Here is a 72,089-nt window from a genome sequence, read left to right on the forward strand (position 1 = left end):
TGGAAATTCTAATAAACGACCCGGAAATTGATCACACACACGAGTGACACAGATATCTTATCTTTACGACCAAATCAATAGGGTTTATGGAACTGTCCTATGAACCATTTAAAATTGGTCATTTGACATATTGCCAGAAATGAAACTGACCGACAACACAAACAATTCTAAAAGTTTGAATTGTAAACGTGAACCTAAGAATTGGGGATAGGCAGGGGCGTATATACTGTCCCTGGGCTAGGTAACAATTAATGGCAAGCAAAGTTGTCTTTTATTCATGGAGCAATGTTGATCCAGCACTTAACCAAATGATATAAGATATCTTCATATAATTGAATAAGATATCTTATATACTTTGTGAGATATCTTATATACTTTGTGAGATATCTTATATACTTTTTAAGATATCTTTTATACTTTATAAGATATCTTATATACTTTATAAGATATCTTATAAAGAACGAGATTTGAATTTGAGATAATAAACCCTCCCCCAAAGCGCTCGGAACCTATCGATAACCAAGGGTGTCCGAGAGGATTTGATCGAAAATGGCAGCCGATGACAATGGGATCAGTTATCAAATTGAAACTACATGAAATTATGGCAAGCCAAGTTGTCATTTATTCATGGAGCAATGTTGATCCAGTAATTAACCAAATTATCAACAACGAAAACGGATGTGACCTTACAACGGAAGCAGTATTTTTCAAACATTTCTTCTTGGTCCGTCTCGCGAGAGTCTCGTTCTTTATAAGATATCTCGATTAATTTTCTTTATAGGATATCTTATATATATATATATTATGAGATATCTTATATCTTTTATGAGATATCTTATATAATAGATAAGATATCTTATCAAGAAAATTAATTGAGATATCTTATAAAAAATATAAGATATCTTATCTATTATATAAGATATCTTATAAAGAAAAGTTTATGGGATATATTATATCTTTTATAAGATATCTTATGAAATATATAACTTATCTTATAAAAGATATAAGATATCTCATAATCTTATATATAAAATATATTATATAATTTGGTTAAGTACTGGATCAACATTGCTCCATGAATAAATGACAACTTGGCTTGCATAAACGATGAACCGAGAAATCATGGTTAATAAAAACGGGAATCTAGAAATTAGGATTGGTAAAACATGACTAGAAATAAAGTCAGTACAACGTGAATGTGGAAAAAGCGTGTAGTTAAGCATGACTACAAATTCAATTTAGTACAACGTATATGTAGAAATTAGGGTTAATAAATGCAAACCCTGATATCGGTGATAGGTTATCATGAACTTAAAAAACAAGTATATGCAAATCAGTGTTAGTAAACAATGAATGTATAGATCGGGGATACATTTATGTAGGTTATCATGGTTCGAGATATCAGGGTAAGAAAAACGTTAGCCTAAATCTAGATGTCCGGGAAATTTAGTCATGAATCTCGATATTGCGAATGGATAACAGTAAACCTTAATGTAGGGAGAATAAAGGGTGAACTCGGATATCGGTGATAGTAAACTGTGTACTCCCCGATTGGGGATAATAGAACGTGAAATACATAATATTGAAGTCTATAAGTAAAATGTTTCTTTCTAAAGATATAAATCACTCGGCGTATGTTTATTTATTTACTACTTGATGCTGACAATTGGTACTTTTACGAAGGGCTGCCCTTGCTATCGATATTCTGTTACATGTAGATTTTCCGATTCAAGTTGCCTCCGATTCTTGTAATCGAACCCACGTCTAATAACGCACCGGTGTTTAAGCTATCCATTGATGTAGACCTCACGGCTAAACAACGGAGACTCTTGATCGTTTAATTAGGAGTAATGTTGAATTAAGAAGTATAGAGATTGTTGATATTGACAGATATGTCCGTTACCTATCTCACAGAACATATTAACAAAAGACAGAGGAACCTCTAGATATTCTACGTACCATAAACACCCGTGTAAATATTAGCAGTACTTTAAACTTGTTTACGTACTTTGTTAACAAAAGAAATATATTTAGCACATTTGTCATTATGTAGTCCATTATCATTTAGACATTTAAACACAGCTGATGTCTTTTGACTAACAACAACATTTACCTGTCCTTGAAGGACATGAACTTTTGACATCATTTCAAAGTAAACACTTTTCTCTGGTGAAATATGAATATGACAGGACTTGGTGTTAAGTTACCGAAGAATACCGAACCATATCAAAATGTTTCAAGGTCGACTGATCATACAGAAGCACCCCTATTTCGAAGTATACACACTCTAATTGCTAACTTTATTTGGTCATTACTAATTGCAATAAAAATGGAATAATCACTTGTAGAATATTTTTGTAGGATTGTCCATGTGGTAGAAAGATCACATTATTCGCTTTCTGGAAATATTCTGGGTTTTAGAAATGTTCATCTTGTAGAAAGATGTATGTTGTAGAACTGTTCGCGTTGTGTGTGATGTAGAACTGTTCGCGTTGTGTGTGTGTTGTAGAACTGTTCGCGTTGTGTGTGTGTGTTGTAGAACTGTTCGCGTTGTGTGTGTGTTGTAGAACTGTTCGCGTTGTGTTTGTGTTGTAGAACTGCTCGCGTTGTGTGTGTGTGTTGTAGAACTGTTCGCGTTGTGTGTGTGTGTTGAAGAACTGTTCGCGTTGTGTGTGTTGTGTAGAACTGTTCGCGTTGTGTTTGTGTTGTAGAACTGTTCGCGTTGAGTGTGTGTGTGTTGTAGGACTGTTCGCGTTGTGTGTGTTGTAGAACTGCTCGCGTTGTGAGTGTGTGTGTGTGTTGTATAGCTGTTCGCGTTGTGTGTGTGTGTTAGAACTGTTTGCGTTGTGTGTGTGTTGTAGAACTGTTCGCGTTGAGTGTGTGGGTGTTTTGGAACTGTTCGTGTTGTGTGTGGTGTTGAACTGTTCGCGTTGTGAGTGTTGTAAAACTGTTCGCGTTGTGTGTGTGTTGTAGAACTGTTCGTGTTGTGTGTGTGTGTGTGTGTTGTATAACTGTTCCCGTTGTTTGTGTTGTAGAACTGTTCGCGTTGTTTGTGTTGTAGAACTGTTCGCGTTGTGTGTGTTGTAGAACTGTTCGCGTTGAGTTAGAGTGTGGTGTATAACTGTTCGCGTTGTGAGTGTTGTAAAACTGTTCGCGTTGTGAGTGTGTGTGTTGTAGAGCTGTTCGCGTTGTGAGTGTTGTAAAACTGTTCGCATTGTGTGTGTGTTATAGAACTGTTCGTGTTGTGTGTGTGTGTTGTAGAACTGTTCGAGTTGTGTGTGTGTTGTAGGACTGTTCGTCTTTTTTTGTGTGTGTTGTAAAACTGTCCGCGTTGTGTGTTGTATAATTATTCGTGTTGTGTGTGTTGAAGAACTGTTTTTGCGTTGTGTGTGTTGTAGAACTGTTCGCGTTTTGCGTGTTGTAGAACTGTTCGCCTTTTTTTTTGTGTGTGTTGTAAAACTATTTCTATTGTTCGCGTTGTTTGTGATGTAGAAATGTTCGCATTTTAGAAATGATCCTGTTGTTCGATTTATAGATAGGTTTGCATTGAAGGAATATTAGCGTTGTTTGAGTCGAAGGAATGTTCGCGTAGAATAAAAACAGTGAGATAACATGTAGGCGTTGACATATTGATACATAATAACTTCATTTGCAGCAAAATTGTCTTTTTTTCAACACGAACATTTCCACACTGTAATTCGTATCAGTATTTAACAAATCTACACTTTTCTCACCTTCAGAATGACATTGGTGACTGTATATCACTTTCACTGTGAAAACAACCAGTCATGAATAAACTAAACCGGGGATATACACAATACGCATTTTATTGTTATTCAATTCGACATAATTGGTTAAATTTGCATTTAAAACCGTTAATTTTTCTTTGAACGATAACAGGAAACCTAGGGAATCATAACATTGGAAACTAATTTTTGTATTTCCTTTTGATTTAAAACATATTTTATTCTCCATTTAACACAAAGGCTTTGGCACAAGTTGAGAGAACAATTTTTAAATCAAGCTGTGTCATAGACAGGCAATTACAGATACTTAATAAGGAAGGAAGTAAAATAAACATTTTGCAAACTAGTTAAAATTCAAAATCTTTTGATGGATCTTATAGGGGTTTGCTTATGTCTTGATAAATGACATTTGACATCCAAAGCCGGGTTTCCACACCATGCTGTTTGAAGTTTAACAAGTGAGAGACATATTTTAGGTTTGTTCTGTACTCAATATTGTACACAGCGGGACGGAATGTGTGAAGGTTGTTGGCAGGGTAACTTGTTATCCGGTGTAAGTACGTGGGATAAACTAAATACCTTGTTTACATTGGAACAACGACCGCAATTATTAACCCTATTGTTTGACAAGAGCATTGTTCTCGTGTACTTTGATTCTTTTGTTTAACTCAATTTGTTGATTGCCCTACCAATACTATTAAGAAATATCTTTTCTGTAAGTATAATAATACTGATAGTTTAATTTCTCTATACACAGATCATGCATGATTACAAGTTTTACTACACGTCTCTAATTTTTAATCTTATGAAGGATTACTAATGACGAGTAGAATGTTATGAGTTCACACGAAGCTGACTGTTATGGATAATTGGCGACATACGTAGGTGTACTTTATATTGAACACCTATCCGATATACGCAGACTATGATACACATAAACGCTATTGGTTTTTGTGTGTGTCTAGACCTTACTTCAAGTAAGCTATGGTAGTGGATATGTTACCGGGGATCACCAAGGCGGCTGTTTTTATAGATTATGATAAGCACCCTGTAAATAACGTCAAAGTAGTGTGTATACCAAGTATTGGAGTTGTACACTGACGTATGTGTGACGAACAATTCAGTAATCCCTTTAAACCTAAATCCAATAGAATCCTCGGCACTTTGGAAAAATAATTAGCGAGTCACGTTTAGAAAAATGTGAGTGTGTATAATTATTTCAAAACTGTTTCATCGAAAGCATCAATGACGACTGTTTTACCATTGTATATATGATATTAGGCACGTTGCAAAAAGAGTGAGGCATGTTGGAAGAAAACTTGAGATAAATCTATTAATATATTGATACTATTTCACAAATGCCTTTGAAACATTTGTCTTCACCATCGATACATTTCTTTTAATTAAAAGTAACAAACTATGACCTTCAGAAAGATGCCTTCCGTTGATCAATAGCGTACCTTGTAAGGGTTTTCTCTCTTTGTGTCCAAGTTCATGATTTTGTCTCCCTTTTGCTTTGATGTTTCCTCGTTCCTTGCAGATGTGTTTTTGTCTCGATTTTGATGTCATTGAAAATACGAAGATATGAAGCACATATCTGTTAAATTTGTACAACATGAAGGCCAAACAAAGTAATCGTTTTACTGTCACATGTGGCCATTTGGACCATTTTGGGCTTATTAATGGTACTTAAGATCAAAAGAAAGAAACTCTCTGTCCAAAGTGTTCCGAAATACACGTAGAAATAAAGTAACAGGGAAAAGGTGCCCTTTACAACGTTACAAATGTTTAACTGTTGGCCACAACTGATAATATACTTTTAGACTACGTAGTACTGCATGTGAACAGAACCCAAATGAAAGCAAGCTACAAGGTGACGTTGAATATCGAACTGATGCCTTTCTCTATTTCTATATATGTAATGCTTTCATCCTAGTCCGTTAAGTTATCGCGGATAATTTACTTCTTGATTTCACCCAAAATTTCTTTTGTAACATTAGTAACGTTTTTAACGTCTTAAAGGTAACAGAAATTCAAGTAGACTTTTACAATGTATTGGAAGTATAGCTAAAAAACGTTTTACTAAAAGGAGAGGATCGAATTCGAAATTGAGTTGAATATATCATTAATGACATCAAATTCTTTAAACATTGGTTAATATTAAACTTCATTCTATCTGAAATAGTATCTATACATAAAAGTAATACCTATTTAATGTATATTATGGATGGAGAAAGCTTGATGAAGTAAACATTTACTGGGCCATATGGCCGTTTAGTCCATTTTGGACTCATCAAAAAACTCAAAGGAATGAAAACATCAACGTCAAGAGTGCTCCACAAATATGCTGGAATTTAGCAAAAGTAGACTGTCATATAAACCAGCAGAGCCAACCACCCTGAGGTGTAAAATGATAACTAAACCAAATATTCGATAACATCAGAACTAACAATGCACCACTTGTTCAGCTGAGGAAACGAGCTTTGACATGTTTAATTATATTTCACATGCAAATGTTTTTTAATATTAGTATTATAGTTGTTTAAAGACCAATCATAAATAGCCCAATACAATTCTTATTTGTTCACATTTAGTGGTAGATTATCTACAAACTAAACAGACTCTGTAAAACCAGAGTCTAATTTCAATAAAGATTTGTGTTTTTAAAAAGTTTATGACACTTTCATTAGAATACCCAGTGATAATATTTCTGTTATTTTTAACAACAGTTACAAAATCGTGGATGGTGGTTCCCTTTAACACTCACAGAAACCGATTACTTCATTGCCAAAACTATCGAGTTGTGATGACAATAATACTTCATCTAGCATATTATCAAATTCATAAAAAGGAAAAGGAAAATGATTTTTAGTATAGATTTTGTTTATTTGCATTACAAAATATCATTAATAAGTACAAATTATATAAAATATAAAAAAAAACTTACACGCTCGCTACCATTACATGACAATCACTCATAAAATATAGTATTACTAACAACCGCGTAATACACGACTAGTTCATAAAATTATACATTGCATTGCAGTCACCTAAAGCTGCTTAGTGATGCATTGCTTATTAGCACCGTACTGGATAGATAGTTCTCATCATCTCACATATATACAAGTTATTTTACACAGCACTGTATACTCGCCAATAGGATTATAATCTCACACGCTACACCTGTACCATATTTGGTTAAATGTTGTTAGATAGATAAGTTTATGCATGTACAATATACATGGTTAACAAAATACACAACTTATCTTAAGAAACATTATTGAAATATATCATTTCTCTCAACACTTCAAATAGGTCGTACATGTACATAGCACATATCATTCTCAGATACCGTAAGATTATACATTTAAATATAAGACATTCATTTGTTCAATTACTTTCAGAAAATTTGAAATAACGAAAGTTATTCATGTTCACATTCTATGCTTATCGTTCTTTGAAATATATCTTCCCACTAATACAAGACACATAATGAGTTTCGTTTATCATTCACGCTGTCTTTCACAGCTGTTATGAGGTAGTGAAGGTGCTGATTATTTAGCCTTCACAAATAATCGAGGTCGACGTGTTTTGTCAAACAAAGACCTCCGCGTAGTTCCAAGTCACGACAAATAAATTGTCAATAGCACGAGCATTGAAAGAACAAATCTCCAACACGTTTCCATCGTTCACATGTACTGTCAATGGCACGCACGCGCACAGCAACGGTCGAAAGGCCGTCGGAAGTACAAGTGTATATAATGCTAATAGGTAGCACACACCAATTAGTTTGTAAGAACATCGTGGCTTATGATTACAATGAAATTAAAAAAGCAATGCAACTTATCTGAACAGATTGCGGTTAACACATTGCATAGGAGGAACACATTGATTAAACGAGAGCATTTGTCCGAATCGGGTTTCTAATCTCTATTACTCACTTAGTCATGAGAAGCCGTTTTCCTGACGTCTCCCGAACGTGTTTCAGTATAGATTTTGGAATAGTTTTTATGTATATCCTGGCCGCATGTTTTTCCGTGGCATCTGGTTCGTATGCTACTGGAACAATATAACGTTCATCAACCCACTGTACATGGTGTTTAGACCCTCGTCTACGTGTAGAACTACGTCCTGTCCCTCGCTTTTTCCCTTCCTTTGTGTCTGTCGACCATTTTGGGCATTCTTCACATTCAGAACCATCTGGCGAATCTAGAATGGTAGCTTGACTGTTTCTTTCCAGCTGCTTTCTTGATATACCGTCCAAAAATTTCATGATCTCGGGATCTAAGTTTGTTAAACTTTCATCGTCAGAGAAATTTAGTTCTTTGAGTACCAGCTGAAATGCGTTCGATCCCCTCCTCATGGGAATCCTTTGATTTGGGGAGGGACTCCTCGACAATCCCCCCGTACTATGTTCACTGTCACTATCGAGCATATTGAGGTAACGATTACCACTCAAACTGAAATAGGTTCAAGTCTTTAAGGTCAGAACGGACCAGCTGCCTAATTTTCTTTAGATCCAAAGACGAAACATTTGAGTTTGCATAAAAGTGCTTCCAAATATTGATACGTTAAATTTAAATGTCAGTACATGCTGTGAATTCGGCTTGTTCTGTTTCTGTGTTTAACAAGCAAGTGTAGTTTTTAAACAAAGTTTTTTTACACGTCTGTTCACAGTAGTCGATATAGTTAGAATGAGTCTTGCCAGCGGGATTTGTTTACAACTTATAAACTCTACAGAACTAAAGCCTAACCTGGATAAGTGCCAAATCTATAGCTCATTTCCAACCACACAATAGAGCTCTCTCAATCCGCACAAATCTGCAATATACCTTTAATTTATATACATGCTTCTACGCCTTTATATACACAAGGCTTGTCAGTTATCGTGATTATATTGTGTTACGGCAGTAACCTGACTATATACACATGGGCTATATTTGAACATCATTATGCTATTTTTCATACCCGAGTTGTATTTTATAGTTAAAGGTGAACCGACCGATATTTATGTAGATACGGCGTACTTAGAAACGAACCAAAGAGAACTCTTAACAATCAATACAATGCGTGGTTGTGTGTTTGTCATCCACATAGACTCATGTATGTGGGCCATTTTTCTCTTCCTACAGTTAAGCATTGTGTAGCATTGCTGTAATTGTATATTTTCAATTGATTCACACGTTGCAGCCTAACACGTTGTACTGCCTGAACAAAAGTGATTTTGACAATATCGACGGTTTACCCACTGATTACTCACCTGGAGACTCATTATTTATCTATGTGTTTACATGCTAACATATGGACTGATTGCTATCTTGGTAAAAGAAGTAACAAACCTATCATCCAAAACACTGGGTCTCTTTCTTCAAACATGTACTTATATCTTTCAAAAACTGACGATGAGCAATTATTTGATAAGCGTAGGAGGAGGAATCGAAGTACATTGTCAATATGGTTATATAGAGAATGCACTGTGTCACATCAACTTTTTCTCGCTTATTTTGCTTCATATGTTTAAGGAAATGAAGTCGACCTACATTCCGGAAAACAGTTTAATTAATAGACATCAAAATGTATCATACATCAAATCCAACACAACATCACATAATATATCGGTCAGCGCATGTAGAGAGTGAATCCCTTTCTATTTTCGTGTTGTTATATCCGCAACAAAGCAATTTTCAACCGAATCAAAACTCGTAGAAGAATCAAGAGAAATCAGTCTCATTGAAAGTTTACGCGGAATTTATTCTTTCCCGAATATGAAATGATCTAATGATGAAACCACTATTTTACTATTTTTGAAACATAAATGTGATAATATCATACTTAAACGAATTTGTTTATTTTGCTAGAAAACGGACACTATCAAGAGTAAGTAAAAAAAAGGCCAGTATTCATTTCTGTGTTAAGTGAAAAAATGATCTCCTAGGCTTCAATTAATGTATCGGTGGTTCTATATCAAATGTGTCAAGACACCCAGAGGTTCTGCATAGTGTATTCTACAATAAAAAATCTATCGAGGGTGAATTGGATAATCAATCAAAGATATTACCGGTGGATTGATATAATACCTACCAGTGGTGTCCTGAATTAGTTCGATGGCAAAATCCCAAACAGTGTATAATTGTCAATTATTATAGGTTTTGGTAACAGAATGGTTCGAGTATGCATGTGGTAAGATAAATGATACATTCCCACGTCAGTCAAAATTGTTAATAAAAAACAGGAATTAATTATAGTGTTTAAGTGTTGCGAGATGACACCATAGCAACTTTTAAACTAGACTGATAACAGAATGGATGTATGTCAACATCAATTCATGATGTTTTATCACTCGTCCTGCGCACTTCGGTGTCAAGTAAGAAAAGTGTAGGAGGTTATAAGGCTACCCTTTAACAAATATTCTCTAGTGAAATCGACAGTATTGACTCTTTGTAAACAAAGTCTGTTACACGAAGATAAAAGGTATATACAACAGTATAAGATTCAATTAATGGGACCTTAGAGCTACCTTTGTAAGGTTTCCCATCGTAAACATTGTTGACTTTATATTTTCAAGTAACAATAGTATTTGAAATACAGGTCAAACCAACTAGGTTACCATTATATATTAAAATATTAACAAACAAAGGAGGTACTTAATGATGATATATGATGTTATATGAAACTGTTAGATAAAGGTGATTTGTTGACCAGCGAGATTTGATATCAAAAGAATATAATATCAAACACATGTAGAAGAGTTGTTGAAAATTAACGTTTACGATGTTGAATATATATAGGTGATGAGGGTATTCTCCAGCAGTATAAATTAAACGTAATATTTATGGCGTATATCGCTTTTAAAACTATGGTGAGTTTGATTACGAACCTTGGTAACTAATAACGATTTTAAGTTTGACAGGCGATATCAAGACGTGTGCTATATGCATTGCAAGAAACGCTTCCCTATCCGAAACAGTAGAGTTTATCGTTGTTTTTTCTTCGGTTAGTGTTTTTTTACCTTTGTTTCCTCGGATGCTGACGTTTTTCTCTCTGATTTTGTTCTCTTCGGATGCTTTTTTCTTTCCCTTTTTTAATCTCCGTCGACGCTATTGTCCTTCCTTTTGTTTAACACCTCCTCGGATTCGATTGCTTTTCTTTTTGGTTATGGTATCTGTTGTCACGCTTCCTTTTGTTTTGGTATTTCACGGCTGCTTCTGTCTTTCCCCTTGTTTTGACGTCTTGTTAAATGGTGTTTTTTTCCAGCTTTAATCTCTCATCGGCTGCTGTTGTTTTTTTTATAGTTTTTGATTTTCGTTTAATGTTTTTACTTCAGTATTGACATTATGTTATTTCTAGCATTTTATCTATTGGAATAAACACTTGAAAATAAAATGGCTTTTAACTAATACATATATGAGTATGGATATCTAGCGCAGTATTATATTTCACAATGAAGACTTATAATACTGCAAACAAATGTCAAGATCAACTTCGGTCCTTTTAAGGTGTTTGACGAAGAGAAATAAAAACAGCTTAGATATACCGGGTATTTTGGCGACAAATATAACTGAGGTAAAAATATACGAAGTGCATTATATGAGCAAGTCAAACAACTTTTATTATATCTTAATTAACATATTGATATAAAAATACCCATACTTTTCTTATCAAAATACCCATACCGTAATGATACTCTCAGAGACAATGCCTTTGTAGAAACCTAGACGAATAAAAACTTTAAAACTATAACTTAAATAGTGTAATTCCTACGTCCATATTTTCTTTTTTTCCTTCGTTTACATTTTAGAGTTGGATTAGACAGATCCCACTACATAAGAAACGCAATAAAACACTACCATATGTCTGACACAAGGCTCAGTATAATTCGCGATCCTTTGTGTTTGATGTTGATCTCCTATTTTCAGATAGACATTTAAAAATACGAAACAAATATTCGTAAAAAAACACCCCACACAAATAAAACTCAATAATGAGATGCACAAATCCTCAGGGTTTAACTTTTCATTTGACACTAAGAATTATTTTACTTTGCTCATAATAAGAAAAAATCAAATGAAAAAGGCAAAAAGGCAAAGCTATTTTTAAGGTAACAAGTATGCAATTGTAAGCATTAAAAAAGTTTATTGTAAATACGCTCTTCACATAATAACACATGCCATGTTTCATGGTTGAATATGATAAATATATTCACACATATCCAAATAAGTATGCATGCGATATGTCGATTAATAAGGAAACCGGGGTTGTGTCCCTTTGAAGAAGGAGACACGGGAATTGTCAATTAATTTATTCCAGCAGTTATAATGGTAAGTTCATATAGACTGGACCGGCCCAATACATTATTTCTATATAACATACATATTTCCCTAATATTCACCAGATTGATGTTTCACTTATCATTTAAATACATTCAAATATATGTATTAACATTTTGAGACAGTTTCTGTTTGTAGAATTTTATAAACACAAAGCCATAACTGTTCCAAGCACTTAGGGTATACACCATGTCTGACGTCCTCACAATTCTAAACGAAATAAAGAAAACAAAGTTGTTTGGCTATTGTTATTGTTTTTACACAATAATACACGTACCACTGCCAAAAAATGTAACATGCAAAAATAACTCTTTTACGTCACCACAACAGCCTTGATAGATAATTTCTGTAAAAAAATATACCCTTTGAACTTTAATGATTGTAAAAGTTAAATATAGCTGTCTGTATAAATGTTTTTTAATACGTTTGGCGTGTCAGGGAAAATGTCCAATATTGACTCTGAGATGTGGAACATACATATTGACTCTGAGGATAATAGTTTGAATTACAAAGCTTTGGAAGCGCCTTGGTTCTTGTTTTCTATATCTCATAGTCATTATGGTATACAGTCTGTTATTCAACAATAAATCATGATAACTTACCATCTTCCATATCCTTATAATCAATAGCTATATTACTCTTTCCTCTTGACTTTTCCCTGAATTTCCTGTAACAGATGATACAACTAGATACATATATTTACATTATCTTGAAAACAACATTTTCTTGCAATGAATGTGTAACATTCCGGATGTTTTATCGGAACCTAAAATAGGAAAGGTTAAGGCGATACGTATGTAAACCCTGTCCTTACCAAAAACGGTTTTTGCAGTTATCTTATTTTACCATAGACTCACATTTCGATAAAAATTAAAAATATATATATTTTCTTTTAATGTTTTGATCAGGGCTTCTTGGTCTTATGGTTTATCTTGATTCAAATAAGTCATTTTTTTCTTTTTTCTTCATTTTTTTGTTTTTTTTGTTTTCAATTTTGGTATATAATGCACTAGAAACATTACAAAAAGTAACGGACATATAATTTGTTTATTTCAGTAACTTGGCTGGAACGCATGTCTATTTTTAGGACAATTGTTAACTGTAGTGTTACTTACAGGAGCTGTTTGAAAGTTAGCGGGTTATTCCGGAGAAAACAAATCTTGATCGTTTTTATTCAGTGAAATTAGTATCAAATATAAAATAAAAAAACCGATTTGTTTTGTATTAATTTATCATTGAATGTTTCACCTATGAATTCTGTCATCTGCGTAGTACCTCAGTTGGAATTATCTGTATACGTTTAATGCTTACCTTATAAGAAAATATGTTGCTGCTGCGATTGCTGTACAGAGAAATATTACTACACAAGCCGCTATGATACCTGTATCGAGGTCAGTTAATTCATCTGCTCCTGCCGTCATTGGAGCTAACATAGCTAGAAAGTAGATAGTTTGTGTAGTTACGAAGCTATATATACATGTACATAAAGCATTTTTTATTGAAGCATACTAGTAACGAGTTTTCCCCCCGAATTATTTTAGATGAAGTAATGATACTCTCAAGCTGTACAAAAATGCAATTTACGCAAAGTCAGTTTCTGGAAAAATATCATGACATTGGCTAATGTGAAATAAGTAATGACCAATTTAAGAACCATTTAGATATAAATAATGGGATTATCAAGAATTTTATTGGATAATATAGAGCATAAATAAATAGATTAATAAAATAACAATAATGCGAGCTAAGTTCTTTATCCCGCAGAAATATTTACCTTTTCCTTTGATTTTGTCACAAGTTGGTAGCGATGCATTCCATCGTTTATCTTTTGTGCACATTAGGTTAATAAATCCGGCAGATGTCTCATTATTACAGCCAACGTATATCATCCCTCCCACTGACAACGAGGCACTGCCGTCCATCTTTACCACGTGAAATTTACTTAAAGAAGGGATTGAACATTTCACCTCTGAAAAGTACATTTTGTCACTTAAAACGAAATCATATGCTCAAGATATCAAAATCATAAAACAGAGTGTTTTTTTGTGAGAGTGAAAGTTCTCATCGCTACTATGAGAAGAAATACAATACATCCGAGGATAAATCAAACCCGCGTTAACCACATTGTTATCTTAGAATTCGTGATATTGAAATTAGACATGTATGCTATGATAGAAATGTATATATGTATTGGTAAACTGATTCTAAGTAGTATTCCTTTATCGTACGTACCTGAACACAAGGACTGGTGTCTTCCCCACGTGCCGTCAAGTCCACACTGAAGGGTATTAGTGCCCTGAAGTTCAAACCCGTCCTTACACTGTACCGTCACAGTATCTTTATAGATGTAGCTATTCTTCTTCGGTATCACATCGTATTCAATTTCCAAAGGAGGAGAACAATTGATAACTGTAAAACATTACTATGAAATAATGTTGGCAATAAATATTGATATACATAAACCGTTTTTTTCCGATATCGCATATATACAATGTATATCATTCACCGTATTTTTTACTTTTTGTACAGTGACAAATGTACCCAGAACAACACTTCATAGTTTGATTCACATCATTATTACTAAGACTGTTGTATACTTATTAATTGAGCCGCCGGCTGGGATTTGGGTCCTCAACTTCTAGCAAATGAAAAGGGAGAAAAACGGGAATTCCGACAGACGTCATATTTCTATTCTATTTCTGTTTCGCGCGAAAACGGAAATCCCACTTGCTTTACAAAAATGTACAATATAACTTGTATTATTCTCAAAGCATATATATATAATGTAACTACTGAAACTAGAAAGCTATCTCTTAATTATTCAAACAATATCATACACTTTAGATATCAATAATTAATCAAATTGACTTAAATATCCAAGCGACAGGGATTTCCGTTTTCTGGTGTGCACACTTCCGGTAGATTGTTTACATTCGCTACGGAAGATGACAGACACAGTGGCTGCGTTTAAACTTGTGACATGTAGCAGCCTATCTTCAACCCAATTTAAAGTATATGAATTTATGTGATAGTGTGATAGCTTCAGAGCTAGACGATCTGTTTAGTCACTTCTTTCCCGTTTCTTCGGCTAGTAATCGTGCTAAATGTTGGCCAAGTTCTGGCGTGTGGGACAAGGGGTGCAGGCTAACTTGCACGTCTACATTTATACAAAACACAAATAAGTCAATCGACTAGTCATGTTTTCTGTACTGAAATTATATCAATGTGCATTATCTCGAGAATGTAAGGACGCATTTTTGATGCAGTTCTTCGGATGCATTGCAACACTTAATACATATATTAATACCCGGCCTCTTCAGCCCCGATTAAAAAAATGTCGTCGTCAGAAAGCTACGTTATCGCAGCTAGGGAACACTCAGAAAAAATAAAAACATGCTGTAAAATATGAGGTATGTAAACATTAAGAAAAATATGTGTATTTTTTTAAATTGTATAATGAGATAAATGACCAAATACTTTAAATGAATAGAAAGCGTCTTCAAGTGACAACAAGCGTCGACAGACAAAATCTATAAAATTACCGAATAAAATAAGCGACATCAGGAGAGTTGTTGTCAAAATGACTATAATACACCTTTATATCATGAAATTTGATATTTGAAAAGTTGACCGAGTTATGATGAATTGAATTTTACGATCTGCGGCGTGGCATGTGTGTGTAATAACCTGTACAGTTAAGAAAGCGTCACTAAGCAATATCTTTAAAAACTCTTACTAAAGTAAGCGACATCAGAGGATCTGTTATGAATAAGACTTTTATTGATATATACTCCAAATTTAAGCTAGATATATGAAAAAACGACCGAGTTATGGTGAATTTATTTTTTGCGATTGGCGGCGTGGCACACGTGTGCGAATTGAACTCCGCAGATCGTGAAGCGTCTTCAGACTTAGCCCCTAAGATTAACCACGGAATTAGATTAGATTGTTATCTAAGTCCGTGGATTAACCTATAAAGTAAGCAACATCAGAAAATATATTTTTCTTCCGATCCATGTGCGTCATGTGTGTGAAAGTGACGATTTGTTCCTAAAATATCAGTTTGAAGTGCGCTCCGGGCGCGGGGCGCATATTTCCCGCATATTATAGAGGGCCGGAGTTCTGACGTTAATCGACGACAGACCGATATTAAAAAAGTCGATAAAACGTCAGAATAATTCGGACTACACACATTTGTGCACACATATATAAGGACTTCGCATTGCTGAACACGGCCACCCCGGATAATATTGCTGTGTAAACACTGGTTTAGCATTTTGTTTGTTTTATTATTTGTTGTTTTCCTCGTCAGAATGGATGATTTTATTTTAGTTCCATGGATGATTTTTTTTTCAGTTCCATTCTTTGTAGAAGTTACCAGATCGCTACGGACTCTTTGTCCGTAATATATGTTCGTGTGACTATATATATGTAATGTGTTTGAAAACATATAAATACTGCGTTTTTATTTGAGGACTTATAAATAAAAAATAAGATAAAAAATAACTTTTGATACAGCTTAATGCTTAATACCGTCGGTATTTTCATATTTTTAGCGATTCCTGCGGTATTGTTAACATATCATTCGTAGAAGTAAAAACAAAAGTCGGTTTTCTAGCACACATGTTTTGGGAACTTTTAACTTTTAGAGCTTTATCAAATGTTGACAATTTCCGCAGGAAACTAAGCTTGAAATTTTGCGCGTGCGCGGCCAGTTCATAGTCACCGGTACCAACGACCATCAAAAGAGCTCGGGAACTCATTTTTCTACGTACACCATCCACGAACTTAGACTTAATCTAATTACGTGGTACATCATAGTATTGAGACTGATGAATAGTATAAAGTGCATAAACCCTGAATTCGATCGGGAACTTCATAAGTTTGAAACTTGAGCATGTGATTCATTGATTTGCAATTGTTGTTTTTCAATCTTTTTTTGTAAAACACCCTCGCGCTTGATCGTTGGTAAAATATTTTCTGGTCAATATGTCTCTATACGTGTTTTATACGACTCATCAATCTTTAGCGAGATAGTTATGGATTTCATATCAAATATCAATTCAGCAAACTTTTCTTTTGATATTTTGTCATAGATTATGCATAAACTGAACTTTTTAGGGGCACCTTCTTGTTTAATATAAAGTAATATAGAGGTATCATTGTTAACGTAATTGATAATACCATCACATGCACAACAGCATGTCGGTGAAACAATGTTTATTAGCAATATGATCCGGGCTGGTCGTATTCAGCTACACGGTCGAAGTCCTACGTACATGTAGACATATGTGACACGCCGAGAGCTTCATACGTGTACTCATAAAACTTAAATACCTAACGATAACTCGGTAATTTAGCCCCCTGAAATCCATCGTTTCTGATTGTATAATGTTTTTTAACGTCCAATAAATGTGTTGAGAATGCATTTTTTTATAAAACTGTTTTACTTCATAATATAGCTGTATATTTTATATATTGTGTAGCATAGATCAGCAAACCTTGTGTGTACCAGGTATATATAAATTGGTTTTTAATTCATATACTTTCTGTTGATATGTATATTAAATGTTCATTTTAGGGGAACTAAAGGAGAAACCTGCACTTGGCGGGGAGGAGACTGATGTGAGACCAGTTACGATAGGCAAAGCCATTCCTGAAGGTTTTCTAGAAAGTGGTGATAAAGGCCAGGGACCTTCTCTGCCTACACTAGATGTAATTAAGCTCATATTGGTGATCTATCCAAACAAAGGAATGATGACATACTGTGTTAACAATCTACTTATTAGACTAATAGTGCATTTAAGTGACTATTCAGTCCATTTGTACTGGCCTAAGGACGGTCTTTCTGTGGATGTACAAGTTTTCTAAGGTTTTCATCATGTCAAAGTGTTTACTGGAGGTAGAAGGTGAGGCCAAAATGTGTAGTGATGTGATTTGAGTATTGAAATTTTCCTTGGCCAATAAATTGATGGGAAATGAACTGTTATTCATTACCTACAAAAAAACCAGTATTGAATATAGGAAAAACATAGTCTGTGCCTTAACTAAACTGCCTGTTTTGTTTTCTGAAAGTGATGTTTAACAAATATCTGAGAAAAAAAATCACTAAATTAAAACAGCAAGATTTTGAAGTTTTTCATTCAAATGAAAAATGGTACTGTTGGAACAAGTGACCTCATCAACCTCAAATATGTACATGGGGTAAGTCTGAGGCTAAGTATACCAGCATATTCAACTAGAATAGAATGGTCAAATACTTAATACACATGATTCTACTGTACTGAGTGGTTGGGTGTTGAAGTGGATAGCGCACTTGCCTTTCACCAAGGCGGCCGGGGTTCAATTCCCCAACCAGATGTGAACAGATATTGGGTCACCTGCCAGATCACGTTGGTTTTCTCTGGGTACCCAGTTTCCTCCAATAACCCCCCCCCCCCCAAAAAAAATAAATAAAAATAAATAAGCTGAAATATGTTGTTTCATATTGTTGTAAAATAAATAAAGTTTATCTTTAATTCCTGTACTAGTTTTGACCAAAGTGTCGCAAGAATATATACGCTAAAGAGAAATAAAAATTGTAATTAATCCGTAACACAGAAAGCCATGTTTTTCTTGATTTGTTTTCTTCGTTGCATTTTTAGATATTATCTCTTCAATACATTAAAAACTCGTTAAGATGGGCATGACTGACATTCAAAGTTGCGACGTAAAAGATAGTGACCACGCTTGCAACGTCAAATCTCTATTTTAGTTCATGTATGTCATGGTCATTACAAAGTGGTATAGATTTGTGAATACTGATTCAAGATTTTGTTGTAAACATATTTTTGTCACAGCTATAACCGGAAGAAAACAGTAGAGATGATAGTCTTCAAAGTTCAAAAGTACAGAAGTATTATTTGTACAATGGTCATATGGAACCCTATTTGTTTAACATTTCAGTATTTGTGTATGACTTAATAACATATTTTATTATTTCCGTTTAACTGCTCTGGAATTTCCCTTCACAAACATGCTCTAACCCGAACCGTAACATCTGGAGTGAAGCCAGAAATAAGCAGTTAAAATTAATATACATATGATACCCGCCGGTATCAATCTTAAAAGTAACGATAGAAATTATGACGTTGACAGCGACGTCAGAAGTCATATAGCATACTTCTATGTATGACGTATCTTTTAAGTGGCGTCAAATCATTACATATTGACGGACTGACATATCTTTTATATCATTGTGATCAGAAATGTCTCTAGATTTCGAAATCATAAAAATCACAAAATTGATTTTTTACTGCTTAAGGACCCTGATCCCAGCCGGCGGCTCATTATTATGATGTACTGTTAAGAAGGTACGTGTTATTTTAGTGCGCAGTTATAGGTTTATCATTCGAGTTACTTCCACTTGTCTGGTAGTTGTAATTTATTTATCAGTCCCATGATAGGTGTCATCTTGGAATTGTGGAAAATTGCCGAAGCGAAAAGGAATCCTTATAAAAATGATGTATGGAAGGATATCACATGTGTTCCATACTAAACTGGAATATCAAAATGTGTTTTAACTGGTGTAGATATGTTGCCTACATTGACAGGTTGGAGAAGACGCGTTCCAGGTCCCGTCCGTCTGACACTTGAGATAGGAGGAACCCATTACTCTCATTCCCGGTCTACACCAAACCGATATCACGTCTCCGGGGGTCACGCCATTACCCTGTTCCACAACAACGTACAGGTCGGTAGACAGGCTTGGCAGTGTACACATCATTGCTGTAATACAGATAGTTTACTTCCCGTATACATTTTACAAAGAAACATTTTCGAGGATATTTAAACAGATATAAGAACAACCCAAAGAATTTAGTAAAATAGCATATGTGATACTAGGAGCAAATGGAGTATACGAATTTATTATACGAATTCTCACATTAAGAGGAGAACTGCTTATTTTAAATCTAATAGTTAGTAAGCCATGATGCAAATATCCGGATAATTCCTGATATGATTAATTTTGAGACAAACAGAAAGTGGAAGTGTATAATTGATATAAGGCGTGTGGTTATAAATGTCTGAAGCAAGAGGTTCCAGGGTTTTTGCCTACCTTGACAGTCTGGCAGGTGACCTCCCCAATGGCCGTCTGCTTCACAGATCATCTGATCATTTCCCAGAGTCTTATACCCCGACTTGCATCCGACCGACAGCGTTCCTCCAACTTGTAGGTCGGCGGAGCTTTGGATAATATATTGAAGTGTGTCAGGAGGGGTCGGCACTTGACATGAAACGGCTGCACACAATGTAGAGAAAGTGTATTGAGATACGTTCGGAAAATTAATATAAAACTTTGATTAAATTTTAATGGTAAAGTTAGATTACTTTCAGAGAGTTATTATACATAATACTTACCATCACATCTATGCATTGTCCCGTTCCAAGTCTTGTCCTCCTGACAGGCTAACGCGACAGGATTTAGGGGACTATATCCTTCACTGCATATGACTAAGATAGCGTCCCTGTATCTATAAATGTTCTTCTTTCCTCGAACTATTACGCTGTGGTCAGGTAAATCAGGACTCGAACAACTAACCGCTACAACAATTACCAACAAATATTAATTTGTAAAATCGAAATGTGTGACATTCAACATTTTTAATGCGATACATTTATTTTTTTCTATGGCATAAGTTACTTCAGATATTTTTCTCCAATATATTTGACACATAACCAACTTCCATTAATTTAGCATGGGCTTGGGTAAGGTGATGTAAAAAACGACCTGATAACAGAGTATGATGTAATAAGATATAGAAACATTTTTGAAATTAACAACAGGAATTAAGAAATGTGAAATGTTACACGGATGATAAATTATTTAAAAGATATACCATTATAACATATTACTGCGATATAAAACTGTTATTGTTGACCACATGGATTATGTATACCTTTACATTGACTGTTGTCGTACGACCAGGAACCGTTGACCAAACAGGTGAGTGTAGCCGGACCTTTCAACTCCTTGCCGCTGATACAGCTAACTTGAAGCGTACCTCCAGCGTTCATGTCGTCACGGCGGTTAAGGATAACGTATTTATCTGGTGGCATATCTGGTGGGTTACAGACGACCGCTACAAGAAAACATTTGCACGCGACCTTATTAATAAAAAATAATAGCATTATAACACACAGTACATAGATTTTATTCTGACTGTAGGCCTTTAAAAAATCCTCTGCTGTCAGTTCAATTCTGACAAGAACATGGCCATCTGAATAACATTTAATCATTAATAGTTATATTCAGTTCATGTGTTTACTTACGGGTGGATAATAAAATTGGTTCTATATAATTATAGAGTATCGGTTGGTTTCTTTAGGCAAGACACGAAAGATTTAATAGTTCTTGATGATATAATTTTAGTAAACTATTAATTTAATTTATTGAATTACAGAACGCTTCCATATAATCACTGTTATTTGAAAATAAATTGAATTATTGTTTTGCTAATCAAAGCGAAATGAAACAAACAATAGATGTGGAAATCTGTTAAAGTTTTGTTCAATCAGACTCTCACAAATTTGTTCAGAATTGTCATAAAAGTAAATGGTCTAAAACGAATATTAACAAAAAACATTGTACATGTATTTGGCTCAGATGAACTCACATTACTTTGTTCCATGACATGTTTTGGTTAAACAAAACCGATACGGGATGGATATCGAATTCAGAATTGTTTACACCCCAGTTGATTTCCTCTGTGTTCGTAAACAACCAATAGAACCGCCAAAACTAAAGTAACAGTTTTACCTTTTTATGTTTCAGCCGTGATAAATCCAACTATATTTGCTGTTATTGGCGTTATTTCCCGTATATACACTGAACTTTTCTAAGAAAAGGGATCAAGCAATTTGCATGTGTTTCTTTGAATCATCCTCGAAAAAAATAGTATCCTAGCAAATGCTTCAATATAAATATTTACGTAAAAACAAATTGTCAAAATAGGATAACTGTTTTTCCTCCGTTTGGGACTTATTAGGTCTGATAAACAATTCTAAAGGCAATGTAAATTCTTATTAAATCTGATGCATATATTTTGCATCTATGCTGTATATAATTTATAATTACATTTCTAAAATTCTTTGGGAAAAACCGCATAAAAAGATATTGATTTATTAAATGAAATATAATTAAATGGCAATAACTTGGGAGAATGTAGTCAGAGTGACTAATAATTTTAATTATAATAATTTTATCATAATATATTACTCACGTACACATTCGGGAACCTGTCCGGACCATGATCCGTCCAATTGACATGTGAGCTGATCAGACGATTTTGGAGTGAAATCTTTTTTACACAAAACCTTGATCACCTCCCCGTAGGAGAACGACACGTTCCCGTGGTCTATATAACTGTTGTTTGTTAGAGTTGGCAAAGAGCATTTTATGCCTGAAATAAAATAAAACCACAGATGTTTGTTTTATCGTTTAAATTATTCCTACAGATAGACTTATATTTATTGGGAGCCGCGGTAGCCGAGTGGTAAAGCCGTCTGACCGTCTATGATAATTAGCCCTCCATCAGTAGGTCACGGGTTCGAGGCCTACGTGGGGCAGCCGGTTATCTCCGGGTACTCTGGCTTTATTCCACGACCAAAACCTTGCATGTCCTTAAATGACTGAAACTGTTAAAAGGAGGTAAAACCCAAATAAACCTATATTCATAGACCTCCTTAGGAAATTGGTCTTTAATTGCAGATAATCTCTTAGTACATGTTCATTTGACAATATTGCAATGAGTAGTTTTCTATGAGGTCTCTTAATAGGCGTTATCATTGTTTAAAGTACGTTCTATTTTTATCTAGATTTCGTCCGAATTTAAAGCATTCGGGTGGACGAACAGACCGACGAACAAACTGATAACAATGTTTCCGTTTTTTTCAAATATGACAATTAAAGCGCCTCCGTTATATTTATTCGATTAGGTGTATATCGAAGTTTTTTTTGTCAAAAGGGGTTCTTGTTGTAAAGTGCATATTGAAAAAGAATGGTTAATCGTAGTGCTCAACAGAACTTATATGTTCAATGAATATGTCCAAACGTACTAAACAACAAATGTATCTGATCCTTACTGCATAATGTTCAATATTTTATGGTGTTCATTTTCGACGTTTCCACACATAACAAACTACCACCAACCAAGACTTATATAAACCTCGGGTACTTTCTTAGGGTTGGAAATACATAATATGTGTCAATAAATTGTTGTGATGATATGATTATAAGTATACATGTAATATGTAACTCTCAATGACACTGACTAATCTTAAATTTGAAAATAATCAAAGTGCAATACGCAATCATGCTCACCTTTACACTTGGGAATCGATCCCGAAAATGTTCCGTTTTGTTGACACTGCATGATGGACGTGCCATTATGTGACCCCCGACAAACAACTGTCACATTTCCTCCCGGACTCAGGTCAGTCTGGGAATGGACAATAACCACGTGTGTCACGGGTACATCCGGTACACTGCATGTGGGAGCTAAAATCGGGAAAACAGTGCTCCTTAAAATTGCAGGATATTTACCATATTGTAAATTTTAAACTCAGAGTTCACAAGATCATACCAAAACAATACGAGAAATAGAAACATTAGTACAATATCAACAACTTCAAAAACAAGGCGGTGAATGAAAGATATATAAAGGATGATTAATGGTTTTCCTATGAATACCAATGTATTTCACGACTATGGCAAAATATCTAATATATTTCATGAGTGCAAATGCCAAATTCTGCCATATGAGTATTGTATTCAATGGTAAAATCTGTCAGTGTTCTATTTATTCATTTTTTCAAAGTAACACTACGAAAATATATGCTGCTATTATCATATCAGATTTCCAAACAAATATAATTATAATATATTTATTGAAATACCATAGTATATGTTGCAAAGGTATATCAGGACAACCACTTATTTTGTCGTCGCTTCATCTGAACTTGAAACTGAAAATCAACGCACTATACAGAAGGTATGGTTCTAATAAGACAATACAAGAGGTGATATTTTCATATGACATTTCACTGGTGAAAACGTAATAAATCACCATTACAACTAATTAGACAGTCAACATGTAATAATTACACACTGAAATACACGTATCATAACCTTGCCCAAACCTGTCGGGGAAATGACTTAAGTATTCGAAGGAATTTTAACTGAAAGAAATTCCTAAAGAAAAATATGTCTGAAGAGGTTGTTTTTTGTGGAACATATTTCCTTTACTCTTATTAAAGTTAAATGATTTAAGTTGGAGAACATTCGTGAATCTGGAACAAAGATAAGTAATTCGTTACTCAACAGAACGCATCCCACAACTAATAGCAGGTTCTGAGTAAACCGTGACACAGCTTGGCAGACAGGTGAGTAGTTGTATGTACTGAATATCCTTATCATGCCATAACAATGACCACGAGATGTATGCAGTGTGTCTGTCAGACACGTACCAACCTTTACAAACGGGCATTTCTCCGTCCCATCTGCCATCAGAAAGACATTGAAATCTTCCTTGTCCAATTCGACCGTACTGCTGAATACAATTCACAGATATCTGGCTGCCATAGGGATACTCATTCTTGATCGGAGTTAGGTAACTGTAGGCCTTTGCTACCGGTTTGGGACACACAACAGCTAAAAGTCAAAATGGAAATAACATATTTGCCTCCGTGTGTAAAATGCCTCGCTACATTTGGGGCTTCTTGCAACTATGTGTACACTATCTTGCGCTTCAAAAGCACAAACACAATTTCAGGAAAATAACACATGAACCTTTCTCTCTATGAATTGCTGTACTCGTATTATGAATTATTACAAATGCTGTATCTATATCTGAATTCAGTAATGTATGAGGCTCCATTTCCAATTAAGGATTCCGAACACAGGCGTTTGATTCAGCATTATTTGTAAACATTATAAACTTGAACCAAATGGGAAACAAATAAATACACAGGTTACAATATTAGCGTCTGTTGTTCAACTCGTTCATGGAGCGAAAGGGTAACGAACATTTATTAATTAGTTACTTCATACCTAAGCTGCATATATAGAGCCCATATCAACGAAATTAACACATAAGATCCCTGATAATGGATGAATTAGTGGCAATTTCATGATTCCCGGAACATCAATGAATGTACATACCTTTACATCGTGTTCTAACTAAATTCCATGAGTACTTCTGTTTAGAACAGGTTAACTGAGAGGGCCCTTCAATGACGTATCCAATTTCACACTTGATATGAACCGTCAGGACGTAGGGGAAGTGAGTGACGAACATTCCTGTAATGTAGCTGTGGTCAGGCAGAGGCTGGTGCTTGCAACGCACAGCTAAAGAAGAATGTTAAATATTTGTACCTGTGTTAAACCATCTTATCGCTTATCACTGACTTCGGATATTTGGAAGTTTCCCTTGAGCATAATCCAGATCACTGGACTGGTAGCCATGGGTTCGATTCCGAGGCGATGCTCATGTAAAACGATACTTTGGTTAAACATTAGCTAATAAAACAGCTTTGTATATCACAATGGAATATAGTTCAATGCATTTGTTCATCACATTAAATTACTGTTCGTTGCGGCTGAATAAGGACTATTAAAGGAATATTTTGATCGAGCTTCATTATTCCAGCCACCACTTATTCGGTTGTCACACTATCCATGCAGTGTGCTAAGGGTGAGTTTAACTAATCTATAACTGATTTCCCCGGTTACCAATCCGTCTGCTGGAACTTTTTTTTTAATTGTACGAAATAATACAAAACCGACCTTGACATGTAGGAATGCTCTGTTTCCAAGTGCCATTGTCTTGACATGCTATCCTCGGAGTGGCCACGGTATTGAACCCTTCCCCGCACTGGAGCTCCAATAGTAGCACTGAACCAGTGAAGAAAGCAATCTTTGGTGGGTTGATTACGGTGATGTTCTGTGGCAGCACCGGCGGCGAACACTGATCCAGCGATGCTAAGAATAGAACAGCTATCTTTTTAAGAGCACAACAGGTACCACAATCAGTTAGCACCATTATTTGTTTATTTTGTATCTGTATTACAGTTTTCACATTTTCAGTTCAAAATATTAAGCTTTCGACTATCGAAATATAGTAAGATTCATGTTCTTCTCATTCACGACCACAATAGAAACTGAAGAAATATTTTAATGGCACACACCAAATGTTAATGCATTATTTGAATAAAGGTAGCTATAATAACAATTATTAGTTTAACAAGACTCACAACAGAGAGGAACAGGACAGATTTCCCAGCGTACAGAAGGGTCTAGGGTATAGCACCACGGGCTGACCTCCTTGTCTGGATTTCTACAGAAATTGTTGGCCTCTTTATCCACGAACTTCATGTATCGGTGAGAGTGGAGTGTCGTATCGGACCATGCTTGACAGACACGTCCATTGACCGTAGAATTCATCTCCCCTCTATATTCTAATCCTTTTGCTGTTAGACGACATCCCAAAGCTGCAACAATAGTACCTACTTGTTGTATTCTTTGTTTAAGAAAACTACAACAGCTAATGATCCTTCTGTATTGTTTAAGAATCATTTTGTGTAGATTGTATGTGAAAAAACTAAAGTACACTACTTTGGTAAGTAGGTAAGACATTTAGATTTGTTATCAGCTTTAATACTTAGTAGTAGCATATTGCTAGTGATTTGGTTGTCCGATTCCTAATTATATAAACCGACACTGTTTTAGGATGTGCATGCACCCTGACAAGTTATTCTTTAATCAAAATGATAAGTGATGTACATGTAAGTGTTGATATATTTTGTATTCTACATCAGCGAACCGAAGAGATAAAACAAATGCAATCCACTTGTCATATCCAGGTAAGAGCTTAATGTATGTTAAACACAGTCACAGTCACGGGATATAGGTAAAAAGCAAATAAATTTGGAAATCAATGTAAACATATGTTATCAGTAAAACAGCACTCACGGTACTGACAATGTCTTCCCCACCACGCTGGCTCACACTCCGGACAACCTCCATCCGGATCACTACATGTCTGGTTGGCCCTGCAGTGTAGAGGACAGGAACCTTCCCGGTCGGCAGTGAAAGAAAGTTCAATGTATGTCTAAGAAGTTTAACTAAATAAAACACGAAGGAACTTTAAATCGTTGTTACAATCAAGGCATGTTAATCCAGTACATTGTACACTGGCGTCGTTTCAATATGTTTTCCAGTAACTCGAGTACTTACAATCCAGGTACTTTTGCGGGGATGGAAAATGCTGGATTTTATATTTATTGAGATCAACAATTGCTGGAATATCTACTTGAAGTGCAGGTGACTGCCAGCTACATTGACAGACGGTGAATTGCACTGTGGTTGTAGCTACATTATCTAAGGAGAACGAAAGCTGCTGGATTATCTATCGAGGACGTGGACTGGAGTATCTACTGATAATGAGGTTGCTGATTTTTCTACTTGCAACACGAAGGTGCTTGAATAATTATCCTCTTTGGACGTTTGGTAGTAAAGGTTTCTGAATCATTTACTTGGCTTGGCTACAAATTGTAACAGAGACATATATCTGTACGTATAGGTCATACAAAAATACTTAGTATACTGTAGTAAGTTTATTTATTAGGAGTTAATGAAGCACACTTTGATATTTGTGATTTTAGTCACAAATCATCAAAACCTTTAAAGCGAAAACATTTGCTAATTATTTCCAAGAATGAAACTTGAATTACGATGAGTTTTAATTAAATTTATATGAATAAATCGTGAAATGTTATTGATGATAGATTGTAATGAATCGACATCAAAAGTACTCAAAGTAGGGAGCAGGAATGGAGTTGCTAGGGAGTGGACAGACCGGCTACCAAATATTATCCCCATCTCGGCAGGAGTATAACAGCATTTATACAATACCTTTGCACACAGGGAAACTTCCGTCCCATTTACCGTCACCCTTACACTGGAACGTGTCATGACCGTACAGCTGATACCCCTCCTCACACTTCACCACAATGACATCCCCAAACACGTAGGGAATACTTTCATTCTCTATAAAGCTGTGGTCGTACAGAGATGGCGCCCGACAGACCACCACTACAACACATCAGTATCGAAAGGTGCTAGTTTAATGAAGGTAGAATTTATATAAAATATACATAGATATATCTACGTGTATGTTTTAAGAATTATAATAGAAACTAGGTTGATTGATGATGTAATTTTTAGCTATGAGGCACCTTCAAGATGGTGACTTTCCAGATGGCAACTTTCTAAAGGCCATGAAAGTCCGCCATTTTTAATCATTTAACTGCGACTGCAAGTCAGGGACACCGCCAACTTGAAAGACACCACCCTGACGATTGTCTCGTGGGTAAATATGTAACACGCTTTCCCAATCGTATCAAAACCGGACACACATACAACACTTACTTGTACATGTATCTGCTACACCATTTTGCAGAATAATACATTTTTTTTTGCCCGACTTTGTTTGTATTCTCATTAAAAGATACATTATCAACTATACATTTTGCTGAATCCTGATCAATCATATCGTTTTCCTTATTCCCAATTAGTACTTCAAGTCACACTTACCCTGACAATTCGGTAAGGAGGAATTCCACGTGCCGTCGGCTTGGCAATACATGTAGGTTTCTCCTACTATTTCATATCCGACGTCACACCCAACAGTAACGACATCCGTGTATGTGTATGATACGGCGGCATCTTCTATGTTACTGTTCGCTGTCAGATTAGGTTTTGTACAGCGTACACCTAATGTTGAAAGTACCAACAAGAATGTAATTTCAATGGTCATTATTGTGAATTATGTGTCGTAGTTGTTTTCAAATAAAATGTTCCATAAAAAGAACATGATGTGATGAATTTTACTGAATTGCAGTTGTTTGAAATTTGAAAGCTTGAAAATAATAGTTAAATAAAAGAGAAAAACTGCAAGGGTCGAATTCAGAACCCTTGCCTTTTCAAAGCTACACTATATCAATATTGTCATCAAACAACATCAAATTGATGTCCTGTAATGGGTTGCAAAGCCTACATGTATGAATAAGTTGACAGGAGAAGATACTCTAAGCAAGAATAACTATTTTGGTGCGTTCTTTTATTGTATAGTAAGGAGAACACAGTGTACTTTAAAAAACAAAAAACGAGTAAAACTCTTCTTTCAATTATAAATGATGCAGTGGTACCGTTTACCATAAACATTGTTGTTAAATACGATACTAGGGCCACAGCAAACTAAAAAAAGTTTTTTTACTGCTTATAAAATATATTATTCAGGTAGGAAGCGAAAAAGAAAAGAAAATGAACAATAATGCGTTAGAATATTTACGTGATACGTAGGAGCAATCTAAAACTTAAGCATCTCTTGACAAATACAAGATTCCAAATTAAGAGTTTGGTTCTTTAGCCACCTTGTTAGGACAACATAGACGGGGAAAGTTTTACCTTCGCAGGTTGGCATGGTTCCATTCCATCGAGAGTTGCCTTGACAATGAAACATAGTCTGTCCTCTGGTTTCAAAACCGACCTCACAAGCTACTTCAATGGTGTCGTTCTGTTGATAAGGACCTCCTGTGTCTTCAATAGTTCGACTGTTGTCTCTTAGTTCAGGCGTAGCGCAAAATACCACTGAAACAACATATACATTGACTGCCAATACTTCCAAGGATATTTGCTGTTTCGGTAAGCTCTAAATTATCTTCGTAGATATATCAAATTTTAAATTTAATTTAATCAATCATTAACAACATTTCGTCTCAAGAAGTAGCTAATGTTACAGCACGTTTAAACACAGTAATAGACGATCACGGCTATAACTTGACACTGTTTTATTCCATTTATATCAAATCGAACATTGAAAATTAATTCAGTTTAAATTTTTTTAATCATAGAATGTATGTATTCAACAGACAGTCACAATTCTTAGACTGTCTATTTTGAACACTTTTCTGAAAGAATGCATAAATAATTTCATTTAAAAGAAATGTACAAACCGTCACAGGACAGTCTATTCATCGTCCATTCCCTGTTTGGCTGACACACTATGCTGACGAGTTCGTGTGTGACTCCACACGTAAGGTTCACCAGCATAGTAGAACCCGTATATAATGGGCTATCTACTGGTGACACGACACTGGAGTACACGGGAAGAGTCGGGGGTGGACACAGGGCAGCAATGTCTAGTCACAGAATTAAGGAACAAGACAAATAATTCATCTATGTGTCACTTATGTGTTTGTTGTATGGTTCCCATGTCACAATTGAACAGGACAAAAGCTTTATGACACATAATGATAATATTATTTTCCTACAAGTCATTTGTACTGTCAAGGAATAACATTTCTGTAATGAAAACATGCTTTTCTGGTATATTACATGAATTAAAAGCAGTTTTACATGTAACAAATGTGTTAAATGATATATATAAGTATATGTATTCCAAATAATTAAGCAAATGGTACTTATTTATCATTATATATGCATTTATATATCTATCATCATAAATTGAACGGGAGAGACACACGTGTGATTGTATACAATTAAGAATTAAGTAACTGTTGCAGTATGCCAAAATGATTTATACTACACCACAGAGTGATTTAATGTAGGCGCCAGGATTCACATTTATATTCTTATCGACATTGGTATAAGAACAGCTTATAAGTTTATAAAAGACAGAACTATTTACCGCATTTTGGAACTGGACATACTTCCCATCGCTTGTTCGGGTCTACGGTATAGCACCAAGGCTTCGGTTCTTTATCTGGGTTTCGACAAAAGTTTTCCGAGTCGGACAGATTCAATTTGTGCTTATGTGGTGACTTGGACATCCATGATTGACATTTTCGGCCACTAACGGTCATCCGTAGCGTCCCTCTGTAATCCGCTCCTTGGCCGTCATAACACTGCATTGCTGCAATAAGGTAATGAAACAGAGTAACAGAGGAAAAAGCAAAAAGGGAAGGAAATACTGACATTAAAAGCCCTAGTTAAGCTAGGTCTGACTAAGACATCTCTATTCCATCATAAACAAGTTTTGACCTTTGACCATTCCCCTGACCTTTGACCTACTCCATCAGGATATAGACCTGACAGGGTAACAGCACAGGCTGTCTAGTTGTGACAAGCACATCTTTGAAGGTCAATGAAGACACAGCCAGGCGTTACGATTTGGATACTTCACAAAATGTTGACAGACATACGAACAAACGAAAACAAAGCAACCTATGTACCCATAAGTCCGATAAGTATATGTGAAGCTCAGTACTCGGCACATCTCGTTGGAAAATGAAAGATGTTACCCTAGGATGAAATGTCTCCATCACAGATACGGCCATGTAACATATTCGATAATACTATCTTATCAAATTATATATGCATGCACTAGCAAAGAAAAGTGACTTTATCAAGATGAAATAAATCATTTGATACATTTTATAAAGTGTGTATTTTATTTTGCCGGTCAGTATATTTAATGAATCAATTAAAGGAAAAGAATTAAAGAAATATTTGACAAAAATGTTGTTTTAATACTGCATAACATTTTAAATATACCAAGGAAATTTATTTGTTTGCGTATCACTCTCATAGAGGAGAAGTGGGGAACTCCTTCCACTTCAATCATAAGATAACCAATAAAAATACGAAGTAAGAAAGCAGCAATTTCAAACTTCTGTAAATCGATGCAGCAAGCTAAACAGAGTAAACATTTAAACTACATGTGTTCATTCCGTCAGTGTAGGACTAATGAGTGGTACCAACGGTCAGATGCTTTACAACCCACATACGAAGTACGTGTATTTAAAATAATATATACAAACTCGTCTAAGGGGAGAGGTGTCTTCCACCTCTTTATAACGTCAAAAAAGTGACAACTCTTTTCTGCAACATTTCTTATTCTTTAAGCATCAAGTATGACAAATTCAACAAAATACAAAAATGGAAATTGATCATAAAGAAGAATTATTCTTATCTCAAATATGGGTATTATTATTCCATACTTCACATGTTACCATTCAAAGTATATGTAAAGACCGCAACGTTTTCAACGCCAACATTTCTAATAACACCTCTTTCACTGCAGTGATTTATTAACTAAAATATTTACATGTACATTAAGATAAACGGAGGTAAGAAAATAATAAATCATTGCTGGTTTTTCATGCAGACAGAAAAATATCAACACAATGGATAGGGAACTTGTTGTCATGAAGGCGGTAAACCACTTTGTTGACCTCGAAAAATTTATCAAAATTTTACATCTGGGTTAACTTTTCTCTGATTTTAGCATTCTTATGGATATTTTATTAACGATAATAATATGTATATCACACTAGGTGAAAAAGCAATGATTACAAACATTCTTCGTTTCCCTCTGCTTTAATTGATTATGTCCTTGAACATGTACTTTATGGCATTTTTGATTGTCTATTATTGATGACAAATTAACTTACGGTATTGACAATGGCGGCCCCACCAGCTTGGTTTACAAAGTGGACACCCTCCGTCAGGATCCCTACAGGGCTGCCCTGCTGCACACATTGGCGGACAGATTCCTCCTTCAATGCAAATTTTAAATGTCTATTTAGAACGATTCTAGCAGGAAACTACCAAAATATTTATATTACAACAATGGAAAATACAGAAAAACAAAGGTGTATAAATCTTGTTAAGATCAGGTCGATAGAATCTGGCGGTTCCAAACTCTATATTCGCCTTCGAAAATATAAAAGACTTTTATTCAAATATCTTCGTGATATTGTAGCGAGTATTCATAGTAAACAGCTTTGCTAATTCTATAAATTGCATCACGTAAAGTTATGCATGATTATTATGGAACATGTAAATGATTCTGTATTAATGAAAATATGAACTGGTTACAGTAAAGGATTAAGTTCCCTTTTTAAAACTTATCATCGTACCATTACACGTAGGCATACTGCCATTCCAGGAACGATCCGTTTGGCACTGGAACACCTGTCGACCCTCCTGGAGAAAACCCTCGGGACACCGGACCTCGATTGTATCGTTCTCAGCAAACAGTCTGCTACTGTCGTCTCCAAGGATGACGCTGTTGTTGTTGAGTTTGGGCCGCAAACAGTGGACAACTGAAATGTTCAGTGTTCTGACAATTAAATATGGTACAAAATACTAAATTATGTCAATCAATCGATAATATTCTTAAATTAGAAAAACCAACTACCCACTCAGTAACAAGATTCGACAGATTGACAGATTCCCTCGACATTTTTAACCGACCAAAGGCAGAACACAAAATGATGGCACTTGACTGCCTTTATTGTCTCTACTAAGCCTTTCTTATATAAGGATATGCATCCAGGTTAGATATTCAACAAACTATCTTTATTACTTATGTAACAAATAAAAGTGACTTAAAGGTAGATCTTCGTTTATTTCGGTTTGCATTACATATAAGGAAAAAACAACAGGTCTTGTTTAGTATCTATTAAGTAGATTAACTGATGGTAAAGCAGAATGCTGGCCTCTCTTTAACATCACCATCCATTAATCATAATGCATAAGACTTAGGGATAGGAACGCAGCTACGAATGCATTGGCGATTGATTTTATATAGAAAGTGCAGCCGATATAAGTCTCGTTTTTATTATTTTTCCTATTAATCATCTTTATTTCGGACAGTGTTTCCCTAGACAAATTAATCCAGTTTATTATAATAATCGTTCAAACTTTAATTCCATGATAAGAAATAGTATGAAATGTTAATCTTAAGCATACGTTGGGGAAAGCCGTAGATAATTATAGTAATAGTCTTACCGTCACAGGACACATTGTGAGACCAGGTCAAGTCACTCTGACATACGGTGACCATTGAAACATTTCGGCCATCACACCTCATTTCCACGAATAACTTGTATCCAGCATTAAATGGTCTGTTCGTAATCTCTGTCAGACGACTGTACATCGGCATCGTGAGAGACGGGCACACAGTCTCTGTGATACCATAACCATACACATTACATATACAAACAATGAAGATGATTCGATAGGTATTGCAAGAATGTTACATTGTACTCATAGGTACTGCATATTACATACATTTTTGAGTTGTATAACTCACATAAAGTCGTATTGCAATCTACAGCGAATTCAGGTATCTTGCAAACATTATACGTACAAGGTAAGAGTCTGAATTTTCCTTCCGAAAGGTACAATGTAATACAATTTGTATCAGATTCTCTATGTCATCACATATGACACCCTTTATAACTTACTTAAAACCATTTGTCCATATGCCTTTTACCTAAACGTCAGCTGTGTAAGAAATATAAGACAACTGTGCATTTTAGGTTTACTCTAAACTGTCAATATTGTCTGATGTTGCAGATTATGTTTTGTTCAGATCATATATACCAAAGTTAAGAATTTCGGAAAATGGCAAGCCTATGGACGCCCTTTCCTTACAACAATAAACAGTGAATTAACATCACATTGTAGTAAAGATAGATGATCACTTTAAAGGGATATATATTATTGCATGACTTTGTAGTTGTTAACACAGTTGAGTGATAAAATACACCACAAACTAAATGATCGGCGATCTAGTTAAACATAAGCTGATGGACAACACAGATTGTTCGCCCATAAAGATACACCATTCTGTGTTGGTCCCATTTAATAAGCAAACCAGATGACAAAAATAAATGAAAGTATATAAATAAGCTGTGATCTAGTGAAAGAACTAAGTTTCTATAATGAATATCTTGACCACCTTCGGAATAACATATATTCATGTTGATATCTAGTATTTGATATCCATATATGAGAAAAGTCTGATTATCCAGTTGGATAGTATCGCTGATATAGCAGAAATTGAGTTTAAGAGAAGTTGTCTTAGGTTAGTATAGAGTGGACATCATTGTCTGATGTCGCAGTACATCATTTCGCAAAATTTGCTTTTAGCTTTTATACGCTAATACCTGAATTCGCCATTGAGAGGAGGATATGGACAGTAATTATCTCTCGACGATTAACATGCGAAAAACAATATTCTGTGACAATAAGTGATTTGCGGTACCAAATTAAATGTATTACCACAGTGAGGGACGTGACATGCTTGCCAGCGTGTTCTGCGGTTTGTAGTGTAACACCACGGCCTAGGTTCCATGTCTGGGTTGCGACAGTAGTTAGACGCTCCCTCGTCCACTCTGGTGCCATACGGGTGTTTCTGAGGGACCTGACTCCCCCAGGCCTGGCACACAAGACCATTGGCCGTTCTGTTCTGCAACCCTCTGTAATCCGATCCTCGTTTAGTGTTGATACATTCAACATCTACAAAACATTGTGTTCAAAAGAAACGCTTTATTTCAGAAATAACAAGATATAAAATCAATGAAATTAATTTTAAGCCACTTTTTTATTTGGTAAATAAGTATACTTTCGTTGGAAATGATATGTTAGTTTAGTGGTTGCCATGTTTGGCAAACTATTTATTCCTCAAACATATAAAGTAGCGTAAACACAACTTTCCTGATGAACTTACGATATTCACAGTGTCTTCCCCACCTTGTCGGTTTACACTTCGGACACCCTCTGTCTTCATTATCGCATGAGAAGTCATCCTCGCACATTGGAGGACACAGGTGACTACCTTTAAGAACACAATAAGGTTCGCAATGAAAGCGATTGTTGGCAAAGGTATGTTTTATTAATGTTTGAAAAACAACGGTATATCAATCACAACCATCTCAGATCAAGAAAAAAGCTGAAAAATTTAAATCCGACAAGATGGTCGTAATCGTTTCCATGCGCAGGTTCAATTATTTAATTAACGAGATCTTAGGAATCTTTTTGGTTTGTTGACAAAATTCGAATTGTTTTTTTAATGATTGATCGAGAAACATGAACATAACTTGCCATTCATAAAGCACGTGGGTAAAGTGTCATTCCAGGTACCATCTTCCTGGCATTCCAGAATCCCAGGACCCTGGATGGCAAAACCTTCCAGACAGCGAATGTCCACAGTTTCATTATGATGATAGGCATAGTTGTGGTCTTCATGAATGTAACTGTTCCTCTCCAAGGCCGGCCTCGGGCAGTAGGGCGACAATTCTGTTTATATACAAACATGTGTCAGGTCAGTGTATACCAGTTAACACACTCCATCAAGTCAATGTTTTATAATTATTTAAACCTTTAGGCCTATACTTTTAAAATGACACTTTGCATTTATTTTACATACAATCTTTGCTATGCGCTCTCAAACAATATGTTCATGAATTAATCACTGAGATAGATGTGGGACATTTTTTATCTTTTGGTTGAGCATTGCATCGTTGGGCATAACGATATCCTGTTGTTATAAATTGAGAGATGGAATTAATTGGAGTTGCATACAGGACACAGAACACGGTTGAGAAGGTTTTTTTATCATACAAGTTGGCTTTCCTTCTAGAGGTAGCAGTGTTTTGGACAAGAAATAACTGAATTAGGTTTGAGTTTAGTTGTCCCGAGGGACCTCAAACTCTTGTGCAGCAGGAGAATTGTCATAACACATCGGAGGGATTAGAACCTCCAGTCAGTAGAAGACATTACTGAGCTGTCTTCGGTAATATGGATTTACATGTACTTTGTAACAATATAATTGAAAAGAACTTAACGCGTTGATGTGAATGGATTTTTTTATGTCAATTTGTAATGTTGCATACAACCTACAACACGGATAAGTTTAAATTGATAGTCTGAATTGATCAGGGATTATAAACATTCAAACGTAAAGTCAAATAATAAAACTATGACATTTGATTCATTTATGAAACGCTTGCATACTACCCTTATTTTTTTAACAATAGCATCTATCTGAACAATAACAAGGAAATGCCGGGAAAAAACATCGATAACTGATAGTCCACCAGCGTGGTCCTCTAATTACTAGCAATACGACACGAGGCAACACCGATTTCAATATTGAGGACGTTCATGCAGAAAGACGAACAAAGTAAGTTTATACTACACCGTATGGCCATTCCTAAGACCTCTTAAGTGGTACTTTATAATGTCAAAGTAATGAAAAGTTTGCCCAAACTTAACAACACACATCCAATGACTACCAGACTTGTCAACACATAAAATGTTACTACAACGATTTGACCGGATATGACGTAGCATCACCACGCACCTCCACATCCTCCAGAGGAAGCCCACGTCCTGTTAGACTGGCACCAGATTGTAGCATCCCGTTGAAGAGTTCCACAGGAAGTCACCACGCGTATAGATGTACCCGGTACAAACGGCTTAGCAAACTCAACGCCTTCCGGCAGTACTTTGTGTACAGGGAACGGTGGAACGGGACATAGGTCTTCGGATTCTAAAAAAGTTTATAACCTATTCAGGTTTTTTGTTTCAAATGAGGCAACGTCAACGCGGAACTTTTGTTTGTAGCGCTTATTGTTTTAACCAATGAGCGCTGTGAAAAAAACCCATCATCGTTTTTTGCTATTTAATTAATTAAAGTTAAGCATTTAAATACTTCTTCATTTTGGAATAGTAGTGCTTTTATTGTACTTTATTTTGGTTCGAGTGATTAAAACAATATAGTAAATACTATACATATATTTTCAGCTGTATCTGTAAATCGTGTATATACAGTGTACCTTTATAAAAATTCTTGAATAAAAGCAGAATCAGAGTATTGATGAACCACTATTGCTGTCTGCAAAAATAGAGAAGAGGATAAAATATATAAAATATTTACCAATATTACCCGATAAGCATTGTTAAGTTGTTAATGACGTTGGTAAATAAACATGTCAATTCAAGCAATATACCTAAAGTAGCCATTCACTTTACCTGATTGTTTATATTATATTAACATTAAGCTCTTACCACATCGAGGCACGTTACATGCCTCCCAGCGCAGGTTTCGGTTAGTTGTATAACACCATGGAACTGGGTGATTTCCCGGGCTACGACAGTAGTTTTTAAAGCCCACTACTAACTTGGCGAACCTGTGTTTGTGGGGCGAGTTACTAGACCACTGCTGACAAACACGCCCACTGCTCGTCACAGACATATCGCCACGGTACTTTTTAGGAGCATCCTCCCAGTAACATCCCATGGCTGTCGACAAATAAATAATCATATTTAACCGATACGGACTGCGTGTATTGTAACAATAGAAACTAAATTAAACTGATGTTTACACGATGGCTAAGCTGTATTGATTTAACATTTTCATTAACAATTACTTGTGAATAACGAAACCAATATTTTCATCAATATGTACTGACACACATTTTGACGCTTTTGGGACTCGGGCAGCTATGTCAGACAACCAGTAAATGTTAAAAACGATTTAGTACTATTTCAAATTAAACCCGGTTCGCTACTGTGTCTCCGAGTAAAAAAGGAGTGGTTTTCGTACGGGGTAACCTGTTTTTCTCGTTAACTTCCGGTTATTCACTTCTGAGTCCCATATAATGAGGGCATGTGTTGCCTGCGTCCGCCTTTTATCAAACAATATACATATTTGTCATTAGTCTTGAAGGCTGTCAGTTTCAAGGTATAGCAGTAGCAAATGGGGAGTGATTTAATTGCTTAGGAGTCCTTCTTTTAGATTAAGAAACAATCCGTTAGCATGTCATACGGGCACTCGTGTTTTGTCCCAATATATTTTTTCACATATTAACATGTCCTCCTAGTTTATGAAAACATTTATGGTATAATTCTAAAATGGAAGCATTTGAATAAGTGAAGATAGGTTTTGTTGAATCGTTAATTCACATCTCCATTGTATTTCTTAAAGTATTTCCTATTTTTATACCAGTTCCTTCTTAAAACAATACAAAACACTATTAACGCTTAAAATAGCATTATTCTGCTTTCGCTTTGTTATCATATTAATCTAATAATGTTTCGATATACACGGCTGTGTTACATGATATAGAGTAAATTGTAATTAGAAACAGTTCTATTTGAGATCATGTCAGTAATTTTGACCAGATACACATATATATGTTTGCAATGTATAGCATAACGATGGACAAACTATACATTGCTTAAATAAAGAAAACGAGTGTTTATGTAATAATTGAAAACTGAGATGTATAACGTAACTTAATAAAACTTATATTTATATGTAAAGGATACTTACGGTTATTACATTGTCGTCCCCACCATTCCTTCTCACATTTAGGACAACCTCCATCAGGGTCATCACAGGTCTTTGAAGCACAGTTTTCGGGACAGGTGCCGCCATCTTTTGAATTAATGATATGTTCCTGATATCAATGTGAATTTTGAAACAATTTTTGATTGAGTGGAGCTTTAAATAATAAACAGGTACATGAGACGACCGATATGTCTTCAATTGCCACTTTTGGTTCTTGCCTGTCGTCCTTATAATTTCAGCAAAATTAAGCAAAGCCATTTTAACGTCTATCTTGTATAATTCATTCCGTGATATTTAATTATAACACATTAGCATCTTAATTTACTAATTTTTGTATGTCAATCTTAACCCTTGATATTGAAATAGATGTACTACAAAGTGATCATTAAATATACACTGGGTTCCAATGTATAACCATGTATATAGTTACATAATGTCTGTTAGAATGCTATAGACGAGTAAAAACTGTACGGTACGGAATTCTATGATATTTCAATAGATATCTCGGTTAAATGATATACGGTAATACACAAATAATTTTCATCAAAATCGTTGGATTTATTTTTAGTTGTTATTACATCTCTCTGAGCTGTCATAAGTCAGCATTATTGACAATATGCTCTATTTCTTCCCTCGGTCAAGGTGTGTTATAAACTAAACCCAATCCTCAAGTCTCGACTGAAACTGAAGTTCTCCTCAGTTTCTTTGTGAATATAAAGCCTACTGACGCTGATGCCACCCTTTATAGTTGACACATTATAAAAGCTTAGCAAAACAAAAATAAAAACTCCAAGAAAGAGTATGTGTCTCACAGAAAATACATGCAAAAAAAAAAAATGATACTGGCTTGTGGAAAAGGTATTTGGTAGATAATGGAGCTCTAATCATGGGCGAAAGATGTTTGCATGAAATTCATCGAATTCAAATGATTTTTGTATCAATACAAATGTTTATATGTATATACTGTCACCTTTTGTTAACTAGTTTACACATCGTTCGTCCGTAATCCGTTTCTAAATATTGCTTCTAATATAAACGTCAGCAACTGCAATAATATTCTTGAGATGGCCTGCTTCGCTCTAAAAGTAATGATTTGAAGCCATTGGTCCTCGTTGATGATCTTATGAACTAATCAGAAAAGACTGATGATCAAAATCCTCTGTTGGCGTATTTGATGTAGATGCTTTAAGGTGTTCTAACCATGTACCGTAGAGGGTATCAATTAGTGATCGCAGTAAATCAGTGTACTTGGCAATAATTTTTGTAAACATGCACATTTTGTTATGGCAGTCAACAATGTAAAATCGACTGCATTTAATGCAGCTATTGCAAACTGCACTAGCAAGGTGAGAGAATGATTTGAAAAGCTGCACTATGCCATTCTCAATTGCTTGATCTTTCTGCTTTGATAAACATCCTCATTGGTGCTACAAAATTCCTAAAGGGGGAAAATAACTTTTCATGGATTGTGTACCGAAGAAAAGAGGTGGAACTCTCTATTTGAAGTGTAAACACTGCCACTTAAAACGCTCAGCAGCAAAAAAAGACTATTAAGCAATTAAATGTATAATAAAGGGTCGTGGCACGACTGGAAAACTGATCTGTGAGACAGGAAATTGCTATGAACCTAAGATGAATTGTTCAACTTCCAAGAGGTGCGTTCAAGTGAGCTAGGTTGTGAATGGTATCGGCTGTCTAATACGCATAAGCAAATTGCCTCTCAGGACGTATTTTATTTCAAGTCAATGCAATTTTGACAGCCACACCCATTTGATCAGTTTGATTTAGAGTTGACTTTGTTAAATTTAGTTGAATTTGATCAAATTTTGCAGAATGTATTTTGCAAATATTAAATAATTACTTTTGAAATTCTGGGTTAGCCATTTTATGTCTGTTTCAATCTATGCTACATTGACTCCTATTCACAAGACAGCGATAAAAGTCATCATATCTCACGGCACCGCGTGCTCTTCTTCGACAAAGTACTGTGTCTCAATTGCAAGGAAGCACAGGCTTCTTGTTTGGACTCTCTAAAATTTTCGGATATACATTTCATTTAAAAGCAACAATGGCCGTCCAAAAATGAAAATGCATCAGAATGATTGAATTTTATTCAGTTAAAGAACCAAGTTTAGACGCTGGTGGGAGGATGGTAAATTATATATATTATGTTTGTTTACCTTCAGTAATTATATTATCTGGGGACAAATTTAACTGTTTCAGGAAAACAAACTTGTATATCACTCTATTACCAAGACCATAAACGTATAATCTACACCCATTTGTGTATACAGAACGTGCGCAATGCTTGACCTCTTTCTTGAGATAATAAATCATGATATCATTTACTTGTTATTGTATACTGTTACGGTGAACAGACACTGCGGTCCCATCAGTCATTTCGATGTTTTTGTTTTTCCATAAACATTTCCTTCATTATTTATTGACATTAGAAGCATATAGTCTACTATGTAGCATGTCAGCTAATTGAAACAGCCTCATGTGTCACATGTAATTAGAGCAGCATTTTGTGTCACAGGAGTTAATCAGAAGTGTCTCCTTTAGAAATGTAAATGTCACATGCGAGGTAGTTAAAGCAGCGCCATATGTAGCGTGTATGATTGTCTTAACCCTTTCACCACTTTAGACCATAATGGGATCAATGCATGGTAGAGTTTACTAAAGTTGTATAGGGGTGAACGGGTTAAAACAGTCTGGTAGCTAATTTAAAGAGACCTGTATGACAAGTGAGCTTATCAAAACGTCGATTCTTTTTGTGTTATCGCTAAGCTTATACAAACAGACCGATGCATAGCATTTGAGCTTATTAAAACATCTCCTATGGAGTTACAAAAACACTGTCAGGTGAAACAAGTAACATGTAGCTATTCTATAACGGACTTCTTTGTAACGAGAGCTAATTAAAGCAGCGTTTTGATTCCAAATAATACCATTTCTTTATTCTCGATTTCTTGATTTTTAACTTACGGTATATTTAATTTTATTACTAATAATTATTCGCAGATATGTGTGAAATATTCAACACAAACATAAATGAAGTTACATATCATACAATAAATGTAAAATGTACTTACATGTGCTCTTCATTAAATAAAAGAAACAGTAGAATACAATCCATCTGTAAGGCATCCCTGTGTCACTCCCGTCCTACCGACAGAGACTAGCATAGGCCGTTATAATTAACCACGTACACGGACCAGTAATCTCGGACTGAAGTGGTATCCACTTAGAAGCTGATCTATCATACTATGTAAATTGGATGCTATACACTTGCTAAATACAGTTTGTTTTATATCCCAAGTCAGCGTAGCCTGGGGTTTTGTCGTAATTATATAACTATATCAAGAAATGTAACACTACCGCTCTTCAAATACGGAAGCAAAACAGGGACTGTGTCTGCGCCTGCAGCATAATAGTAAATCCTCGTTATACTACCACCCTTTTTGTGGTGAAATATTGGCGCTATAGCGAGGTTTGGCATTATATCGGATGATATAACAGACTGTTTAGTAATATAAGCTTATTTTGATGAGTCGCGGTAGTCTAGTGGTAGGACGCCGGGCTCGTGACCGAAGGGTTGCGGGTTCGAGTCACGGCACGGCACTGTGTTGTATCTTTCAGCAAGATACTCTACTCTGCTTGTTCCAGTCTACTCAGCTGTAAATGAGTACGTGGCTTGGTAGTGCTAGATTTGTTGAATGCTAGCTGTGAGCGCCGAAATTGAAGCACCGGCTGTATGCTCCCCCAGGGAGTTGATAAAGTTATTGGCTGGTTGCAAAGGCCCTATAACCACGGATAATAGTTTGTGAACCGCTTTGAGACGACCTACGAACTAGGTTGTGATAAAGCGGTATATAAGAACCTCGAATTATTATTATGACTATTTATAAACAAAACAGCTAAGAAACTTTTTTCAACGTATATTAATCACTCTTTTTGGCTTGGGTAAAAGCGCACAGAAGGTCTTAATGTGAAAGGAAACTAGAGTATCTAGAAAAAACACACGTGGTTTTGCAGTTTACCCAATACCTTTTCACGTCCGATTGGGGATTTGCACCCCGGTCGTCTTAGGGAAAGACAAGTGCGCTATCCAATACGCCATCGACCATCTATTGTTAAGAAAACCGAAAACGGGAAAACGTGAGATATGTTGGTGGTAAGAAATGTGGCAAATGAATCAATGGTCATTACATAGAGGTTTCATTGTTACAAGTCATGTCACAAAAGTGTTCTGTGCTGATTGGATTAGTATCAATGCCACTTATGAATTGTTTGTATCGATTACAATAACTTGATGAAAAGAGGCATTCAATCTGCATTGTTGTCTTACTGATCCAGGTGATGTGCGTGTCCTCCAATTGTCCTGTGTCGGTTTGATAAGAGGTAGGAACCACGAGAGAACTGGCATTTTGGGTGATCGATATGCTTTACGCCAAAGTATTGAATCGTGGCTCGTTGTTAAAGGGACATCACGCGAAAAGGCGGGGTTTTTTTAATGAATGTATGTATTGTATGCACTTACACTTATGTTACCTCGCTATCCCCATATTCATAGTCCGTTCCAAATGTCCAGTTTGACCACTTGAACTGTTCGGGAAAGCCCTGCTAAAAATAGCGCCGATAACGTCACCTGACTAGGCAGTAAACACAAGTTGTGCGAGCGAGATGATACGGTTTCCAAAGGGGCCCCAGAGAGGGGCCGTCAGGCAACTGCAACTTCTTACTGCACTATGAAACCAAGTAATATGATTTCGAAGTCCGTATTCAAACTTTTTGAACAGTAATTATTCATCATCAGAAGTTAATTGCACACTTTCCAATATTCAGAATTCAAATTTATTTAGCTGTAAACGTAAATTTTTTGCCAATAAAATTAAACAAGGGATGGGGCACAAGTTTTTAAAATCTATCACAGCCTTCTCCCGTCACACATTTACAATTAAATGTCAACAATGATGATAGGCATAAACAAAAAGTAGATATATTTAAATATATATTGAATTTAGTACCGGAATGTGACCGGTACAGTTGGTACGGGGCTAAACACCTTCCCTCAACAATGGGACAAACCTTTCTGTAAAAAGGAATATTCACGAGACGAATATCCCTTTTCAAATGTTTACGTAAAGTGCATATATGCAATGACAAACTACACGCGAATAAAAAAGGAAATGTCTGTGAATTAATTTATTACATTATACAAGTCAATGTTTTTGGCCATTTTTATTTCTAGACCATGCATATAAATCTATGCATACTCTCTTTCCCACTTTCACTGTCTCCATACGCTAACATTTAGTAAGTCATATTAACCATCACACACAATAAACTGTATGGCAAAACCACTACGTATTCCGATTCTATCTGAAGTCGAAAATGTATTCTTTACAGAGAAAAGGTTGTTGCATGATCATACATTCTAAGTCAACATCATATGAAAACATGAACTGTTGAAAAATTACGATTTAAAAAAAAAATGTTATGCGATCCTGTTTACTAGAAGTAGGTTCTTCTTCCTCAGTTATTCATCCTGGTCAGTCATGTTGACATTTTTAAAACCAAAGTGATAACGTAGCTTTCTGACGAAGAGCGATTTTTTTTTTATATATTGCGTCGTCGCGCCAGAGGAGGCCGGGTATTATATTAGTATTAATTTAAATCTTGCATGTCAAAACATAAAAAAATCGTTTAATTCAGCAATATAATTAAATCATACCATTTTACTGATCCCGGTAATATTATAAATTATGTAAATCTAATAGCGCACGTATCTCATTTGACCCCGAGCACCGACAGAGGATCAGAGAACAGAATACGCCGTGGCCATCACAGCAGTTATCCCTTGGGGGGCCTCATGGCAAAATCAAACTAACCAGTCACTTATCCCTTTCGTTTGCATAAACCACTGTATAATTATAAAAAACACAAAGTAAACTCTCTCCGATACATGCCCATTAACATATTAAACTAAGTTCATCTGTGTTCAAACTCACACAATGATACTAGCGAGGTTAATAGTTTTAGATATTTATTCATAACATAAACAGCGCTAGCATTTCTGTCGATTTTATTTCAGCTTAACCGGCCGCTATCCGGAAGAAAACATGCACCGTACTGACTGCTAGGGCAGTTATTTTCTGCTTTGAATACTTCCCACTCGCAATAATGATTCCGTAACGTACCCCTTGCGCTATCTTTTGACCATTTGGCAACTTTTCGCTTCGTAGCTGGCACGGTACAACACTTTTCTTTCGCTTACTTCACACAGCCAGTCATTTTGTTAACAAAGAACTGGTGTGCTATGCGCATGCGCTAGTAGAGGTAAATCCCTGAACAAAACGTTGGTCAGACCAGAGACGTATATACGTCTTTGGTCAGACAGGTAGAAATACCGATGATTATCTTGGATTTAATCATTTTTATGAATCTATTTCAGCCAAATCGGATCGTTATTTTCCATAAGGAGTCTCACCTGATATGTTTATGTAGTATTTGAAAAAAAGAAAAAAAAAGTTACTTCAGCGTGATGCCCCTTTAATGTAAGCAATCGGGTTGCAGACCACCAGAGGTGATCATAATATTTGTTTCAATATTTATATTTTCGTTCAAAACAATAACGGAAATGTTATTTTGTCTGTCTGTGTTGTTCCTTTTGGTTCACGATACGTTTTAAACAATCTCTTCTATAAGATTCATCAGTTTGGAAATTTGTAATATCAAAATGTTACTTTCTACACAAAAATAAAGTACGTATTAAACATGTCGCAACGTTTCAAGACCGACTGGTCCCTTTGTCAAGCTATGACTGAATGAGCGATTCGTATGTTTTTACCTGTACAACGATGTGACGAAATTGTTTATTTTTTATGTCACTCGACCCGGGACGTTTCGACTATCGATAGGGAGCGTATACACACTTCATCAGATGGGCAAAACGTCCCGGGTCGAGTGACATAAAAAGATAAACAAAAATGTGTAGAAAATAACACTTTGATACCGTTTTAAACAATCTGTTTTTTTAGCAAATGGTGGAAAACAGTTCTTTGCCGGAACGACGTCACTTTTTCCTACTCCTGACCCAACCTAATTGATCTTTTATACATCCTCTACCAAGTGACAATGGTAGGTGGAAAACAAATCGTGAATTTCTGTCAAAGTTTGATTATAACATCACGGAATCATCAGTCCCGCGATTTATCTAACACTATGACGGGAAGGTCCGAACACTTTCCGTTTGGAAGAAGTGCAGGTACAATACTTATATATTTCATGCCTTCAAAATAACATTTTACAATTGGCAGGCTTATTTAAAGGCTATAAATAATTAAAAGTGAACGCTGATTTTTGAAAAAAACATTTCTTGCTATGAATATGTGAAACGTTAATAAAAGTATAAATGATATTCATTTTTAAAATAATGGCACTTTCAAATTTTGATAAATGTAACAACAACTAGTAAACCTTTTTTAAAGTGCTCTGGTGAGTCTGTAGACAAGGAATTGATCAATAAGGTGTGTCCTGATTAGTTCGCGAACGTCACAAGCAATCTTCCCTCGTGACTCCGTCAGCCGGTATCAGCTCAGCATGATTACTCTGGTAAGATTTTGAGCTTTAATGTCGATTGAGCGTAATTTCCTATTTCATTTTCGCGAATCAAATATCAAGAGGTGTTAACGAGTTGACAAGCTAGTCATTAAGTCAACACAATGTCTATCCTTAGTTAGAAGTATAGCTGACAAATTGGATGTTGGATGTAAGATAACGTATACTCCCTATACATCCATATATACCCCCCCCCCCCCCCCCCCCGGAAAAAGGAAAATAAACAACATCAGAATATTAGAGACTATTACTACAATATCTTCATTACGTCAAAAAAAAAATCCCGCGAGGAATACATTGTTTCTCTTCTATATATTCTTTGTCAAATCAAATCTGGTAAATCTGGCTTTATCTGTTATGTAAAATAACACAATATGGGTTCTCCTTATATCATAGAAGCTTCATAGTAATATCACGGAGTTAGATTATCTAAGTCCGTGATAATATTCACATACGTAAATCTAAATCGTACAATACCACTGATACAGAACTTAAATTAGGAAAATAAGCACATTTTGTACATTTGATTGTATGGAAATATATCCTATATCTAACAAAAAAAAATGACACGAATCATTATATTAACTCTTTAATCTTTAATATTTGAACATAACCAGTAGGACCTAGACCTCCTTTTTTCAAATTCGTGTAATTTATGGGTTTACACGCCTCCCCTTCTGTTCCAACAGTAGGTCAATATATCAAGGTAAACTTGAATCAGCTGTCTGGTGTAGTGTATTTTATTTTAAGCGTACTGTAGTAGATGTATTGTGTGGTGTAATTTATTTTCAGCGTACTGTATCTATATGTATTGACAAATTTTATAGTTGCATCAGTGTGTGTGCGTTACATTTTCAGTTGTACTTGAGCCTATTTTTGAATTGTTGTGTGCCACCTAAATGGTATGATCCCTTCGCCAATGAATACATATGATAGGTCTCCGTCATCTACATGTTAAAATAATTAATAAATGGTTTGCTTAAAAGGGGTTATTGTGGTAAATGCACCTCTATTTACGTTTTCATTTCTAAACATTTTTGTAAGACAGTAAATACACTGTAAATAACGTTCGCTCCCCAATCCCAAGGATTTCCGCTTCCGGTAAACACCGGCTGCTGACGAGCTACGGTCGATCTGTCATCAGATGTCACCTTTGATCTATCACTGTTAGCCACGTTGCATGTTAAAACAAAGCACGAATTTGCACCTGATGATAACGATTTTTATCTTCCACGTGTAATAAACATTGAACCGGAAGACAGATTATTCCGCCTTAAGTAATTTTAAGCTGAGATCTACGTTGCATTTACTAGACAAAGGAAAAGATTCAAGAGATCAGGTTTGAACAGTTGACTATTTGCTTCATTTTGCATTCATTTCATATTATCTATTATTGTTTCCATTACATACTTTCATTCTTGTTTTTTACGAGTATGGTGTTAGCCTATAAGATGCTGTGTAATTCTGAACAAGTCTGGGTGGGTTCTGAGCAGGAGGCGTCTTAGATAACAACTAAACAGAAGCCAGCAGCTGTTGCTGTGGTGATCGCATGTATGAGTGGTCGTATGATATGGCAATTTCTGTCTTGTATATAATGTCCATTCATCTGCCTATCAGTTAGAAACATATTGGTGTATAATTGTCATTAAAGGTATGTAAATTAGAAGAAGAAAAAAAAAAATAATAATAATGCTGCGAATTGAACAGTTGAATAATACTGTAGTTTAACTACAATCACGGACTTAGATAACATCTAATTCCGTGCTCGATACAGGAATATATCGCGAAAAGAAAAGAAAGAAATTAAGTTCACTTCATATATAGACACTTATTTACATAAAGTACATTTTTTTTATTTGCAATATGTACCTATGATTGTACATGTTTGGTCAATTTAGGTCACATTGGGATCAGTTTCTTGCAAAATGTTAAAAAGTTATCACAGCACTTTCTTTCATTTTAGTGATACATACAAACATGATATTCAACAGGAAACCATTTTATATCCTCTGTTTCTTCTCCAGTGGTTATTCTGTCATCATTTGGCAAGCAAGATTTTTGTTTTGATCATTGCGCTGCCGTTCTTCAAATATCAACATAAAACAGTGGTTGTTTGGTCCCCTTTAAGTAACACTATTATAATGAACTTTCATCACACTGCACTTATTAATCCAATGAAATTTTGGCATTACATTAATGTGTGGCAATATTAAGATAACATCATTCTTGAGAAAAAATGACAGAAAATGGGGACTTTAAAAACCTTACCACACTGTTATCATTCCAACATTTTCATGTTTAAAGGAGGTTTGGCAATATATGAAAGGATATATACATGTTTAAAGGATTTTTTTGAAAAAATGGAAAAAGGGATAGAAGCCTTAAGATAATTGACAGTAAAAGAGGTTCAAAAAGTATAGGGGGCATTATTCAGGTTCCACTGAACAACAATAATTGATTGTTATCCTGTTGAATGTTTCAGTGATGAAGTTAGTGTGTTGCGCTGTCCTGTTGCTGGTATCTTGCCACTGGAGCTGTGGAGATCAGGAACAAACCCAGCATGGCAGTCATCATGTCCAGTCTGATTCACACCACTTTGATGGCAACGGAGAGCACAATGCTCACTTTGACCATGAAGCCATTTTGGGTTTGTTTTTTGATAACATTGACCTTGTCAGATGAAAACTAAACTGAAAGTGTGACCTTCATAGACACATATCTTTTATCAATAGCTCGATTAGATCTTTCACAGTGACACTGACAGACCAGCATAATCACTGCCCACTTTTAATTTGTCCTTTGCTTTAGAAAGGCTTATATGCTGTTTTCACTCTGTGACATGCTTTCTAGACAAAATTCCTGATAACCTATCTGTTAAAGAATTTCAGCTAGTTCAATTATATTGTTAAAATTCTTAGAGGACTGGAATTTGTGGCTGTGTACAAGAAATTTCTCCTAATTAATTGATTGATACTTTTTAAATTTCTTTTTTCTGTATGAATTTCTACACCATTTGCTTTATGGTTGTAGATTATCTAATTGATTTACGCTTGAAATTTTCTGTTTCTGTATGAATTTCTACACTATTTGCTGTATAACCGGTTGTAGAATGCCAATATTTCTAATTCTTTAAATGATTAAAGTAAAAATGCTCCAAGTACAGACTAAGATCTAGACTGGTAATAAGTCTTATATTTGGCTCGATCTGCACTTTCTTTTCCTTCTCACTGAAAGTTCTTTATTTAAAAACAAATAAAAGACGTTTCAAACTTTTTGTTTCATCCATAGACTTTTGCTGATGAATTGGCTTTTCATATACTTTCCTTTTTACAGGATCCAAGGAGCTAGAAGAAGAATTTGATACACTTCCTCCAGAGGAGGCTAAGAGGAGACTCAGCCTGCTGTACAAACAAATGGATGTGGATGGGGATACATTTGTCACAGAAGAGGAACTCATGAAGTGGGTCATGGAATCCTTTAAGTAAGTATGATAATAGTCCTGGGCTTGTCAGTATCCATTCAGTATGTTTGTGGTATCTTTTATTATACTACAACACTGTTTTCCCTTGTTTGCAGTATCATTATACATGTTTATTTTATTAAACTGCAAAATTGTTTTCCTTACAACTAGATTAATTGTGGATGTACGCCCAGCTTTGATTGGATTATATTATGTTAGCACCTGACTTTAAAATTTACAATCTATTGGCATGGGCCTGATCTACAGTTTTAATGGCAAGAAAACAGACAAAGAGTTACATTTTCTCGAGTCAAAGTTCAAATTTCTGTGGTCAGGGGTGTACATGTACAGTTTTCATATTTGGGGTACTAGCGTGCAGGTAGATTTTAAAATAGTCTCACTACAGCCAGACCAATATTTTCAAAATAAAAAATTGACATTTTCCACCAACTTTAACACAAATCTTGTAGTGATGACCATCAATCAATTCAAATTGTACATCTCTGCCGCAGTGCATGTGTAATGCCATAATGTATGTAATTCATAAATACTTTAAAATTATCCAAGTGTATTTATTAAGGTATATATGCACATTCTGTGTTTATTACTGGTAGACAGTGTGTCACATAATTACCACAGTCAGATCTGTTCATTATAAGGTCACATGCAACATCACAGATGCAGTGGGACCAGATAATGTGTGATAATCACATTGCCTTAAGTTAAAATATCATTGAGTTAAAACATCCTTTTATCCTCTGCTGGCTTTGGTTATTTTTCCATTTTAATATGACTTGATAAAAAAAATAGAACTTCAGATTTGTTTGCTTAAATGCCTGAAAACTTTCTTATTTTGCTGTATATATTTGCTGTACATATTAGTTTGTGACTTTACCTACCATGTACACAAACAAAAATTTGCACATATGTCCTCTCTGACCTCCTGATTAATAAATCGCAATGACAAATATTTCATTTATTTTTTAATATATAAGTATCTATAAAATGAAATGTGAAAATAAATGTTATGAAAATTTGACTGTTCTTTTAATGTTACTAGTTAAAAAGAGACACACGGTCACTAAATGTCTCCTATCATTTTGTCTATTATATAAAACATAGATAGGATGTAGTACACATTTTTGTAACCTTCATCTTGGTCATTAGGAAGCTTGATGCGGAAGATTCATTGGAAGAATTTGAGAAACAGGATAAAGACAAAGATGGGAAATTAACATGGCGGGAGTTCATTTCTGAAGTGTATGGCTACAACTCAGAAGATATGGAGGACTATAACAAACTCACCGATGATGACCTAGAAGATTTTAACAAGGTATTCTAAACTTCTTAGTTAGGGAGTAAAAACCAATGTCATTTATAATATTGTCACTTGAAAAAATAACATTTTCATCAGATCTACTGATATCGATCGCAATAGCTCACAACTGACATCTACCTGCAAAGAATTTTGTTAACATTACTTCCCCAGAAAAAAAGGCCTCCACTAGTGTATTGGATATGAACTGTTGTTGGTCTCAAATTAGATTGAGCCTAAATAACTTGCATGCAAAATAGCCGCTATGGCAACCTACTTGAAACTCTTGTCGATGTGACTCCTCCGGATTTGAATGTTTTTCTTTAAATGAAAATCCAAGTGTTTAAAAACAAAGATGCTACTACAATTTCCAAAAGGGACACCATGGCTGGCATCGTGAAAATATTATCTCTGATAGGTTGATTATGTGCCACCACTTGGGATTCTTATCAGCGTACAGTGTAAAACCTGTAAGCAGCTAGTTGATGAGGAACATAAACAGGATCAACCTGATATACAAAGAATATGGTATGGCCACAGTCTTTAATGTTGGTTTTCTCCCTCCACAAATGAAAATCCTATCAACATGGAATTTTTATCTATACTGTATAGAAAATAACAAGTAATAATTCATCAAATTTGTCCTGTTGAACAGAAAATTGGTGTGTATGGAATTTTGGACAATTATACTAAATTAATTTGCTTATGTATGAACTGTGGTAAAAAAAAATCCCCCAAGGACAAAAATTAACTTGCATGAGTTTTTTTAATGTTTAAACCTTTTTCCCCACTTCATAAACTAGAATAATGCCAGGGCTGGTGCACTCAAATCAATACCTGCACACGATGTGTTATCTTATTTTGTTTTTAAGAAAACTATATAAATTACCTTGTAATGATCAGGTAACTGCCCTACCCATGTATTTTTGACTGCTTCAGAATTCAAGATATCAGTCCTAGCCTCTGATAACTGTGTGAGACATTTTCAATTTGGAATTTTCTTGTACTGTATGTTATAACTTGTGAAAAAAAATTCTCATGAATTTTTGATCAATTTCATTTCAATCTCTGAAATATTTTGTTTTATTTAATGTGATTTGACATCCAGGTGATATCAGAGGACCAGGAAAAGTTCAAAATTGCCGACTTAAACAAAGATGAAGCATTAGATGAGGAAGAATATCGTGCTTTCACACATCCATACGACTACGTACACATGCATGAGATAGAACTCACCAGGGCACAGAAAGACTACGATAAGGATGGAGATGGATATATTTCAAAACTAGAATATGTTAAAAGAGGTGTGTACATGTATATAGAAAGTAGGTTGTCAATCCTGTATACAGCGACCACCTTCTGAAGTCAATGACGTGGTCACTTAATGCAGGTGGTCTCTTAATACAGGTGGTCTCTAATTAATACAGGCTCTGTTAACAGGACAATAACTGTGATGGGAACTTTCATTGCTAAAGGTCCTGATGTCTATAGTGTTTAACAGGGTTTGAAACCTGTGTGGTGGCAGGCATGGGTTTGCCTACCGACACTAGAGCTCTGAGCACTAGACCCTAAAACAGGGTCTAACAATAGTTGTATAGGTATTGATTTTTTCTGAAAAGTCTTTGTTAATAGATTTGATTGTCCAAATTTGTAACAATTCAGTCGCAACAAGCTTGGGATAAGTTGAGTTTTATTTATTAGGAAACTTCTACAGGTTTCGTCTGAACAGTGGGCTTCTTCAGGACAATTTTTGTCAAAATTTGTCGCCTGAAGTAAAGAAAAATGGGGCACATTAGTTATTGTTATCTGTGAGGGCAAATAATTGAAGTCACATGATTTATATCATAAATGATAACTCTATTATTTCTCTATAATGTTCCCTGATGTTCCTTTGCGGTTATCTTTATATTAACTTTTGGGCATATTTGTATTATATCCTTGCATTTGAAATATAATGAAATAAAGTACAATTGAAAAGATACCAATCACAAGTGAGTCCTGTCCATAAACAAAAGATGAAAACAAATTGGGTGCTTATTAGATTAAATGTGACATACAAAACTTTATTTCAAAAACTGATATGTCTGCTGATACTTGCCATTGTGTCTTAGGTTTCATTCTTGAATATTTTTGGTATATTGTATGTTTTGTTATCTGTTCTTTTTACCAGATGGAGAGGGAGACCGTGAAATGGAGATTTATGAAGAGGAGCAGTTTAGCAGTTATGACAGGGATGGTGATGGAAAGCTTGACCGTGAGGAAATCGTGGAATGGGTGTTGCCTAGCAACAGGGAAGCTTCATTAGAAGAGGCACAACATCTGATACAGCATGCAGACACAAACAAGGATGGCAAACTCTCCGAGGAGGAAATGGTTGACAAACATGATGAATTTGTCGGCAGCCAGGCAACAAACTATGGGGGATACCTACCAAAGGATGAGTTATAGAAATTTAAGTTATTTTGTTAGATTTTTTTTTTTGTATTGAAAAGTATGTACAAGTATGTTTTAAGAATTCAAAATTAGCTTTATGCAATGTTACCAAAGCACTGTAAGCCAATGCACTGTTTACTTATGAAAGATTTCATCCCAATAGCGATTCACTTACCTTATTTATCCAGCAATAAGCCCACCCAGGGTTTATTGCGTGATACATATGGTACATGAATATTGATTTTGTCACACTCAAATCAGTCGTTTCTTTCAATATGTTATGTATACTGTACTTATGTATTTATTACAGTACAAATCTAATTTAAATGTTTTTTTCAATTCAATTATTTTATGTTTTTAGCAAATCTAACAGTAATACTTTTTCAATTTCCCTCCAACCATTAATGAAGTTTAAGGGAACATCCCAGCAAATTTATTGTCTTATGGGTTGCCCTAAATTTAACATTTTTGTGATTATTCTCACAGTTATAATATATTTTAGAATATACTGGTTGTTATACTTTTTCAATGGCCAACCTAGCAAACATATTATTGTAATGATGATATTTTAGTGGTAATTCTGACAAAAGCTTTTTTTTTAAACTACCAGGGCCAAGAATCGGAAATCAATAATTGATTTAGTCAAACTTGTAGAAGGAGTTCACTTTCAGTCCTTAAATCAAAATAAAAAAATTAGGACCTTCTTGAAGTAAGTCAGGAAGTACATGATATTGTCTTATTGCAAATGGTGTCTTCATATAGGTTCAGCACAAATGAAATTTGCTGTTATGGGGAGTTTCAACAGTTGTCTCTTAACACAGGTGGTCTCTAAATAGAGGTTGTCTGATTTTTTTTATACTTTTACATATTGCATGATATGATCAAACACTTTTTGCCTTTTTTCTTAGCTGACGCTGTACATATTTTTGTAAAACTGTGTATTTCGATTTGGTGATATCGTGTTAAATGTCCTCACTTTCACTTATATTTTGTTATACTTTTTACAGTTACGCAACACATTCCAGTTCAGATATTACTGAAGCAAGGTTGAAAAACATTCATACCATATGGATAGGCTTTATTAGTTTAGTGTGTATGTGGATTGTAAACGTGTTGTCAGATGTGACTTTATACCTTATAAAAGAAAAGTTTAGCCAATATTTCTAGAGACTTTTAAGTGCATTATAACTAGCCCAATGCTCAGGACCAGTCAATTGTATGTCGAGGCTGGCAAACACTATATCCGATGAAAATCTAGGTTGGTTAAGTAGCTGATTTTTCAAAATCTGTCTGTAGACTGGTGCTCTAATACTGAAATTGTACAGCCTTGAGTGTTCAATATCATGTACCTGTCAGATAAAGCTAATTTATTTACTGACTGGAGAAAGGGTTTATATTGAGATATGAATATATTATTAACATACAGTATTTATTTTTTATAACGGGATCAAAGTTAGAATGTGCATAGTATAAATATGGCGTTTTTTGTTACCTATATTGAATACTCAAGTCAACCAAAGAAATGTTCTTGTAATTAAGATGTATTTACAAAGTATACCAGATCTATGTTTACTTTGTCATAATATTGTGCTGTAGCAAATCATTTTACAGCTGTTTTTCCCTGTATCACAATCGATAAATTTCACTCATCTGGAAAACAAAGCCCCGAAGCATATGTACCTATAGCGAATGGGGAAAATCATGGCTTATTTACCTCATATATAGATGAAGTGCATTAGTCCGTCTTTCTTCTCATTTGTGATAGGTGATAGAAACTGCATATATTGGCAAATCGGATCAAAGTTTGTACATCAAGTTGGTTTATTTCATACCCTGAAGAATTTGTTTTTTTTAATTCATCAATGCTTATGTCAGAGCAATATCGGAAAAAAGTTTCAAATCAAGCAATCCCTTACTGATGTTGTTAAGCTGGTATTTGTCTATCGTTCTTGATACTTAAGTTGATAGACTGTCTGTTTAGGCATGTTGGTTTTTTCCCCCGTTAATTCCGTATGCAGTTTGATATATGCAGTTTGCATTATTAAAATGTTTTGTTTAGACATTCAGAAGGGTCTCCAATTTAATGCTGCCTTCATGTTTGCCTTGGGAACTTATAATGAATGCTAGACTGGGCACTGACTTATATTTAACAGAGTGATAACCAGGTAGTCTTGTTAAGTTTGCCACAAGTGAATGTTATATTGGAGATACATTTGGATGCAGCACATAATTTTGTACATTGTACAAGTGTATATTAAATGGTTTTAGATACTAAAATATTTTATACTGCCACCATCAAAATTATGATGTTAAAAGGAAATTTGGCATGACATGAAGAGAGATGTATACAGGAATTGAAAAGGAAAAGAGGATAGTTAGAAAGTCAGCAGTAAGCAGGTGATAAATCAAAGTTTTACTAGTATAAATACAATGTACCTAGTCGCCTTATTTTATTGACTTTTTGGTAATATTTAGATACATCAGTCAGTGATTGAAAGGGGATACGATGTTGAATGAATGTTTTATATGAATGACCAAGCTTTACATATGAAATGAAATATATTTAAATACATGTAAAGCTACAAAGCGTTAGATATCACTGTGTTAATAGAAACATTAAAGATTGTGCAATAATATGTTATAACGTGTTTTCAATTCTGTTTCATGTAGGGCTGCAACGATATATTGTATCATATCGTACCGCGATACATATCGTATCGAGAGGTATGCCTATCGTTATAGCCCTAGTTTCACGCACACATTTAAATTGTTCATGTTTGTTCTCTCACGAATTTGCCAAATGAAAACTAAACAGTTTGTCAGGATGCATGTTTACTGCAGACTCCTCCATATGAGACTTAATTTTCAGCTCACCTGTTGGCCATAATCAACCTTATTTTTAAACAACCTCTACAGATCCACATGTTCTACATCAAACTCGTTTTATTGTATTTAAACACAGCAGTAGGAGCAGGCGAAAGTTTCATAAAACCCCTTCCATCATAAAACTTGCACAAATTCTGACAATATAGATATATGTTACTATTTTTATACGCCCGTCGAAGACGCGGACGTATTATGTTATCACGTGAGCGGGCAGGCGGGCGGGTGGGCAAACGATGTCCGCTCGATATCTCGAGTAATTATTAACGGATTAACTTCAAACTTCACAACAAGGTTAATTACCATGAAACCTCGGACAAGTTCGATAACCGCCATTATCCGACCATAATTTGTGGAGTTATGCCCCTTTATGGACTTGCCGAAACAGTGTCCGCTCGATATCTCGAGTAATTATTAACGGATTAACTTCAAACTTCACAACAAGGTTAATTACCATGAAACCACGGACAAGTTTGATAACCGCCATTATCCGACCGTAATTACTGGAGTTATTACCCTTGGTTTCATTAATGCGATGCATAACTTGTCGAAACAGTGTCCGCTCGACCCGATCTACCAGTTATGTTGAATGATTTCTCTTTTAATATCAATTACTCACAAATACTTCATATATTTCAATCATACAAACAACTGCTCATTCAATGTGTGACGGGCGTATTATATACCGCTCGCGGTAACCTTGTTATGAAATATGGATGAAAAGTTTATATAAACAAAATACTTATCACTGAAGTTTTACTTTAGAAGCGGGTGTTTGGAACATTGATAGAAAGAGAAGGGGTGGGGCGAGGGCCAAGGGAGAAAGGGTAAAATGTAATTTGAAATGACGAGGCTCAGAATTACTAAACTGTTGATGGGCCAAAAAACAAACAATACCTAAAAGAAAACTATCTTGACCTTCATTGAAAGTCATGTGGTCAAGTATTGAAGCTTAGGACTTCTGCGGGCAAAAAACCACAATGGCTTAATTGTGTTATGATATGCAGCAGGTAGTTTGCTGGAATGAAAGATTTTACCTGTATTAAATTAAGCTCCTAGAAGTCAAATATTGGATGTGTTGAAAGCTTTAAGCGACCTCTCGAGAACCACATGGTTGGGTCATTCTTTTCACTTCGTAACAGTAAAAAGCTACAAGCTAGTCAAGTTCCAGTTAGGTCATACTCTAAAGGGTTACGCTCAATATCGCTCTCTGCATCCTTAACTATGTGCACTCTAAAGGATTACGCTCAATATCGCCCTCTTCATCCTTAACTATGTGCACCACCTTGTGGATAAGACGAGAAGACTAGTTTGATCCTTTGATGAACATCCAAAGAAATGTCGGTCGCGTAACGGTAAAATTGACCGGCTTTAAAGTCCGGTTATTGCTCTTTTGTAAACTTCAAAGGACATGCACCAGTCTTAACGATGGTCAGGTGTTTTTTTTACCAGAGACCAACCACATAGCTAGTAGCATGCCTTCAATTTTGCTGACATATTCAAGGTGTGGATAAAGCTAAAGTGAGCGTAACCCCTAGAGTATCGAGGTTATACAGTTGGGTGAAAAGAAAAAGTATAACATGGCCATTTTTTCTTTCTTTTTTAGCTTACCTGCGCGAAGGGCAAGTAAGCTTATGCCATGGCGCAGCGTCACGGCCCTGTAGATTTCGACAAAATTTGGTCTGGAGCATCCTTAGGCCAAGGGAACTCAATTTTGTATAAATGGTTGGTGTGGATCCCCTGGAGGCAGAGAGCCGGGGCCCAATAAGGGGAATAGAGGTTAAACCTTTAAATCCTTCTTCTACGGTAGATATTTAGGAATTTTATCCTAATTTGGTCTGGAGCATCCTTGGGCCAAGGGGACTCAAATTTATATAAACAGTGGGTGTGGCCCCCTGGAGGCAGAGGGGTGGTGCCCGAATAGGAGAAAACCTTTGAAATCCTTCTTCTACCATTTTGATTAAGGAATTTTATCCAAATTTTATCTGGGGCATCCTTGAGTCAAGGGGACTGAATATTGTATAAATGGTGGGTGTGGCCCACCTGTGGGCAGGGGCCTAATAGGTGAAATAGAGGTAAACCTTTAAAATCCTTCTTCTGCAATAGGGATTAAAGGATTTCATCCTAATTTTGTCGGGGGCATCCTAGGGCAAAGGTAACTCATATTGTATAAACGGTAGGTGTGGCCCCCTTGGGGCAGAGTTACGGAGCCCAAAAGGGGAAATGGAGGTAAACATCTTTGAAATTCTTCTTCTACCATTGGGATTAAGGGATTTTATCCCAATCTGGTAAGGAACTTCATTGGGCAAAGGGGACTCAAGCTTATTGGTCCAATGATGCATAAAATGATGTATAAATTGTAGGTGGGACCCTTCTGGGGGCAGAGGGGTGGGGCTCAATAGGGGAAGTAGATGTAAACCTTTAAAATCCTTCTTCTACCGGAGCGTTGAAAGGGTTTTTATCCTTATTTGGTCTGGAGCATCACTGGGCCAAGGGGACTCAATTTTGTATAAATAGAGGAAAACCTTTTAAATCCTTCTTTTTCTACAAAAGGGATTATTATATAATATATATCAATACAATTTTAATTATAAATATCATATGTAACATACACAAATGATAATTGATTTATCTTTATTTGGTTTATTGAAAGAATTTTGTAAATAGAAACTTACTTAGAAAGGACCGTAATAATGACGTTTCATCCTTTATCAACCACTGTGGTCCATGGAATCTAGTTCATTGCTCCACAATCTTCTACTACTGTGATCTGCACAAACTGGTTTTTCAGAAATATTGCAGCAAAATTATGGAAAGTTTACCATCAGCCCTTACCAACTTCTAGTTCTAGAAGGATGGTCGCCTATTTAGTTCACATTTAGCTTTGCAATTAGTTTAAGCGCACCCGAATCAGACCAGAAAGAGCAACGATCACACGAATTGTATACAATATAGACTTATATCCCTTATATGTTTATGTATGCGTCTGCAACTCTGGAGATATTGTTATATATGGAATGAGTAGTGCAGTGCTGTATGGTATCATTAGCACCAATCAAATTAGTTATCAATCTGAATCATATTCTGACGACAATCGAGTACAAGTGACACATACAACTTGTCAAATTATACGTCTGTTGTAATAAATCGGTAATACAATTCATATCACTGTGGTGGCCATTGTTTAACGTTATTACATATTTAGATGTAGTTTAACAATGACATATGGGCTATCAAAATGGAGATTTATATTCTAAACCACGAAAGCACTTATATAAGAAGGTATTCAATACATTTACATTTCCAACTTCAATAGATAATATATTTTCAATATATGTATTTTAAACATCAATTTATACGCATATCTTCAATATAAAAATGTATGTATACGTATATATTACATGTAAATATGTATTTTATTCTAAACTTCAATATCGATGTTCATTATGTTTAAGGGATCATTACAAAGCTTGTCAAGTGAATGAGACATACAATAGTAAACTGTAACTATAAATAATCATCAACATGTCATGATCGTAACGATGATATATCATGTGACTAATCAATGTGTGTGATGTATCGTTACGCTTTTGACTTGCAAAGTAAAGGTGATCGTGTGAACCACACGCCAGTTGATCTGGGGCTGTCGTGGTCCGTTTTTACAGTAACCAGTATGTCACTCCGTCTCATGTTTCTCGCTCTTCTGTTCGGAATTATATCGTTGGTCATCGGTTTGAATCCAGCGAAGTCTAAGGAGGGTGAGCCAGGAACTAGAGGGTGCCCGAATCCTCCTACGCAGGTGAACTTCAACCTTAACAAGGTAAAGCTATAGAAAACAGTAACCGTCTTATGTCGGTTTATTCTGTCATTTAGGTAGTCATTTCATTGTATGTCTATGTGGTCACTTTTGTCATACATTTAAAAATTCTTACCACTTTGTCCAAGAGCAATAACACATCCGATTGGTTGAAGTCACTATGAACATGTTCTTGTGGGAATATTAGATATTCAAAATACAACACAACGATTCTGCTTTGTCTGGGAAATCGGGAAGGTATGTAGGGAAATACTGAAAAAAAAAGAAACAAACAAACCCACGGATAAGGTATCAGGCTCAGTTGTTTTACCATCTTACAAGTCGTCTTGAATTTGGCGATGTAATGAGAAGGAGGGGGCAACCGATTAGAGCACTTGTGGAATTATTTGAAACACGTGAGTTACATAATGCATGCTGGACCTCTCCATTGAGGCAGTATTTTCCCTTTATATTTTTTGGCTGTTACACATGTCTAATACAAGTAACCTACGTTGACATCATATCAAAAGACACACAGCTGATTGCACGTATGCTATTTGGTAATAGATACAGCATGCTAAAAATGAAGTACACTGCTCCATACAGCTGTTTCGCCCTTCTAGGTTTCCTCAGTGAGAGGGGACAAAAAGGTGGAAATCCAAATGAAAGAGGCAGTGCCTTTAATTTCCACACTTTGCCTAAAAGTGAATTATTCGATTAAGTCATAAGTTGATATGAACCTATATTTTTATGACAAAGTTAAAAATTGTGAAAAATAAGTAATTACATCACTTGTTTATTGGACTCTAAAACCCATAAATCTGACCATACCGACCAAACAGTATATCACTTATCTGAAAAAAGCGCATATGATTTGTTCCTTTTTACATTAAGTTGTTATTTCATCAGTATTTGACTTCCCAAACTCTATCACCGTGTAGTATTACGGATAATATCTTATTTTCAGTTTACTGGGAACTGGCATGAACATTTTACACTGATACCTGCCAAATCTTTCAGTCACGTTCCCCTGGAATTTAAGTGTCCTACAACTGAAATCGTCCTATACCCAGGCAGCACCACAAACGGTAGCATTCGGGTCAACTCCATACAACGCAAGTACGTAATTTTGTACGAGTTTTTAAGGCGCTTGCCTTCACTTCTCGTTTCATGATTGATTGATGGTGCTGTACGCCCTTGTTCCGGTTATTGCCGGGCCGAGTACCAATAATGGGTGAACGGTGGGTAAGGTAAGGGCGGGGGTGTTGTGTCTTATATTGTTGCAATGTCTCATTCTGATAAACCAGTAGCGGCTAACAAGTAGCTTTTTGTTTTCGAAAACCAACAGATTGATCTTGAACGTGCCTAGCATGACTCACATACCAACAAACACTCACTGTTTGAGGTTGATTATACAATTTGATTGGTTTGAAAGTTTAAATTAGGTCTTTGTGTGATATTAATATGCCGATTCTGTTTCAGGAAGTTTTGACTAAGGTGGATGATAGCATACTACAGTGTAAGCTATTTTTTTAAAGCAATGATTCGCACATCAATCTAGAGCATAATAAAATAACTTCGTGACTAAGAGTAGTCTCCCTTTGTATACGTAGCTATATGGTGGTTGATTAGAGCGAAAATTGGGTGTTAAAATTTCGCTTTTTCGCATTTATGATCGCGAAAAGGTGAAAATGGCACTAATCAGCCACCATACGTAGTGCTCAATCATTTTCCGTTATGAATCGGATCTAATTTCAAGCCTTGACAGAATTCGCCGAGATGTAGCGGCCAAGTTGTGAGTTAGTCCGAATCATTCTAAAGTTTTATCGACTTTTTTCATATCGGTCTGTCGTCGATTAACGTCATAACTAGTACTCCGGCCCTCTATAACATGAGGGAAATACGCGACCCTACATAGGCTGAGGTGGGCGTTTCTACAAATTCTAGTTTGATTTTAATTATACACCCTATCCGATAGCCGTTTTGGCTCTATAAATAGAAGTTTCATTTTAATTAGCTATTGTCATATTTGTACAAAACTCATTTTTTTCCCACGAGAAGAAAAATATGAACATTAAATTTTATCTCTTAGTTACGTCCTTTCTACGAGATTACTTACTCGTTATAATGAGATAATCAAGTTTTAATGAAAATATATCTAACTCTTAATGACGTCATAACTATGACGCCTATGTTGTAATTACATATGTGTAAGTAAATATATTACGTGTATACATTTTCTAATGCGAAAACTTGAGAACTTAATGTGTGTAAATATGTGTTACGGGTAATGAAAGTATACTAAAAGAACCGTGAAAAGAATAGAATAACATAAAAAGTAGCATGCGAGATGATTTCTGCCACTGCAACAATTAAATATATATGTTCCGATTATTTATTTGTACGGCGAAAAAGAAGACACTTTCGATATTTCAGTGCACTGTCCTACCATTGTTGAAGGTTATTTATGTTTAAACGTGTTGAAAATGGCGAATAGTAGATCACAATACGTAGTGATAATCTCTATTATCTTCCTAATTCCGTCGTAATATATTTTTTTTCGAATATTTTTCGATGTATTTTTATCTTTGCTCAAAAACATCTTGTCTGGTGACTAATCAAGTTTATACAGTGACTAGATAGTAAGATCGAGCAGTTGTTACGAGGTGGCGCGATTTTAAGGGTTTGTTGTTCACCTGTCTTGGTTCAACAACACCACCACCACATCCACCAAAGAATAACGCATACTCACGAAAAATGTAACACAAAGTATTTGACAATAAATCATTTGTTATATACTAGATCGTGTTAAGTATTTATTAGGGTCAGCTTCGAATATACAAATGTAAATATGACAGTGTCAACATACAATAGCAAAATTGGTACTCGGACAAAAGTATATGAAACGGATAAATACATCGACAAAGGGAGAATCATTTGATAAACTGTGGAGGCGAAACCAGGGCCCGTATTCATGAAACCATTATCTGCTCAAGCATGAACTTTATGCTCAAACCAATTTTCTAGTCACTTGCTTTAATCATGCGTTATGGTCTGAATTGTCAAGTGTGAATAATTTGATCATAAAATGTTGACAAAACGTTATTTTTTTTTATTACCTAAGCACGAAATTTGACTTAAGCGCGAAAACGGTTAATTCATGACCACAGGTGCAGATCTAGGTAGCCTTTCAAAAAACTGAAAGAAAACACAACTAAATGTAAATAAAATATGTAATTGAAAGCTTGATAAATTAAACATAGCAGGACGTTTCGTCTTAGTACATGAAATGTCTAATGCGGTAGCAAATATTGTGTTATATTTTGCAGGACCGGATACAAGGCGGTTGTAAATGGAAACATTCTTACTCCTGACCCCAAAGAGCCAGCTAAGCTCGCTGTGAAGTTTTCTCCGGGTTTGTATATATAAAGACGTCGCTTCCGATAATTTACGTCGGTTGTAATGGCGGTCTCAAAAAATGGCTAATTTATATGCTTAATGATGGTAATGATCTTATGAAATATTATTTATGTATAAAATATTGTCAAAATAGTTGGTACAAAGGGGAAAAAATAGAAGAAAGATGAAACTATCCTACCATCACCTTAAACTAAGAACTTTCATGACTCCTACAGTTTCTGTTTAGTTTTGAATTCATTACATTGATTTGACCGTTATTGACCAATCGTTTTTAGGATCAGTACTTGCAAGCTATTGGGTCCTAGCTACAGACTACTTGAGATTTGCCCTGGTGTATTCATGCAGTCCAAATCCTATTGTTCCGGTCTATTTTGAAGGTCAGTATAGCAACACATGTTCAGTAGCTGACGGTAAGAAGTTGCAATATTCCTAACATTCCTTACTATACACCTGACTATGCCAGCGAAATTATTTTGTCTGTTTGTCTTTAAATACGCATGTCAGAGTATTAAATACTGGCAATGTATTAGATGTTGCTTCTAATTCTATGTAGAATAAACAATTGAAACATTTTATCTTTATATATTTACATTTGTGTTGCAGTGCCTCTAGATAACAGTACCAACTAAAAATGTTGTTATGATTCAATAAAAGCAAGTGTGTAGTAATATTAACAGTACTACATGTACCGTAACATGACCTCTGCGCTAACAACAACAACAGGCACAGACATTTATAACGAACCCATCTGCTCCAGCCAATACATCTGACAGCGACGTCATTTCCGTTCAAACTTAAAGCGCATCATGGAATATGTTTGAACGGAACTGTTGCATTTAAGCATTGAACTGTTACCAGATGCAGTATACAGTGGATATGAATGCAATTTGGGTGACAGATAAATATTCATTCTAGTTATCTGTCACCCAAATTGCATTTATATCGACTGTATACTGCATCTGGTAACGGTTCAATGCTTATATTTACATTTACATGTACATATTTTGATTTGTATAGTAACTGAAGCAAAATACGTTTGAATTTCCCGCTTATCATATCAGTGACATCAGTTAGTTCAAATACCAGAACAGCCGACATTTCCAGAAGAAATAATATAGTCCCTCGTGTCATCGAAAACCACACGCACATAAAATCGTTTGAACACAAACTTAACTTTATTATTTATTTCATATGAGTGTGTATATGTTGATTTTTTTTGATAATTGCATAACTTCTGCTTGTTTAAAATTAAAGCTATTTTTCGCGCATTGATAGATTACATGTATTTTGAAGTGATGCGGCGCTGAACGGACTTGATTGTTTCCTCGGAAACGCTTATGTTTTCATCGACTGGGATATTACGTTATATTCAGAAGCATGTATATTCGGAAATGTTAAATTAAAGTTGTCCTTTCAGTAGGTGATAACGATTCCAAGGACATTTCGTTTGAAATAGATTCCATGTCTAATCGGTCAGATTAGCATCGCTAGCAGACGACGTTCACAGGGGCTTGGTTTCGTGATTTTGAGTAATGGATGACATCACTGAAAAACCACAACTCTTAAAAATGTATTTATACACATTCTAAAACCTTGTCGATACCCTCGACTTTTACAAGGTTTTAGAAATGCTAAATTTTAGTGTTGTGGTTATTCACTGATGTTATGCATAACTCAAAATCTTTGAAACCGATCCCCTGTGTGATGACGTTAACATGCTTGGTAAATTCGTATCTAGAATGGCTCTTACAATAATTTTGTGGTACCTACTCATCTTATAATACATTTATCTTGTCATAATTTGTCAAGTTGCTTTTTTTTTGCGTTGACCTTTATTGCTAAATGCTAACGAACCCAGAATGTTTTCCGACTATAGGCCTATTGATACCGAAAGTATCGGGCGGCCATGTTTGTTTACCTTGTACCAGCTGTTTTTTAATTGTAGTATACAGTATCATATACTGCAGCTTGGTTTACTTACAACATATAGGCAAGTGCAACATAGAATATAAATATACCCTCATAAATGTTAAAAAGATGCATTTCAAACCTTAATTATAAATTGAAATGCTATTGACGATTTTCTTATAATATCCATCTAAAAACATCATCATTGCATATCTCATAAAACATTTGAGGATTTTGCTTCGGAGGATGTGGTTGTTTTTTTTGTCTCTCATTTCCGTGTGTATAAGATAATAGAGCTGTCCAGGTTAAGAAAGGGATGTAATAAATTTCTTTCTTGCATACTAGACCAAGATATCCGCGTTTCCGGCGGTGCTGGGAAATTCTATCCGACCCACGGGTCTGGATCGCTTACATGCGCAGACTGGCGATGGAATTATAGTGACCTTTCGGGGTCACGCTATTGTTCGTGACGTCATTTTATGACGTTTTGGGGTCAGTAAGGGTCATTGACGTCATTAACAATTGTCATCCGGGCTTCATTTGCAAATGAGAAATGTGCTGACAGTTTACAAGTTTACTAGAAGAGCAGCTGTTTTTACGGGTTTTAGGTAATAAGTAAAAAATAGATCCCATCCCTGATGCGATGTACGGATAAGGTAATTCAAACATAAGGGATAAAATATGAAGCAGAAGACCTTTGGCTGCCGAGGCCTCGTGTTTGACGACTTACGAATATTCCCCCTCGGATTGAGATTCCCTCTATATTAAACTTACACCCCATTTCCCGTGACGTGACGTCACAATGGCTCAACAATGACGTGACGTCAAGAATTTGGAAAACTCCGATGCCGCAATGTGGAAAAGGCAAATATGGGGTATGCTTAATCTCACTGACTAAATCGTTTTCGTCAAAAAAGCTCAGGGGAAAGTTGATATTTTCAAAATGGTACTGTAGCCAGTCCAAACGCGTTTTCATGGTTTGTGAGCTTATTCTGGTAGTTGGAATGAAAGAAAAATACTCTGTCATGCCCAAGGGTGTAGGATAGGTAAATTCCACCTGAGGGTTTTTCAAATTTTGTAAAAACCAAATTTGAAAATCCCGAGGGTTGAATTTCTCTACCCTACACCCTTGGGCATGAAATAGTCTTATAATATAAACCTGCATTAATGATGACCACGAAGAAGTAACATGTCATCACATATACATCCAAAAAAGTGCATAATTGATAAAATTGTAGGTCCTTTTGTACAAAAAATGCCCCGTATAAATGTAAGAAAACTCTGAACATTGTAGGTCCTTGCTACATGCATACTATTATTATAGGAGATACTCGTGCTGGGTATTACTTGATTCTCTATGGGTAGTGTACTACAGGGCTGTTTGACTCATTACATACTCTATCACGTGGTTATATTTCAGAGCATATATCCGTGCTGACGAGAAAGACGGGGGAGTTACTCGGTTCGATCCACTACACGATCGAGAGGCTGACGGAGGCGCACTTCAAGGACAGAAAGCTCCGTACAGTGTTGTCAGATCAGACAAGATGTGGCACTGTGAAGCTCTCGAAAAAAACATTTTTTTCAGATATAGTTTAAAGGTACTGTTATATCAAGCAAAAGTATCAAGAATTTTGCGTGGAAATATGTTTTGTGGTTAGTTTGTAAGATTAATTGCTGATAAACAGCTATTTGATTGGTTTATATACCCATTTATCACGCCATAAATCGAACAAATGTATAATAAATGTATATATAATAAAACATATATATTTGATGAGCAGGAGCATACGTGTCGCTTACTCTTAGGTATTTTGTCGGGGGGATCGGGAGACAGACAAAAACTAGCTTTTGTTTCCATCAAAGGCTGAATTATTGAAGAACTTATCAGGACTGGTAACAAAAACCTAGCCAAGTCCTTCAATTTCACAATGACATATATCGACAATGCACTGTCTTTAAATAGGAAGACATTTATTGACCATGACGTCTTCAGCTTCAGCTTGGTCATTGCAGACCATTCTACCTCAGCCACATTCCTCGATATTGACTTACAACAAGACTAACAGGAATGGCTTACTTCTTAGCTGTACAGTAATCGGAAACGATTTCCATTGTCCTATCCTAATTTACCCTTTCTTCATAGCAACGTACCTACTTCAACAACCTACGGAGACCGGAGTTTACTTGTAGCAGTTGATTCTATATCTAACAGCGTACTCAAACTATCTCTTATATACATGTGGGATATTAACTGATGTGGTACAAGTCGTTCTTCTAACACTTTTACCATGTTGGAAACTACCTCAGACTTCTCAAAATATAAACAAATAATGTTTTGTACACATAAAATGAAAATCATTTCTAAATTACAAGCCAAATTTTGAAATAATATATATCAAATAAATATTCATTAAGTTACATATTGTAAATGTACTGCAAACTGGTATTTCGTGTTTTTAGTTGAATTTAAAGTGAAAAAAATAAACATGTCTATGTTTATCTATCTAAATACATTCAGAACTACGCTATATCTTTAATGATAATAATTATAATAATAATATACAACATTTATATAGCGCCCTATATAATTTGTAAAATTACTCAAAGCGCTTTGTGGTAAAATAAAGTAACTGAAGAAATGATTATTTAGAAAGATGAACGTGAAACACACATGTGAGATCACTTTTAACATTAAGTAATAGATGCATGTACATTATGCCAAAATTGTAATGCACTATATAGCTCCGAGAGACGTGAATATTCCTCAAAGTTGGATAAGTAATAGATCGTATTTAGAAAAAATGCAAAATGTAGCTTTCACTCTTGGTCAAGAAAATCCTACCACACAGCAAAGAAGACGTTTCGTGACGTCTCCTCGAACGGAATCTGTAATCGTACAACGAATAGTAGAAAATATTGCAGATAAAACGATGGGTTGGGAAGATGATGATGATGAGAATGATGATGATGATGAGACTGGTTATGATACTAAAGATTCATTCGAAACTCCCAGATTACAAATGTCAACTTAAGCAATGAATTGCATAGATGTGGCAGACCAACTGGTATAACTGCCACATGTGTCACAGACAAACTGAATGGTGCGCTAATTTATGTCTTTTCCAAATTTCACATTTCCCGCTTATTAACGTCAGGTCTGGTCAATATCTAGAACGGCACAAAGATAACAGTTGACGTCACGTGCTATTTCCCATACAAAATTGAAAAGACTTAAAAACGCAACTTTTGCAAAATAATGTCAATAAAAATGATGCTAACATAGATTAGTATTGCATTAATGTATATCAATTTCATAAATGCGGAAATTGTGTACAATTAATTATCTATAAACGATTAAAAATTGACATTTTATAGTAAAAGCATATTCACATAGTAATTGCATGCAAGAGTTATCGTTCCGGTTTATGACGTCACACTAACAGATAGTTGACATGACACCAGGGCTCGTATTCATGAAACCTCATGCTCAAGCATGGATTTTGTGCTCAAGTCTAATTTCTTGTTCCAGTTATGAATTATTTAAAAAATCTGATTTTGTTAAAGTTTTGGAGAAAAATTGAAGAAACTTGAAGCCGAATATTGTTTTCGATATTTAAATTTGACTTTTTGATCGTTGACATGATTTAGATGGGTTACAAGAAAGCTGGCTTGAACACAGAATCCATGCTTGAGCATGATAACGGTTTCATGAATACGGGCCCTGACTGAGTCTACGATTAGCAACAATTATCAGGTGTTTTCTTTACTTTAAAACGTATTTCATGACAATTCTAGCTATTTCCTAAATCGTAACTATTTTAAACCTGTAGAATAACTAGAAATTGTTAAATAACTTCAGCTACAAGTTTACCGGCATTTGATAGGGTTGTCTAAGAGCTTGCAAGGAGACATCTTCGGCTATGGCCAGTGTATTTTCAGTATGGAATCCATTCGATATGATATCTTGTAATATATTGAAGACAGCCCTTGGAATGGGCCCCATCTTTAAAACAGATGGAAACAAACATCCCTTTTGGAAATAACTGAGAGCAGTCAACTTGAAAGCCATCTTGGGAACACGTCTTGGGAAATAACTGGGGGCATCTTGAATAAAGCATGCTGGAAAAAAGGGACCCTCAAATAACATGACATCTCTCGATGCGTACATTTACGCCCATTGGCTATCGCCTTAGCCGAATTGTGGATCCAATTAACTATAATTATATTTCTGAATCACCCTAGCATTACAATATAATTAAATTCTGATATTTAAGTTCAGTTTTATTCGTTCACTCCGACACACTTACGTGTGTAACAAGAGGTCACATACATATAGTAAATATGATACATGGCATGTGATAATAAGTACAAAATTACAACATTTTCTGCAAATAATGATAATTGACTATAGCATAGTTACATAGAGAAGGAGCACAACCTGGTACAGAGATTAAGTTAATACTTTGTCAAGCTTTTCTAGGAATCTACAAACTTTTGTGTACATTTTTACATTAAAATATATTAAACAATCCTTGCATTTTTATTTGACTTGGATAAATAAAAAATATTTTGATATAACTGAATCACTTTCACATTTAGTAATGGGTTTAGAAAGGGTCAATCTACAACCGATAACATTTTTGTATTGTATTCCTTAATCTCAATATATTTTTCAATAGAAAAAAAGTTATTGTACGTTCATCGTTTTTAGTAAGGCGTTCGATTCTGTGTGGAGAGTTGGTCTGTAGAAAAAGCTCCAAAAAAGCAACATTACTGGAAGGAAAAAAAATCATTGTTATTTTTACGTTATATGATAAAATCAAATCATGTGTTAAAAACGGATGTGAACATTCGGATTTGTTCAATTGTGATATCGGTTTAAAACAGGTTGTGCAATTGTTCAATTAACTAAACTACACTAAATACCTGATAGATAACGACCTGACTTATGGTAACCAGGTTAAATATACATTTAACTTAACAACACTAAATACCTGATAGATAACGACCTGACTGATGGTAACCTGGTAAAATATACATTTAACTAAACTACACTTAATACCCGATAGATAACAAGCTGAGTATTTGTTATCAGGTTAAATAAACATCTAACTAAACAACACACAAAATGTGACTTTAAAGACAAAAACGAAAACCAAAACAATACAGCGGTTCCCTAAATGATACATGATAACAAAAGAACCAAAAGTAAAACATTATTATCAGATATCATTGTGCAGAAATAGTGGTTTGGAGGGGTTAGCTCAGAGTCATAAAACTACGATGGTGAAATACAATTAAGCTAACAAATGGGGTTGGAGATGGTGCTAATGGAATTAGTTACAACCGAAAAGAGAGCTTCAGAAACCGTTTTATGAAAGCCCTAACTTTTTCTTAACGCTTTCTTTTTATCACGGATACAATAAAATTGATAACATATATAATAATATATATATTCTATTACAACGCAGATACAAATGAAAATGTTCTATATTTCTCTTTTGCAATATACATGTCTTTCTTTTAACATTTAATCATTTCCAATTTCTAACCATTCGATTCATTGTCTTCGTTCAGAGAGTATAATAGTATTTGATATATCAAGCTATAGAAGTTCTCGTAATTTTTACATTAGTCAGAAATATTTCTGATGTGTTAGTATGTGCAGTTGACTTTCAACTATATTTGAAATTGAATTATTTTTGTTTATTAAGTGAATCCACCTCAAGATCAATTATAAGTATTGCATTGCCCTGTTTTTCTTACAATATGGTGGGGATAAATATAACGGGTCTTTGACATCTACGCTTATAAGCTTGCCAATATTTCTGACAAGTACAGACATGATTGATATTTTATATTAGCCATTAATGAAATCAATTAGTAACCTAATTGACGATTTCTAAAATGTTGGACACGTGTTTTGTTCACGGTTAGCAAATAAAGGTCAGTTGAACGTATCTGAC

General features: G+C 35.3%; 3 protein-coding genes across 4 annotated transcripts; 2 read left to right on the forward strand and 1 right to left on the reverse strand.

The window, feature by feature from the left end:
- Window positions 1-10,824: 10,824 nt before the first annotated feature.
- Window positions 10,825-42,486, reverse strand: LOC110455784 (sushi, von Willebrand factor type A, EGF and pentraxin domain-containing protein 1-like). 2 transcript variants are annotated; one of them, XM_021506146.1, is made up of 31 exons: window positions 42,378-42,486; window positions 39,265-39,369; window positions 37,998-38,231; window positions 37,291-37,479; window positions 36,030-36,224; window positions 35,656-35,763; window positions 35,208-35,444; window positions 33,930-34,106; window positions 33,056-33,241; window positions 32,588-32,692; window positions 30,823-31,047; window positions 30,128-30,313; window positions 29,580-29,762; window positions 28,707-28,886; window positions 28,026-28,205; window positions 27,084-27,185; window positions 26,366-26,602; window positions 25,899-26,093; window positions 25,275-25,460; window positions 24,585-24,764; window positions 23,436-23,612; window positions 22,336-22,515; window positions 21,013-21,195; window positions 20,474-20,656; window positions 20,172-20,354; window positions 19,658-19,840; window positions 14,306-14,482; window positions 13,848-14,042; window positions 13,385-13,508; window positions 12,676-12,740; window positions 10,825-12,283 (listed from the first exon to the last, which is right to left on the reverse strand). In XM_021506146.1, exons 1-31 carry the CDS (start codon window positions 42,430-42,432, stop codon window positions 12,276-12,278), a joined length of 5,103 nt encoding a protein of 1,700 aa, XP_021361821.1. In that variant the 5' UTR covers window positions 42,433-42,486; the 3' UTR covers window positions 10,825-12,275. The 2 variants fall into 2 exon arrangements, with proteins under 2 accessions (XP_021361821.1, XP_021361822.1); XM_021506147.1 differs by lacking the exons at window positions 10,825-12,283; window positions 12,676-12,740; window positions 13,385-13,508; window positions 13,848-14,042; window positions 14,306-14,482 and having other exon boundaries at window positions 19,750-19,840; window positions 20,172-20,299.
- Window positions 42,487-48,005: 5,519 nt separating this feature from the next.
- LOC110455785 (calumenin-A-like) lies at window positions 48,006-56,746 on the forward strand. The gene is made up of 6 exons (XM_021506148.1): window positions 48,006-48,244; window positions 49,388-49,552; window positions 50,239-50,386; window positions 51,533-51,698; window positions 52,789-52,984; window positions 53,851-56,746. Exons 2-6 carry the CDS (start codon window positions 49,390-49,392, stop codon window positions 54,126-54,128), a joined length of 951 nt encoding a protein of 316 aa, XP_021361823.1. The 5' UTR covers window positions 48,006-48,244; window positions 49,388-49,389; the 3' UTR covers window positions 54,129-56,746.
- Window positions 56,747-60,613: 3,867 nt separating this feature from the next.
- LOC110455777 (apolipoprotein D-like) lies at window positions 60,614-67,892 on the forward strand. Its single transcript, XM_021506137.1, has 5 exons — window positions 60,614-60,816; window positions 61,760-61,911; window positions 64,122-64,207; window positions 64,488-64,589; window positions 67,541-67,892. Exons 1-5 carry the CDS (start codon window positions 60,670-60,672, stop codon window positions 67,717-67,719), a joined length of 666 nt encoding a protein of 221 aa, XP_021361812.1. The 5' UTR covers window positions 60,614-60,669; the 3' UTR covers window positions 67,720-67,892.
- Window positions 67,893-72,089: the final 4,197 nt, after the last annotated feature.

Source organism: Mizuhopecten yessoensis, unplaced genomic scaffold, assembly GCF_002113885.1.
Source record: "Mizuhopecten yessoensis strain PY_sf001 unplaced genomic scaffold, ASM211388v2 scaffold8381, whole genome shotgun sequence".
Classification (NCBI taxonomy): domain Eukaryota; kingdom Metazoa; phylum Mollusca; class Bivalvia; order Pectinida; family Pectinidae; genus Mizuhopecten; species Mizuhopecten yessoensis.

Excerpts from the sequence above, each read along its gene's own strand:
- LOC110455777 (XM_021506137.1), top strand. The coding sequence starts at position 60,670 with ATGTCACTCCGTCTCATGTTTCTCGCTCTTCTGTTCGGAATTATATCG. Across the intron at positions 61,912-64,121 it reads GTCAACTCCATACAACGCAA|GACCGGATACAAGGCGGTTG; the intron begins GTACGTAATTTT and ends TATATTTTGCAG. Across the intron at positions 64,208-64,487 it reads CGCTGTGAAGTTTTCTCCGG|GATCAGTACTTGCAAGCTAT; the intron begins GTTTGTATATAT and ends AATCGTTTTTAG.
- LOC110455785 (XM_021506148.1), top strand. The coding sequence starts at position 49,390 with ATGAAGTTAGTGTGTTGCGCTGTCCTGTTGCTGGTATCTTGCCACTGG. Across the intron at positions 50,387-51,532 it reads TGGGTCATGGAATCCTTTAA|GAAGCTTGATGCGGAAGATT; the intron begins GTAAGTATGATA and ends CTTGGTCATTAG. Across the intron at positions 51,699-52,788 it reads ACCTAGAAGATTTTAACAAG|GTGATATCAGAGGACCAGGA; the intron begins GTATTCTAAACT and ends TTTGACATCCAG.
- LOC110455784 (XM_021506146.1), bottom strand. The coding sequence starts at position 42,432 with ATGCCTTACAGATGGATTGTATTCTACTGTTTCTTTTATTTAATGAAG. Across the intron at positions 22,516-23,435 it reads ATCGATTCCCAAGTGTAAAG|GCATAAAATGCTCTTTGCCA; the intron begins GTGAGCATGATT and ends ATTTTATTTCAG. Across the intron at positions 14,043-14,305 it reads ACACCAGTCCTTGTGTTCAG|AGGTGAAATGTTCAATCCCT; the intron begins GTACGTACGATA and ends TGTACTTTTCAG.